Genomic DNA, 72089 nt, shown 5'->3' on the forward strand with positions numbered 1-72089 from the left:
TAAGAAGTCTTCTTTTCGTCTATTATGTTTATAACCATGCAATCATCTTTTAAGTATGCAAGGGAAATTCAAGATGTATGTCAATAAGACAACACGCAACGACTCGTAGATTATGAGAATCATACGTCAACGAGACCTGCAACCATACAACACAAACCAAACAACATTAAGGATTTGAATACAACTTCTAAAAGGACACGTGGCTTGCATAGTTTACGTCAATGAGTCAAAGACACAAAAGACATTTAGAATTAATGTAGAAAGAGACTTGTTTGTTCTATACGTCAAATTTACAGCAACCACATAATACCAGATAAAATTGAGAATGGAAACAGGGCATGTGTCAATGAGACAACATCCCGACCAAAGAGAAGAAGACACCCCAAGGCCACCAATAAGTCTTCAACACAGCGAGAAAATTCCGCACCTGGAGGTGGGCTTCAGCTGGCCCCGAAACAAAAATGTGTACTAGTTCAGCGAAAATGGACGTCAAACTAAACTCCGAAACATATAAATGAACCATAATATATTTAAATGGTCAACATACAGTATTTTGCTATATAGAAATATATACAGTTCTAATAAAAGTTCTTTATCTCCTCGTATCTAGAAATGTGTGAAAACAATATAACAAATCTATGTGTCATCATTACTAATTCCCTTAGCAATACAAAACCAACCTTATGGTATATAAAAAAAAAACAACAATTATGGGGTACCTGGCTTCGGACGGGCATAGAAAAAAAAGTATAATGAAAATAATACCGAACTCCAATTAAGGTAAATTTGAAAAGGGAGAAGTCCATAAAAACTGACAAAATCATATGTTAGACTTTATCAACCAACGGAACGAATGGAAAACAACTGTCATATTCCTGACTTAGTACGGGCATTTTTCGAAGAAAATGGTGGGTTAAACCTGGTTTTATAGCTAGCTAAACCTCACACTTGTATGACAGTTGTGTATAGTTCCGTTTATTGACAAAATTGGGTTAACATCGGCTAAACAGGCATATTATAGGTTAATGTAACAACGGCAAAAATGGGTAAGAATACACCACATACCGTGCATACAACACAACTAACTAAAAAATTCAAACAAACATACAATAAAATTAACAAATACGCAAACACACAATTTTTTTGAAAAGAAACATGACACGAGTCCAAACTACTTTTTCCTGACCTCAATTAATCTCGATCAATGGAATAACAAAGGTACATTTATAAACGAATGTATATCAAGAATGTAAACGTTGACTGGATAAGCAACAGTATCCCGACTCTTAACTCAAAGTTGTATCTGAAAACAGGACTTCAAAGGTTAGAACGCATCACTGTTGAGTTGCAGGGCAAATATAAAGTCATTTTGTTCGGTAGGAACGAAGAAATGTGTGACGACAATTTGTAAGTTTCAAAGTATCGGTAAACAGGAAGTATATGTTCGACTAATTCCAAAAGTGTTCACATGCTACAACTCTTTACTATCAAGCTGTTGATTAAAGATAAAGATATTCTGTTTAGTTGTAGTGGAGAAAAATGTGACGGAAATATTTGTTGGACAAATGAACGGACGGACGGAGGGACGGACTGATAAGGTGGGGGCAATATATAGCCCGACTTCAGGAATGGAGGTATGATAAAAATAATCAGTACAGAGAAGGCAATTAAGTATACCAGGTGTAATAAAAGCACAAGTACAAGTACAAAATAAAATGATAAACCATAATATGACGGTTTGGAATGGTCCTTCATTTCTGTATTCTCAAATTTTTTGATACGTTTTCTCTATTCCTTTTTTTAAGGGCACATTATTCTTTATATTTTAGCACCCCATTCTTTTGCATTCTTTATTTTTTTATCTATGTTTCTGTATTCTTTATTTTCTATTCTGTTAACCCTATCCATGCAGACCCTCGTGCTATATATTTGCAATGTCAAAGGCAAGCTCAAGCTAAAGCTATTTAACATGCAGATACGAAAACATGTCGTCATGATGGCTGTTGTTCGGAAACGAGGAGGAGGAGAAGGAAAAGGAGGAAGAGGAGGAGGACTACGATAACGATGACGATGATAGATTGGTGAAGTTAACAGTAGACGGATCTAGGATTTTTGAAAGGGGGCGTAATTCCCAAAAAGTGAATAAACACTTAGATTGATTTTAGGCTTAAAAATGATATATTTTCCAATCAATCGTACGCCCTCTACACTCCACGACTGCTTTCAAATATCACATGCATATCAAGACGAGAACACGTTAATGAGATATGAACATGAACTCTGGAATTAACGTTATAGTTAACAAAATACATGTAATAGTTACCCTCTCTGGAAACATTATCCTGACTTCAGGACGACCAGTCTCTGTGTTGAGGTGGTGTGACACATTTGTTTTCTAAATCCCAGTGGGAATCATACTTCAACGATGAATCTCATTTTTTAAAATCAAAATTAGGTAATTAATGATATTCTTGTTGTAAAAGATTTTTAATCATAAATTAGTTACGTTCATATGATGCATAGAAATCTGAGACTATCTAATGCAAACACGCGCGCTTATAGAAACAATTACAAATATATACTGGATGCATTAGAAGGAAACAACGGAACCTCGTCATAGAACCTCGTCATCCAGGAAAGGAAAAGTCATCCTGCTTTTCCTATATTTTGGTATAGAGAGCACCATTAAAATTCTTATATCAAAAGCAACGGTCACTGATTATAACCGTTGGATCGTCGACATATAACACATATGTATGCCTACTCAGTCTTTCAAAGTCATGCAATGGAAATGACTGTAAGTTAACAGTTTGTACAGATCATTAATGTATTTTATTATTTTTTTCATCCAATTTAGAACATATCCATTTTATCAATGCTATTACTTTTTACCATAGACATATGTATTATATGTCTCTGTTTTTACTAGCTCAGTTTAATCATGATTTAATTAACGTTTTCGTTTGCTTTTTTTATTTTAATCAGGGACAGTCTATACTTACTAGTATAGACTGTCCCAGTTTTAATACATTTGTACCTCGTTATTCATGCTTATAAATTCTACCATCCTTAATTATAGTGCGTCATTCTAGCTGCGTGTTTTTTTTAACGTAATTGTATGCTTGTTTGTATTATCGTACCTTGTATGTCGACTAAACGCTATATATATATATATATATATATAGATAGATTGCCAATCTATAATTTTATTTGTGTAATTGAATTAATCTCTGTACTGATTAATCCACACTCCCATAGATTTGTATGTCATGTGCTGCTATTTATAGGCACTTATATATATATATATATATATATATATATATATATATAAACGCCTAAAAAGTGTACACAACAACACCAATAACAAAAAAAGGAACTATAAATGTAATTATTTATAAATATTTCGGATAACAGATATCCTTCATCAGTAAATATGATTGTGATGTTGAATGAATCATATATCAGTCTACTTAGATTAAACTATAACAATCTTGAAATTTATACAATAAAAAAGTCAAACCGAACATCAGGTAAGACGCTTGCACAATTCTAAATATGTGTTAAACACGACATAGGTTATATGACTAATTACAAAAGAGAGTTCAAATATATGCTTTAAATAAAAATAATAATGTGCGATATGAACTAGCACAATTCTAAAGCTTTAACGGTGACGACAGTTATGATGTTACAAGAACGATTGCGTCAATAAGAATTCCAAATAAACAGCACTGAACGATCTAAATTTGTAAATATTTCAAATTTGACAACGGTAGAGTAGTTACAACAGAGTCTGCGTATTTAAACATCACAAACAAACGGCCGTTAAAATATGATAATAAAATTTGACTAAGGTTAACTAGTTGAACGTGGCTTGGTACTTTTACATCCCTCAAAAAATTAAGCAATTTAAATTGGTATATTCAACAGATTTTAGAGATGAGTAAGGTAAAGAAATAGAAACAGAGACTGTAATAACAAGCAATATAACCCAAATGTGAAGCACTGCATGGAGTAGAACTACATCTTTTCATTTATCCCATTTGGTGCCAAAGTTGTTAATTTTCTTATCCAAAATCTTTCCCGAGTGAGTCTATCCTCCCTAGACCAAGCAGAGTTGTGATCAATGATTGTAATGGTCAGTCGATTGAGATCTGCCTTAGTGTGGCCAGGGGATCTCAAATGTCGACTGAGAGGGAGGTCTGGCTTGCATTGGTAGTCGCTACGATGACCAAATGTTGTGTATCTCCTACAGTGTAAATGTGGTAAACAGTATGTTGGCGAGTCAGAACAGCCGTTTCACAAACGAATGAACGGTCATCGTAGCGACTACCAATGCAAGCCAGACCTCCCTCTCAGTCGACATTTGAGATCCCCTGGCCACACTAAGGCAGATCTCAATCGACTGACCATTACAATCATTGATCACAACTCTGCTTGGTCTAGGGAGGATAGACTCACTCGGGAAAGATTTTGGATAAGAAAATTAACAACTTTGGCACCAAATGGGATAAATGAAAAGATGTAGTTCTACTCCATGCAGTGCTTCACATTTGGGTTATATTGCTTGTTATTACAGTCTCTGTTTCTATTTCTTTACCTTACTCATCTCTAAAATCTGTTGAATATACCAATTTAAATTGCTTAATTTTTTGAGGGATGTAAAAGTACCAAGCCACGTTCAACTAGTTAACCTTAGTCAAATTTTATTATCATATTTTAACGGCCGTTTGTTTGCGATGTTTAAATACGCAGACTCTGTTGTAACTACTCTACCGTTGTCAAATTTGAAATATTTACAAATTTAGATCATTCAGTGCTGTTTATTTGGAATTCTTATTGACGCAATCGTTCTTGTAACATCATAACTGTCGTCACCGTTAAAGCTTTAGAATTGTGCTAGTTCATATCGCACATTATTATTTTTATTTAAAGCATATATTTGAACTCTCTTTTGTAATTAGTCATATAACCTATGTCGTGTTTAACACATATTTAGAATTGTGCAAGCGTCTTACCTGATGTTCGGTTTGACTTTTTTATTGTATAAATTTCAAGATTGTTATAGTTTAATCTAAGTAGACTGATATATGATTCATTCAACATCACAATCATATTTACTGATGAAGGATATCTGTTATCCGAAATATTTATAAATAATTACATTTATAGTTCCTTTTTTTGTTATTGGTGTTGTTGTGTACACTTTTTAGGCGTTTATATAATTTATTTATTGTGTACATGTATCGTTACTCGTAACGATCCAGCGCCCTCGTGGGAAAAATCGTTGACTATTATTCAGACGTTTTATATATATATATATATATATATATATATATATTTTTTTTAATTCATTGGATAGAAATTTGTAGTTTGATAAATCCATCTGAACATGCAATGTGTGAAATATACAAATATTTATATCAGAAATGGGTATTGACAGGTTATGTTACGGGCCCGGAACATAATTCTAGTTTTTAGAGCCATCCAAGTCCATTGGTTATCTCCCTTGTGGCGGTTTAAACCTCAACCAGCACGTGTGTTTCTTCAAGCAAGCTACGGTTTTCAAATAATGTCAAAGGTTTAATATTTGCATTTACATATTAACAGTTGAATTTGGTAGCAAACCAATCTGCCCAAAACTGGAAAAAATGTCAATCTCAGAGTCTGATTTCTTCCATGGCATAGATCGGCAAGTCAAAGTGTTTGTACTGGTCTTCCCATCGAACAGCTCAACTACGCCCATTTCATATACAAGTTTAACCCTCTCACATATGTGTTTAATAACAAAAAGATGTCGACCTTTTTGAACTAAGGTCGGATTTTTTTTTTTGATTATATGAATAACAAATTAAAAGTCATCATAGTCATTGTGTACAGTCAGGGGTACTACTTAAACAAGTGATTTTAGAATCACTTCTTTGAGTGATTTTGGCTGTGAAATATTAAAATTTTTCGCACAGACTTTTTAAAATCACTGAAACAAGTAATTTGACAAGTTAAAATGTAATCACTTCAATAAGTGTTTATAACATTTTTTTGATATTTTTCCCACAAGCTTGATTTTTTTATTGGTAAAAAGACAAGAATTGCATTGAAAAAACAACTATGTACATGCAGAAATTGTCTTTTGCTTGATAAGCCTGTCAGTTTTAACAGTTTATTTAAATATGCAAAAACTGGAATAATTTGTAGATCAGGACATAACCTTGAAATAAATCATTCTAACTATAAAGAAAACCAGTCAGGTTACCTAATATTGTTGACCTTTGTCTGATAGTAAGAGTAGTTAATGAATATTTGATTACAGAACAATTCCCAAGGGTATTTTTAAAAGCTTTAGCGCACTAACTTACTGGCCAAGCGCACTGGTGAAATTGATATCCAAAGATAAAGGGATAATTGATCTATATAGGAAAATTATAGAATAGTTTGTGAAAATATGGAAAATCAATGAAATTTGCATTTGAAGATCAAAGGAAACACCAAAATCACTTAAATAGGTGATAACTGAATTTAAAAAATCACTGAAATAGGTGATAATGAAATCACTTGTTTAAGTAGTACCCCTGACTGGTGTAGTCCAAATAATTATGACGTCTTGAAAGGCTATTATATTTTTTTTCTTTGACGCCTTACATCGATGTAAGGCGTCTAAGAAAAAAAATATAATAGCCTTTCAAGACGTCATAATTATTTGGACTAAGTCATTGTGGTACAAGTATAAAACACGGTTATAATTATGACGTCTTCTAAGGATATTTTATATTTTTGCTGTGACGTTAACCCATATTCTAATATGACAACCAGTATAATCACAGTATATCTACTATAGGGAAAATGCATTGATACACAAAATTGGCTGTTCTGCTTTATGCCCACCTTATGTACATGTATACGACTAGGTAAACTCAATATGCTACAGTATAACCCACGTTTTACGTAGGCCAAGCTTCAAAGACAATACGATTATCTCTATTCTAATGCACAGGGGTGAAACTTATTTTTGTGAGGCCAGTAGCCAGCTGGGCTCCTAGACTTGAAAATCTGTTAGCCCAGACAAAAAGTTAGTAGCCCACTTTATTTCACTATGAGTATCACCAGTGAAGCCCGCGAAGCCGGCTGAACTTGCTATGAGGGGTTTGGGGGCATGCCCCCCAAGAAAATTTTGAAATTTTAGACTCAAAACCCTGCATTCTGAGCATACCTGGAGGTGATTTAGATGCTTGGGAAAATGTAAATTTTGTCTTATTTTTGTTGTTGACTTCAATCAAATTTAATAAAAAAAAATCATTTACAAAATGGGAATCTTCATGCTCTATGTACCAGTTTTTTTTTAATATCTTTTTAAAACAACTAAAGAATTCTCTGTCCTTAAATACATGTAGATGATCAATGAATATTTAATTTTATTTCTTTAATAATCTAATTTATTAAATATCTTGATCGATTTATTTTGCGTAACTACGTACATTTGTAAACAAATTACCCCCCTTTTTTCTCTAAAGACTTGTACACGTATTTCAAAAGCATTGTCATAAAATTGATATCTCCTCTGATTTTCTCTTTTTTGTAAATTGTTCAGTAAGTAGGAAACTAAAATCATTTTGAACTAATGTTATTTATTTGTGATCGACAATATTCTACTTTCGTTTTTGATCTTCATTCTCTGGCTGGACACCACATGGGCTTTGAAAAGGGAACTACAAAAGGTACTGTTTTCCAGATTCTTAACAACATTATATATTATACGTTCTTTTATTTGACTGAAATTATTTCATAACATGCTATTGTCATCTTCTCTGAATTTCTTCGCTTTCTTGAAGCCAAAACCGAACAGGGTATTTGATCGCTTCATATTGTAAATGACCATCGGAACGTCTGTCTTGTTATCCTTGCAAACATACAATACTTTCCGGACTTTAAATAGACAACCAATCAGTGACCTGAAGTAACGTGAACTATATTTAGTCAAAGGTAAACACGGACTTTACATCCTTGTTTATCGCGACTTTGCGACAATACGACTCTCGACACTTGCCTGTATACATTTTAAAAAGATTTTTTTTTCTTTTTGAATTTATATTTTTGTCAGTGGAGTAGTCGGCACTTGGAGCCACGGTAAACAGCGGATTTCCGTCTGTCAAAGTACTTTGTTTTCAATTCGCCACCTGGGCTACCACAACTGAATAAAAAGATCGCCCAGGTCAATTTTTGGTCGCCATGGGCGACTGGGTGACCTTTCAGTTTTTTCCCTGATGCAAAAAGAAACAAATCAGTCCATTAAAGTTATTATTTTGGTGAAAAATTTAATAAAACGAAAATTTCTCGAAATGATGTTATCGTCTTTGGCAACTAAACCAGGTGACGTCATATTATGCTTCAGCTGTACTATGCTTCCAGTGCATACTAGCCAACCTCTGACAATGAAAAATCATGTCATGATGACATGTCAAAAAGCGTGTGAAAACGCGTGATGTAGTTGCGGACTTTTAATATGAACATTATACAAATTTGTTAATATAAAACAACAATATTCTACTGTAAACTTTTATTGCATTCAACAGTGGCCTGTTTTTGCTGCTTTCAAAACAACACTACTAGGCAAATATTCAAAATAACTGCCAGTTTGGTTACATTTACATGATAACAAGGCGCACAATATATCATTGAGTTCTGATCTGAATTCAGTGTAAATTTCTTAATAATTGAAAATGCTCTCTCACAGTCAGAATTGTTATTTGGCAAAACTAAAATAGCTTTAACGTTTCAGAGCTCCAGATAAGAATTTACAAATTGGGGTTTTTACCCACCATTTTTTTATGTAATTGGGTGATAAAGTTTTTTAATTGCATTATCAATTCCAATTCACCCCTCAAGCAAATATCAAATTGGGTTTTTCACCACCAAGCTCCTTAATGTATTGGGTTTTTTCATCAACACAATATTGAATATTTAGGCATGTTATAATCACATTATATCAACCCCAGATGTGTTTCCATCTTAAATGTGTTTCTTTCTTTGTAGAATATGTGCTAGCTGTTTTATTTGGTTTATTCACTGACGAGCAATTGTACATTTAATTTGTGTCCCGTTTTAAACGTTCTGTCAGTTTTGTATTTTCTCAAAACTTATGTTAACTGCAGCTGGTGTCATTAGTTGGACAGGAACTAATTGCCTTTCTAGATCCCATATGACCACCCTATAGTTTAATTATAGTTGGGGTAGGTGTGGCTAAGTGTTTAGATTTTTATACGACCGCAAAAAAATTTTGTGGTCGTATAATGGTATGACGTTGGCGTTGTCGTCGTCTGAAGACACATTGGTTTTCGCACTCTAACTTTAGTTTAAGTGAATGGATCTTTTTGAAATTTGACCATAAGGTTAAATACCACAAAAGGAAGGTTGGGATTGATTTTGGGGGTTATGGTACCAACAGTTAAGGAATTAGGGGCCAAAAATAAGCATTTTCTAGTTTCCAGACAATAACTGTGGAACGGTGTATGGATCTCTCTGAAATTATACTACAAGTTTCCATACTACAAAGGGATGGTTAGGATTTGCTTTGGGGGGTTATGGCTCAAACCATTTAGGAATTAGGGGCAAAAAAGGGGGAAAAACAAGGTTGTCCTGGTTAATGGACAAATACTTTAGTACAAAACATAATTTAAAGCAGTGTAAGGGAGATAAATCAAATACATCATTGAAATTATCTCCCTTACACTGCTTTTAAATTATGTATAAAGTAATGGTTAATGAACAATAAAGATAATTTAAAACAGTGTAAGGGAGGTATTCCAAATATAACGTTTTGGTTACTTTCCTTACACTGCTTTTAAATTATGTTTAAAGAAATGCATATTTATAAAGGAAGACCAGTAAAAATATCTGCAAATGTTGCATCTTTTTTTTTTACAAAAAAATCCATATGAAAGATTTGACACTATATTTTTAATTCTATTATAAAATAGATTAAGTTAGCACTATGGTAAATTTAAATGGGTAATTATGGTTGCCAACTCCATTGGAAATTTGAATTGAGATTATGACCATATCATGAGGGAAAGAATTTTTTGGGGGAAAAAAGGGGGGGGGGGATAAAAAGAAATTGTGGGGGGTCAATTTTTTCTCATTTCAGATTTCAGAAATAAAAAAGAATTATTCTTCAAATATTATTTTTTTTTCAAATTTCAAATATTGAAAAATTTCAAGAAGTAATCTTTAATTGCACAGTATGGCGCATTAGATTTGTAAAATCTTTGATCACATTTATTTATTTTGTTATGCCGAATCTAACAGTGTATTTAGATTTTTAATTTTGGGTCCAGTTTTCAAATTGGTCTACATTAAGGTCCAAAGGGTCCAAAATTAAACTTTGTTTGATTTTAGCAAAAATTGAATATATGAGGTTCTTTGATATGCTGAATCTAAACATGTATTTAGATTTTTGATTTTTGGCCCAGTTTTCAAGTTGGTCCAAATTGGGGTCCAAAATTAAACTTTGTTTGATTTCAACAAAAATTGAATATATGGGGTTCTTTGATATGCTGAATCTAACCATGTATTTAGATTTTTTATTTGTGGACCCCGTTATCAAATTGGTTCATATTGAGGTCAAAAGGGTCCAAAATTAAACTTTGTTTGATTTCATCTAAAATTGAATTATTGGGGTTCTTTGATATTCCAAATCTAACTGTGTAATTAGATTTTTAATTTTGGGTCCTGTTTTTTAAATTGGTCTACATTAAGGTCCAAATGGTCCAAAATTACACTTAGTTTGATTTTAACAAAAATTGAATTCTTGGGGTTCTTTGATATGCTGAATCTAAACATGTGTTTAGATTTTTGATTATGGGCCCAGTTTTCAAGTTGGTTCAAGATAGGGTCCAGTATTTAAACTTTGTTTGATTTCAACAAAAATTGAATATATGGGGTTCTTTGATATGCTGAATCTAAACATGTATTTAGATTTTTGATTATGGGCCCAGTTTTCAAGTTGGTCCAAATTGGGGTCCAAAATTAAACTTTGTTTGATTTCAACAAAAATTGAATATATGAGGTTCTTTGATATGCTGAATCTAACCATGTATTTAGATTTTTTATTTGTGGGCCCCTCTATCAAATTGGTTCATATTGAGGTCACAAGGGTCCAAAATTAAACTTTGTTTGATTTCATCAAAATTGAATTATTGGGGTTCTTTGATATGCCAAATCTAACCGTGTTTTTAGATTGTTAATTTGGGTCCTGTTTTTTAAATTGGTCTTCATTGAGGTCCAAAGGGTCCAAAATTAAACTTAGTTTGATTTTAACAAAAATTGAATTCTTGGGGTTCTTTGATATGCTGAATCTAAACATGTGTTTAGATTTTTGATTATGGGCCCAGTTTTCAAGTTGGTCCAAGTTGGGGTCCAAAATTAAACTTTTTTTGATTTCAACAAAAATTGAATATATGGGGTTCTTTGATATGCTGAATCTAACCATGAATTTAGATTTTTTATTTGTGGGCCCCGCTATCAAATTGGTTCATATTGAGGTCAAAAGGGTCCAAAATTAAACTTTGTTTGATTTCATCAAAAATTGAATTATTGGGGTTCTTTGATATTCCAAATCTAACCGTGTATTTAGATTTTTAATTTTAAGTCCCATTTTTGTCGAGCCTGCGACTTTTGTCGCAGAAAGCTCGACATAGGGATAGCGATCCGGCGGCGGTGGCGGCGGCGGCGGCTACGGCGGCGGCGGCGGCGGCGGCGTTAGCTAACTTCTTAAAAGCTTTATATTTTAGAAGATGGAAGACCTGGATGCTTGATACTTTGTATATGGATGCCTCATGTTACGAAGTTTCCGTCAGTCACATGTCCAATGCCCTTGACCTCATTTTCATGGTTCAGTGAATACTTGAAAAAAAAGTTCAGATTTTTTGTAATGTTAAATTCTCTCTTATTATAAGTAATAGGATAACTATATTTGGTATGTGCGTACCTTGCAAGGTCCTCATGCCCGTCAGACAGTTTTCACTTGACCTCGACCTCATTTCATGGATCAGTGAACAAGGTTAAGTTTTCGTGGTCAAGTCCATATCTCAGATACTATAAGCAATAGGTCTAGTATATTCGGTGTATGGAAGGACTGTAAGGTGTACATGTCCAACTGGCAGGTGTCATCTTACCTTGACCTCATTTTCATGGTTCAGTGGTTATAGTTAAGTTTTTGTGTTTTGGTCTGTTTTTCTTATACTGTATGCAATAGGTCTACTATATTTGGTGTATGGAATGATTGTAAGGTGTACATGTCCAACTGGCAGGTGTCATCTGACCTTGACCTCATTTTCATGGTTCAGTGGTCAAAGTTAAGTTTTTGAGTTTTGGTCTTTTTTTCTAATACTGCATGCAATAGGTCAGCTATATTTGGTGTATGGAATGATTGTAAGGTGTACATGTCTAGCTGGCAGGTGTCATCTTACCTTGACCTCATTTTCATGGTTCAGTGGTCAAAGTTAAGTTTTTGAGTTTTGGTCTTTTTTTCTAATACTATATGCAATAGTTCAACTATATTTGGTGTATGGAAATATTTTATGATCTATATGTCAGTCACGCAGGTTTTATTTGACCTTGACCTCATTTTCAAGGTTCATTGCTCAGTGTTAAGTTTTTGTGTTTTCGTCTGTTTTTCTTAAACTATAAGCAATAGGTCAACTATATTTGTTGTATGGAAGAATTGTTAGCTGTACATGCTTGCCTAGCATGGTTCATCTGACCTTGACCTCATTTTCATGGTTCATTGGTCAATGTTTAGTTTACTTGGTTAATGTTAAGTTTATGTGACAGTTGTAATAAAGCTTTATATTTAGGACTATCAACATAATATCAATGATTAGTAAAGAAGGCGAGACATTTCAGCGTGTGCACTCTTGTTTAAATTGGTCTACATTAAGGTCCAAAGGGTCCAAAATTAAACTTAGTTTGATTTTAGCAAAAATTGAATTCTTGGGGTTCTTTGATATGCTGAATCTAAACATGTGTTTAGATTTTTGATTATGGGCCCAGTTTTCAAGTTTGTCCAAGTTGGGGTCCAAAATTACACTTTGTTTGATTTTAACAAAAAATGAATATATGGGGTTCTTTGATATGCTGAATCTAACCATGTATTTTGATTTTGGACATTGGACCATAATAGGTAAATTAAAAAAATTCAAGTTCTTAGACCACATTCTTTCTGTGTCAGAAACCTATGCTGTGTCAAATATTTAATAACAATCCAAATTCAGAGCTGTATCAAGCTTGAATATTGTGTCCATACTTGCCCCAACTGTTCAGGGTTCGACCTCTGCGGTCGTATCAAGCTGCTCCCCAGCGAAGCATTTTATTGTGTAATATATGTGAAACTGATTTAGGTGCTGTAAGAAAGTTTTGCCAGTCCTTTCACCTATTTGCCAAATTAGCTCTCGCCGCGATATAGCCTTTCTGTGCTAATGCGGCGTAAAGCAAACAACAATCAATCAATCAATCAATCAATATTTGCCAAATCTACTTTTTAATAAAAATAAAAAGTAGTTTCCAGATTTAAGATATACCCCAAAACCTTGAGGTTTATAATGACGGAGACCACATTCAACTTAAATTTACAAATAATTCTGCAACATCAAGTAAATAAATGACAATGTTATACTGCACTTGCCAATAAGACAACTATCTTTAAAAGCATCTAGAACAATTAGACCAAAACAAAGAAAGTGTCAAGCTGCATTGACGTAAAAAACGGATATGTGTATATATATATATATAATTCACTCATCAACTAAAATGAAAAAAATAATATATAAACTGTTTTCGTTTAATTCAAATCACATAAATCTGGGTTAAATTGTCCCTTATCAGAACTTTTGGTTTCCGATGCTTTCAAACTACATTTCATGTCATAATTGATTTGGCCTTTCACTTTTTCCAACTGATTTCGTTTTTGACGGAACCCCGTGTTTATCGCTCTAGCAATGTTCTCGTTGTGGTACCGGCGCAAACACGCCCGTGCGTTCAATGGCCGCTTCCTAAAATCACTAGCTGAGTCTTGTTATCATCATAACTTTCCCTCAGCTATCAAAAAGAAGCCGAAAACATGCTTCTATTCAATATTTTTACCGGACATTTACTTTCGTTTTAATTCATTGTATGTTATGATAAGTCCCGAGCAATTCGAAAAAATATGACAGCATGTCACACGCTAATTGGATAAACGCCGAGAAGATCGAAATGTTTTCATAAACACGTGTACCTTTTGAGCAACGGAAAATTCCAACAGGGACCCATTACAGCTACTTGATGCATGGCTCTATTTTTAGAACGAAAGGACATTTCCAATTATAAATATTATATTATAAAAATAGATTTACGCGACGACTGTAATCAAGTAAGGGTAAATAACGCAAAAGATAGCAAATAAAAGCGTTAAGAACCCATGTTTTTGGCATATAATTGGGTTTTCCTTTGAATTAATTGGGTTATTGAACCCTGCAATGGGCAATTGCATTGGGTTTTTAATTATTTTTATTGCGTGATCACGCAAATACGCAGCTTATCTGGAGCTCTGACGTTTAAATAGCAAGCTTTGAAAGAATGTCATATATATAATTTTTTTTTGCCATTAAAAATGTCATCTATATCTGCCATTGCTCCCCACAAATTATATAAATGTATGTTGCTATTGTCTGGTCAAAAGTGGGTAGTTCACCAGAAGACATGCTGGTACTCAGAGAACTGATCCAACAGTTTTGTGATATTCCCTCCCATATGGCCTGTGGAAATCTGTTGGCTAGATTTGAAACTGAAAAAGAAAAAAAAATTATAATTTGAATACCATCATGACCATTGAATGCTTTATCAAATATTACATCCTCTCACACATGTTGTTATGATTGCAAATGATTGATAATGTTTGCAGATGATCCAATATAAATATGAGAGTAACATAGGGTGCACAATGCATTGTTTGGCCCTCGATCATGTCGATCACCTTCTTTTGATTGATTTTAACACGGACTCCCAACTTTTTTGGTATGTACACTGTTATCGTTTTCGCTTAGCACTCTGCTCTTTAGACGACAGTACATGTCCAGAAAGTGACCACTTTCTGCTGGACTTTTCCCCAAAGTGAATAGAGAAAGAAGTAACAAAACCTTAAAACCTACTTACAAACTTACCTGAAGTAAAGGGCTTTTATTGTTAGTCCATATTGTAAATAAACAATGGCGACGTCACAATTTCTTCGAAATTCTTGGTATTTATCTTCTATCAATGAAAACAGCCGTGAATTGCGATCTCACTAACGACCAAAAAATCAAAACAACGAAAAAGCATGTAATAGCGTGTAAAGTGGCGAAAAGCGTGTACATGCCATGTGACAAAATCCTCGTGTGTAAACTGTTGAAAAAGCGTGTATTACACACGAATATCATGTGAGTTGGCAACTATGTTCCAGTGTCAAATGTTAACACTGGACATTTTCAGGCATCTTGTATGCCTCAGTATATGTAATAAAATTAAGACAAAAAGAAGAACATTTTAGGTGAAAAGGTGATTTTTTTTTATTTACTATTGATTAAGATAATATTATTAATATTATTATAAAAGGGGTAAAACGGAACAGCCAAAACAGTATCGTGTGTATAAGGCTTTAACAGTTGACAAACTTACCGTATTTGTCCTATTAGAATCCAAATATTTCATGGCAGCTGTAGATTTGTTTTCATTTAACTATGGGTTGGCATTTACATTCGTATTTAACCTCTCGCTATCATAAATGCCCAACCCATGGTTAAATGAAAACAAATCTATGGTTGCCATGAATTATTTCATAATAATTCAGTCCCTCCTTGTGAACGACTCCCAATCTGATTGGCACCCTCTTGATGGCTATATAATATGGGGGGTGTTGCCTGTCAAAGAGGACAAAGTCCGTATTACAAATTTCATTTTCATTGTATTGTTGTCATTATTCTTTTTTTGTTAGGCAGCATCTGCCAACAGAACAAGAACAGGGTAATGGACAAACGCAACTGTTAAAAAAAAAAAGTTAATGATTTGAGTTCATTAGTGTATTTATTTCAGTCTTCTCCCTGGAAATTTTTGAAGGCGCAAAAGTTCGTACCGCGTAACTCCTTTTTATGGAGTGAACTATTGTGACGCGAAACAATCCTTCAGAAATTATACAATATGATTTTAAAAGCTTTATGACCGACTAGGTGTATAATTATGTACACTATTTATAAATTATCATTAGATAAGATATAATCAATGTACACATATACAAAACACATTGATCATGTTGATTTTTTGGTATACAACTTTTTAAAACAAAAGAATTATTGAACAGCTGACCAATTTCCGCAGTTTGACATTTTGAGATCTCTTCCGTGTGTATTTGTCACAATCTTTTCTTTGGCCGGTAGTAACCTAACAAGTTCTTCAGAGTGAAATCCAACAAAATTATTTACATATGCTTCTGCGTTTTCATACCCTATTATTGACATCGAGTTGTGTATTGTCAGTTTTCTGGTGCAAGGACCAAAAACAGATAACTGATTTATTTTTTTAAACGTAACAATTAAGGACGAATTTTATTTGCTCAGAACAAAATTTCATATTCAGACACAAACTCGATTCACATTCAGTCAGGGGTACTACTTGTACAAGTAATTTTTATTTACTTGAAGAAGTAATTATAATATACTTATATAAGTAAATTTGTAGGATACTTATACAAGTGTATTTTATTTACTTGTATAAGTAAATTATTTTTTGGCCTAGTTATGTCCCTTAGGCGTTCAGATTTTTTTACTTATACAAGTAAAAAAGTCATCCTATCTTCTTTTCTTGAATTCTTAGAACTTCTTTGCTCTAACAGAATTTTGAATTGTCTGTCCTTTGCAGATGTCTTTACTATTCATTTAAGTGTAATTTCATGGACAATGAAAATCTCATTTGTCTTTTATCTTTAGAACACTGCTCATTTACAAGCCCCCAAGGAGCAATTTTTGAAGGCCTTGCGCAAATACTTAAGATCTTTGCTCAATCAGTTTCTTTGTTGAAATAATGAGATGAAACATTGAACTCTTATCAAAAATTATGAGCTAACCTGAGAAAAATTATTAAAGGCATGATTTTACATCTCAAAACTTGAGAATTTTTGTGGGATTGTAAAAAAAAATTTACTTATACAAGTAAATTTTTTAGAAAATTAAGGGGAGATTATTCAAACAATATAATTAACTTGTATAAGTATATTTTATTTACTTCTTCAAGTAAATAAAAATTACTTGTACAAGTAGTACCCCTGACTGACATTATGAATTTTATCATAAATATTAGTTAAAAATTTACTTTACATTTTTTTGCATAAAACGACTTCCATTCATAAATAGTTGTATTGCAAAGTTGCCATGTGTTTTCAATATGTTCATTGGTTGTATTAAAATAGACTTTTATTATTGACCAATGAGAACATTCAATATTTAATTCAGCAATCAATCAGGAAAGCCATGCATAAAAACTTTTCATATTTGTATTTCGATCTTTTCCTTTAATCCTAACCTTGAAACACTGTAAAAAAGTATCCAATAATATTTATCTTTTCGATGATAAACTATGCAATTATGCGCTCTGACAAGGCAAATGATAGACTTGAGTCGATCAATAATTGTGTAATTTGGTGTAATATTGATTTTCTTCTCAGCGGAGATCTTTAACTTTACAAAGTTATCAACAGTTTGTAATTAAATTTGAAAATTAACAGGCTGTGGGATTATCATTTAAGGCACTGTGTGCCAATGTAAGTGCTGTGGGAACAAAAAAAATATTTGGAAGGCGCTGTCCTGCAGCGTCATATCGGACTGGAAAGAACACTAGATTTTACACTTTTATTTATTTTTCTATTGTTATTGAGGACTTTGTCTTCATATCACATGCATTTTGATATACCCATGTACATTTTTGTACGTCAAGTCTGGTACACATGCATGTATTTGCTAAATTGAACACTTTTAAAAGACCTTCGAAATTCTCAACTGTTATCATCCAATCTATGAAGATACTGCTAACTCGTATTTATCAATCAGGACAATGCAGGACAAAATAAATCATTTGTGTTACAAATAAGCTCATCATTTCAGGAGTAGCATCCCGAGTACAGAGGTAAACCAAACTATATATTTGGCAATGTAACCATTTTAAATTTCTCTCATAGTGTATGCAGAGTGGTGGTAAAATCCACTGATAGATATGTCTCAGATTTGATATTTTAATGACTAACATTGAAATGGAATATGTTTGCTACATTTGTAATATTGCATATATATTTTTTAATCAATGATCAATCAGCAATACTTGAAAAAAATAAGAAAGTAACAATAAATTATGATCAGTAAACATAATTTTTTGTGTATATTTTAGATGAGTTGTAAGTGTGTAGACAATACAGATATTCTCCTACAAATCTGTAAGTATGTTTTATATCAATACAAGATTAAGGCTACCATAATATTGCTGACCTGACATTATCACCTGCATATTGATACTGCAGGGGTCGTCATAAAAACGTTAACATTAGGCTGTCCAGTAGGGCCCATTATCAAGGTTATAAATAAAGGCAACAGTAGTATACCGCTGTTCAATAGTCATAACTCGATTGAGAGAAAACAAATCCGGGTTACAAACAAAAACTGAGGGAAACACATCAACTATAAGAGGAAAACAACAGAACAACAGAAACACTGAACTGCAACAAAAACAAACGCCAACAAACATAGAAACGGACTATTTGATAACAACTGCCATATTCCTGACTTGGTACAGGACATTTTAAGAAAAAATGGTGGGTTGCTGGCAATGTTAAAAATACCGCTAAAATGACAACATTACGTCAGTCAGGGGTACTACTTGTACAAGTAATTTTTATTTACTTGAAGAAGTAATTATAATATACTTATATAAGTAAATTTGTAGGATACTTATACAAGTGTATTTTATTTACTTGTATAAGTAAATTATTTTTTGGCCTAGTTATGTCCCTTAGACACTCAGATTTTTTTACTTATACAAGTAAAAAAGTCATTTTATCTTCTTTTCTTGAATTCTTAGAACTTCTTTGCTCTAACAGAATTTTGAATTGTCTGTCCTTTGCAGATGTCTTTACTATTCATTTAAGTGTAATTTCATGGACAATGAAAATCTCATTTGTCTGTTATCTTTAGAACACTGCTCATTTACAAGCCCCCAAGGAGCAATTTTTGAAGGCCTTGCGCAAATACTTAAGATCTTTGCTCAATCAGTTTCTTTGTTGAATTAATGAGATGAAACATTGAACTCTTATCAAAAATTATGAGCTAACCTGAGAAAAATTGTTAAAGGCATGATTTTACATCTCAAAACTTGAGAATTTTTGTGGGATTGTAAAAAAAATTTACTTATACAAGTAAATTTTTTAGAAAATTAAGGGGAGATTATTCAAACAATATAATTAACTTGTATAAGTATATTTTATTTACTTCTTCAAGTAAATAAAGATTACTTGTACAAGTAGTACCCCTGACTGTACGTGACAGATATACAGTACAAATAAATGCAATAACACTCAGGACAGAGAAACACATAAATAAATAATAAAATAGTAAATTACAAAAGTAAATATATATAAGTCATCCTAAAAGTCAGCTGCACCTCTTACTGCAATACTACTGAATTTGATATTGTTTGTTAAGTAATTTTAATATTAAGTAATCATACTTATTTTCCAACAATATACACAAAAATTGGAAACGGAAAGGAGGGGGAATGGTCCAACCATCCTAAACTTTTAGAATGAAATAAAATCCAGTCTACATTTGGTTTAAACATTTTCTCATCAGCCAATATAACATTAAATTTTTCAACACAATTTTTCTTGTTTAAATTACTCAATAACTTTACACAGGATTGGGTCTAGATGGGAAATATTCAGTTGCAAATAACTAGCATATACTGCTGTAATTTGTTTTTATGCCCCCGCCGTAGTGGAGGGGCATTAAGTGTTACCCTTGTCTGTCGCGTACATCCCCAAAATTGGTTTCCGTTCTCTAACTTTAGTTTGCCTCAACCAAATGTTATAAAACTTATACACAATGCTTATTACCACAAAACACAGATCAAGTTCGAAATTGGTTGGCGTCACTTTTACCGTTCATGAGTTATGCCCTTTATAAACATAAAAATTGCTGAATTTTTTCGTTTTCGTTCTCTGACTTTAGTTTGCATCAACCAAATTTTATGAAACTTATACACAATGCTTATTACCACAAAACACAGATCAAGTTTGAAATTGGATGATGTCTCTTTTACCGTTCTTGAGTTATGCCCCTTTATAAATGGAAAAATTACTAAATCTGGCGTTTCCGTTTTCTAACATTAGTTTGCCTCAACCAAATGTTATGAAACTTATGCTTATAATCTCAAAACGGTCTTAACTACATGAATCCTGCATCTGTATGTGGAAGTTGACTCATGCATATTTACCAGTCAAGGGTCTAACTTAAATAAGTTATTAGAGAAAAATAACATACATGTCGTTATTGTGGGCTAAAATATAAAAAAACTGTGATAAAATATGTATGTTACATGTTTCAAAGAGGCAATATACTTCCTTTACTTTGTTAAATTGTATACAAGTTCTATAGGTATTATTATTGTCTTTATGTATACTAAACTTTAGAAAGATATAACAGTTCATAGTTTGCCAATCATGTATAGTACACCTATGTTATTAAAGAAAATATATACCTGTAATAACTAAAGGGTGTTATTACAGCTTCTTTACATCACTTCAAAGCCATTTCTCAGACATATATCACAATATATTTTAATTCATTGTAAGACATAATGATCAGAGCATGCAATGAGGTTCTGCGCAAGATTCCAAGTAATTCCCAAGTGTTTCATTTTATAAGTTACATGCCTGTAATAACTAAGCCTTGTTATTACAGCTTAGTGTATCCCTTAAAAGCCTTGTCTCATTGATTTACCATGGTTGATCAAAAATGTATAAATTGAATTGGAAAATTAATTATTAAGGTTATGTATTAAGTTTCTGCGCAAAGTTTCAAGAAATCCCAAGAGCCCACTAAAAATAAAAATATTTTTGATGTATTAACTAATAACAAACATATGTTACTACAGATTAAGAAAAAAAGAGCAGACAACTCATGAAAGTATCTGTAATAACACATGTATGTTATTTTTCTCTAATAACTTATTTAAGTTAGACCCTTGACTGTTTACAAGCAGGGGCATCTGTGGCCCATAGACACATTATCCATTTATTTTTTGCTTGTTTACATAATTTATTAGCATGATTGGTAATATCTGATAAAAAAAATCATAAATTTCATATAAAATATTATATATTGCAAATGAAAATTGACTTATAGAGTAGTATTCTGGTGGACTTAAATAAACATTGTGAAGTGCGAGTTAAAGGATGTTTGCTTCTCATGTTATTGACATTTTGTCAGATATTCAGAATCCTCTAGTTTTAACCATGTGGTGCCAATAAACATTTTCCCTGCTAACACCTTATTTTCTTTTCATAATTTTATTACATCCATGTATCTTAGAAAGTCATTTTTGAAAATCTTATAACGTTCTTGTTATTTTTATGCCTACGCCTTCACTGGAAGGGATGTTAAGTGTTACCCTTGTCCGTATGTACGTCAGTCTAACATAAAACACAAAAAGCAAAGGAACAGTGTTTTTATTGCTGTTCTTCATCTCAAAGTCACAATGTTTGGTTTATATCAGTTATTAATTTACATACTTTATTTTTCAGTGGAAGAACTAAAGAAACACACAAAATATCATGAAGAAAGAGAGGTACATTTGTTTAACAGCTTATGCACAATTCTGTCAAAACACATCAACTGTGACACATTGAACATACATGCTTAGATGGCAACCGTTACGATTTACCAGTAATTTTTACGAATATTGGACCAAAATTACGGTGTTACAATTAACAGTCTACTTGTTACGGATTTTCGTTCATTACCTGTCTGGAACAGTTCCCTGTTTAATCTCATTTTGATCAATGTGACGCTTTATTTTTGGTTTTAATTTTGTAACAATAAGTGCTTGCGTGATACAGATTTAAATTTTCTTGGGACTATCTATATTAGTAAGCGATCTATCTATTTCTTGTTCGATTCCGAATAATTAATGAACCTGCCGAGTACGATGTCTGATGTCTTTTGCAAATATTTTGTGAACAAGACTTCTATTCAGCGCGATGTTTGTTTTTCCTCATGTGCTCATCAACTTTGAGTCGTAGTTGTCATAAATAAAGGAAGGAAGTCTTTTATTTGTCACTGTGTGCCTAGTTGTTAGTATGATTATTATAAAATGTTATACAAAAATATTAGCACTGAAAAAAATCAGAAATTATGGAAATCGTAATATTTTTTTACTAATTGCAACAAAGGGGGGTTGCCATCTATGTACATGTAATTAAAATTTACCTGAGATGCATCACCTGTTACTATATGTATTTGAATTAATCACCTGGTACAATTACTAGTTCCTGTACGCTTGACTGGTGAAATGTTATCCGATAATTACTTTGTTTATTAATCAAACAGAAGGTGAACATACATGTATGTTAGACATGTAAGGCCATCATGTTCACCATAAATTTTAAGGTCGACATTCAACAGAGAATGTCAAGGGTCGTACTGTAAAATTAGCAGGACGCGTCTATAATGTTAAGAAATTAAATGACTAAGATAGTTTCGGAAATTTTACGCATAATATATTGACAATGATTGATATATTACATAGACCAATTCCTAAGCACAAATATTTTTTATGCCCCTGCTGCAGCGAAGGGGGCATTTAGTGTTACCCTTGTCTGTCCATACATCCCAAATTGGTTCCTGTTTTCTAACTTTAGTTTGCCTCAACCAAATGTTATGAAACTTATACACAATGCTTATTACCACAAAACACAGATCAAGTTCGAATTTGGGTGGTGTCACTTTTACCTTTCTAGAGTTATGTCCCTTTATAACATATATGCAAGCATCTGTGTCCCATTGACATATTCTTCATTTGTTTGCCATAGTAAAAAAAAAAGAAAAGATTGTTGCATGCCATATCAAGAAGTATAATAAAATTGTAAACTGTAATATTTTAGATTTGAAATGGGAGCATTCTTAAAGGTAATTTCTAAAAAAATATTGAAGTTAGCTGTTCAGGAAGGTCCAAATTCTGATAGTCAAAACAGTGCTTCTTTAAATTCTATGATTGCATTTTTTTTTACTTTATAGTCCATACAGGAAGAAAAAAGTCCAGCTAAAAAGAACCCTTCAAGACAGAAGAGATCACCGACCTTGACTTTAAGGTACGTATCAATTAAGGGGGTAGATGTGGGTTACGGTAAGAATAAACTTAATATCCCCCTCCCCCTTTCTTAAGTTTGGGTAGTCAATCAGTCTGTCCTTTTGTACTTCCGTCCTAAATTTCAATCTGTACCTCCTATTTTGTCTATTGGTCTGGATTGATTTTGGGGTTTCCTTCAGCAGATCATTGACTTTAAAAGAGAGGGGCATCCAAAATCACTGTCCAGAGATTTTTTTTTTTTGTAACTTGGAACAAAAATGGAAAATATGCGTTTTTTTATATCAGTTAAAAAATTCAAGGAATTCAATCAACACGAGTTTTATGTACCATAATTCAACTGTATGTAGAACACAATAGGGAAATATAAACGAAAAAACTTGTGAACATTTTTATTACAGTAACTTACCTAACCCTAACCCTATTGTTAACAAATTGGAAAAATATAAACAAGACATTGTTATTATTCTATCACATTTTGTATTTTCATTAATTTCTTTTAATCTAATTCTATTTCATTGCAGTCAAAGAGCTCAGGAACTGTACATCAAGTACAGAGTTAGTAAAGAAGAGATTGAAGAGGTAAACCTTTCAGAGAATGTATGGTTACTTCACTACAAAAATGTCATTTATGATGGCACTGTTACATTGTTGTCATGTATGATGTCACTAACTACATAAACATGCCATTTATGTTCGTATTTGACATTAAGTTACCATTGTAGACATAGCTGATGATAAAACTTTCATGGACATTTAACTTCTTTTTGAAGAGGGGCATAAAGGGGGTATCTGCATGGAAGAACACGAAATAAAATAACAATTTCATGATGAACGAACAATTAAAAATTTCTTGCACGTTGATCTTTTTACCGATTTCATGAAACACGATGAATAACGAACTTTTTTCAAGGCTGCACGTGCAATAAAAATGGCAAAACAAGTTGAACGAAAATAACCCTTTACCACCCTCTTTGAAATACATCTTGAAGCAAAGTTTCTTTTTGGGTAAGGCCGTTATTTATGTGATTTTAATGATTTGTTCTCAAAATAAGACTGTATTTCCCTTAATGCCAAAATTTCATGAATGTAAGACAGAAATTAAAATACTGTTATCTGACATACTAATTTTAACATCTGCAACACTGAGGTTGTGAGTTTGAATCCTGCTCGTAGTTAGGTGTGTTTGACTCTTACCTTAATTGTCGAGGATTGCCAATTTTCCTGCCAAATGTCATGGTATTCTGGCTTCCTCCACCAATAAAGACTGGATAGGCGACAAATGTGCTGAAATTGATGTTAAAACACCAACAATCGATCTATCAAGCACTTGTGCATAATTTTGCCTTCTTCTGAATTTGGTTTCCTGTCTTCCTCTTAAATATATGTATGCTCAAATGTAATGTATTTGTTTTGATTTATCTTTAATTGAAGGTCTTACAGTGATCTGTGATTGTTTACGTCTTTGTCATTTAGTCTTTAAGGATAGTTTTCTCATTGACAATCATACCATATCTCCTTGTTTTCATATTGATACTAGTTTACCTAATAAGTTATCGAATATTTTGGATTCATTATTATTCGTTGGATACCGATTTTTGTCTAATTCTTTGGTACAAATGAACCACAAATTTAAATGTCCCAAAAGTCACAAATTTCTATAGGCTTGTATGAAGACTTTGGCAAAACCTATTAATCAAATATCCACGAAAAAGCAACTTTTTCTCAATCCACAAAATCTAATACCCACGAAAATAAATGAATCCACAGTTCATTTTTGTCTCACCTTGAAGGAGTCAAAAAGCAAGACTTGGGTATGCTGTTTCCGGCGGCGGCGGCGTCGTCAACAACGTATTAGTTTGTGATAAGGTCTAGTTTATGGTGAACCACTAGTGGTAGGTCAATTATATTTGGTATGCAGTTGTATTAGCATTAGCACATCTTATTACTATGGAGATTATTTAGCCCCACCCCCTCAGTCATGGTCTATTGACTTTGAAACTTTTGCTTAGTTTTTGTCGAGCCTGCGACTTTTGGTCGCAGAAAGCTCGATATAGGGATAGTGATCCGGCGGCGGCGGCGGCGGCGGCGTTAGCTAACTTCTTAAAAGCTTTATATTTCAGAAGGTGGAAGACCTGGATGCTTCATACTTTGTATATGGATGCCTCATGTTACGAAGTTTCCGTCAGTCACATGTCCAATGTCCTTGACCTCATTTTCATGGTTCAGTGACTACTTGAAAAAAAAGTTAACATTTTTTGTAATGTTAAATTCTCTCTTATTATAAGTAGTAGGATAACTATATTTGGTATGTGCGTACCTTGCAAGGTCCTCATGCCCGTCAGACAGTTTTCACTTGACCTCGACCTCATTTCATGGATCAGTGAACAAGGTTAAGTTTTGGTGGTCAAGTCCATATCTCAGATACTATAAGCAATAGGTCTAGTATATTCGGTGTATGGAAGGACTGTAAGGTGTACATGTCCAACTGGCAGGTGTCATCTGACCTTGACCTCATTTTCATGGTTCAGTGGTTATAGTTAAGTTTTTGTGTTTTGGTCTGTTTTTCTTATACTGTATGCAATAGGTCTACTATATTTGGTGTATGGAATGATTGTAAGGTGTACATGTCTAGCTGGCAGGTGTCATCTGACCTTGACCTCGTTTTCATGGTTCAGTGGTCAAAGTTAAGTTTTTGAGTTTTGGTCTTTTTTTCTAATACTATATGCCATAGGTCAACTATATTTGGTGTATGGAAATATTTTATGATCTATATGTCAGTCACGCAGGTTTTATATGACCTTGACCTCATTGTCACGGTTCATTGATCAGTGTTAAGTTTTAGTGTTTTGGTCTGTTTTTCTTAAACTATAAGCAATAGGTCAACTATATTTGTTATATGGAAGAATTGTTAACTGTACATGTCTGCCTGGCACGGTTCATCTGACCTTGACCTCATTTTCATGGTTCATTGGTCAATGTTTAGTTTTCTTGGTTAATGTTAAGTTTATGTGACAGTTGTAATAAAGCTTTATATTTAGGACTATCAACATAATATCAATGATTAGTAAAGAAGGCGAGACATTTCAGTGTGTGCACTCTTGTCATGTATTAGTTTGTGATTAGGTCAGTTTAAGGGGAACTGTAAGTGGAAGGTCAATGATAATTGGCATGCAGTTGTATAAGCATTAGCACATCTTAATACCATGGAGAATATTTGGTCCTTACCCCTCAGTCGTGGGCTATTGACTTTGAAACTTTTACTTAGTTTACATGTATTAGTTTGTGATTAGGTCAGTTTAAGATGAACCACTAATGTTAAGTCAATGATATTTGGTATGAAGATTCATTTCCATGGAGATTATATAACCTCACCCCCTCATTATGGTTCATTGACTTTGAAACTTTTACATAGTTTACAAGTTAATGTTTGTGTTTAGGTTTGTTTAAAGGGAACGACTTATAAAAAGTCAATGGTATTTGGTATGCAGTTGTATTAGCATTGGCCCATCTCATTGCCATGGAGATTGTTTAGCCCTATACCTTCAGTCATGGTTCATTGACTTTGAATATTTGCATAACTTACATGTTAAAGTATTGCTATTTTAATTCAGCATTTGCATTATTCAAAATAACAAATAGTGGAGACATATCTCTGAACATTATGTACATGAATGTATTTTGAATTGGTATGAATGCTAGCTTTACACAAAACTTTTAATGTACTATAAATTGTTCAGGGAGGTGGCGACGCTGTCCATGAGCACTATCTAAAGAAATGGAAGAGCTTAAGTGAAGAAAAGAAGAACAAATGGAAAAAGAAAGCTGAGAAAGTAGCAATAGATGTAGGCAAGACATCAGTTAAGGTATGAATAAAAGATTGTATAGTCAAGGAATCAGTTGAGGTATGAATAAAAGATTGTATAGTCAAGGAATCAGTTAAGGTATGAATAAAAGATTGTATAGTCAAGGAATCAGTTGAGGTAAGAATAAAAGATTGTATAGTCAAGGAATCAGTTGAGGTATGAATAAAAAATTGTATAGTCAAGGAATCAGTTAAGATATGAATAACAGATCGTATAGTCAAGGAATCAGTTGAGGTATGAATAAAAGATTGTATAGTCAAGGAATCAGTTGAGGTATGAATAACAGATCGTATAGTCAAGGAATCAGTTGAGGTAAGAATAAAAGATTGTATAGTCAAGGAATCAGTTGAGGTATGAATAAAAGATTGTTTAGTCAAGGAATCAGTCCAGGTATGAATAAAAGATTGTATAGTCAAGGAATCAATTAACTAAAGGTATGATTAAAAGATTGTATAGTCAAGGAATCAGTTAAGGTATCAATAAAAGATTGTATAGTCAAGGAATCAGTTAAGATATGAATAAAAGATTGTATAGTCAAGGAATCAGTTTAAATATGAATAAAAGATTGCATAGTCAAGGAATCAGTTGAGATATGAATAAAAGATTGTATAGTCAAGGAATCTGTTAAGGTATGAATAAAAGATTGTATAGTCAAGGAATCAGTTAAGATATGAATAACAGATTGTATAGTCAAGGAATCAGTTGAGGTATGAATAAAAGATTGTATGGTCAATGAATCAGTTAAGGTATGAATAAAAGATTGTTTAGTCAGGAATCAGTTAAGATATGAATACAAGATTGTATAGTCAAGGAATCAGTTAAGATATGAATAACAGATTGTATAGTCAAGGAATCAGTTGAGATATGAATAAAAGATTGTATAGTCAAGGAATCTGTTAAGGTATGAATAAAAGATTGTATAGTCAAGGAATCAGTTAAGGTATGAATAAAAGGTTTCAAAGTCAAGGAATCAGTTGAGGTATGAATAAAAGATTGTATAGTCAGGAATCAGTTAAGATATGAATAAAAGATTGTATAGTCAAGGAATCAGTTAAGATATGAATAACAGATTGTATAGTCATGGAATCAGTTGAGGTATGAATAAAAGATTGTATAGTCAAGGAATCAGTTAAGGTATGAATAAAAGATTGTATAGTCAGGAATCAGTTAAGATATGATTAAAAGATTGTATAGTCAAGGAATCAGTTGAGATATGAATAACAGATTGTATAGTCAAGGAATCAGTTGAGGTATGAATAAAAGATTGTATAGTCAATGAATCAGTCAAGGTATGAATAAAAGATTTTATAGTCAAGGAATCAGTTGAGGTGTGAATTAAAGATTGTATAGTCAAGGAATCAGTCCAGGTATGAATAAAAGATTGTATAGTCAAGGAATCAGTCCAGGTATGAATAAAAGTTTGTATATTCAAGGAATCAGTTAAGGTATGAATAAAATATTGTATAGTCAAGGAATCAGTTAAGGTATGAATAAAAGATTGTATAGTCAGGGAATCAGTTAAGGTATGAATAAAAGATTGTATAGTCAAGGAATCAGTTAACCAAGGAATCAGTTAAGATATGAATAAAAGATTGTATAGTCAAGGAATCAGTTAAAATATGAATAAAAGATTGTATAGTCAAGGAATCAGTTGAGATATGAATAAAAGATTGTATAGTCAAGGAATCTGTTAAGGTATGAATAAAAGATTGTATAGTCAAGGAATCAGTTAAGGTATGAATAAAAGGTTTCAAAGTCAAGGAATCAGTTGAGGTATGAATAAAAGATTGTATAGTCAGGAATCAGTTAAGATATGAATAAAAGATTGTATAGTCAAGGAATCAGTTAAGATATGAATAACAGATTGTATAGTCATGGAATCAGTTGAGGTATGAATAAAAGATTGTATAGTCAAGGAATCAGTTAAGGTATGAATAAAAGATTGTATAGTCAGGAATCAGTTAAGATATGATTAAAAGATTGTATAGTCAAGGAATCAGTTAAGATATGAATAACAGATTGTATAGTCAAGGAATCAGTTGAGGTATGAATAAAAGATTGTATAGTCAATGAATCAGTCAAGGTATGAATAAAAGATTGTATAGTCAAGGAATCAGTTGAGGTGTGAATTAAAGATTGTATAGTCAAGGAATCAGTCCAGGTATGAATAAAAGATTGTATAGTCAAGGAATCAGTCCAGGTATGAATAAAAGTTTGTATATTCAAGGAATCAGTTAAGGTATGAATAAAATATTGTATAGTCAAGGAATCAGTTAAGGTATGAATAAAAGATTGTATAGTCAGGGAATCAGTTAAGGTATGAATAAAAGATTGTATAGTCAAGGAATCAGTTAACTAAAGGTATGAATAAAAGATTGTATAGTCAAGGAATCAGTTGAGGTATGAATAAAAGATTGTATAGTCAAGGAATCAGTTGAGGTATGAATAAAAGATTGTATAGTCAAGGAATCAGTCCAGGAATGAATAAAAGATTGTATAGTCAAGGAATCAGTTAAGTTATGAATAACAGATTGTATAGTCAAGGAATCAGCTGAGGTATGAATAAAAGATTGTATAGTCAAGGAATCAGTTGAGGTATGAATAAAAGATTGTTTAGTCAAGGAATCAGTCCAGGTATGAATAAAAGATTGTATAGTCAAGGAATTAATTAACTCAAGGTATGATAAAAAGATTGTATAGTCAAGGAATCAGTTAAGGTATGAATAAAAGATTGTATAGTCAAGGAATCAGTTAAGATATGAATAAAAGATTGTATAGTCAAGGAATCAGTTAAAATATGAATAAAAGATTGTATAGTCAAGGAATCAGTTGAGATATGAATAAAAGATTGTATAGTCAAGGAATCTGTTAAGGTATGAATAAAAGATTGTATAGTCAAGAAATCAGTTAAGATATGAATAACAGATTTTATAGTCAAGGAATCAGTTGAGGTATGAATAAAAGATTGTATGGTCAATGAATCAGTTAAGGTATGAATAAAAAATTGTTTAGTCAGGAATCAGTTAAGATATGAATAAAAGATTGTATAGTCAGGAATCAGTTAAGATATGAATAAACGATTGTATAGTCAAGGAATCAGTTAAGATATGAATAACAGATTGTATAGTCAAGGAATCAGTTGAGATATGAATAAAAGTGTGTATAGTCAAGGAATCTGTTAAGGTATGAATAAAAGATTGTATAGTCAAGGAATCAGTTAAGGTATGAATAAAAGGTTTTATAGTCAAGGAATCAGTTGAGGTATGAATAAAAGATTGTATAGTCAGGAATCAGTTAAGATATGAATAAAAGATTGTATAGTCAAGGAATCAGATAAGGTATGAATAAAAGGTTTTATAGTCAAGGAATCGGTTGAGGTATGAATAAAAGATTGTATAGTCAGGAATCAGTTAAGATATGAATAAAAGATTGTATAGTCAAGGAATCAGTTAAGATATGAATAACAGATTGTATAGTCAAGGAATCAGTTAAGGTATGAATAAAAGTTTGTATAGTCAGGAATCAGTTAAGATATGAATAAAAGATTGTATAGTCAAGGAATCAGTTAAGATATGAATAACAGATTGTATAGTCAAGGAATCAGTTGAGATATGAATAAAAGATTGTATAGTCAAGGAATCAGTTAAGATACAATCAGGTCAAAATCTAAGGTATGAATAGAATTCGCACATTATGTTTGCTTTTTTTTATAGAATATTTTTACTTTGTTTAATAGACATTTTCTGTTCAATTTTATGAAACTTGCGCTTAAAAAGAAAATGTGCTTTTAATTTGTCGTATACTTTAAGATAATAATTTCATTTTAACTATCATTCACTTGGAAGAAATTTTCTAACCTTGTGATTTGCACCAACAAATTTCAGAGAGTGAACTACTACCCTTGGCTTTGTTGAATTATTTTATGATTTTTATCTTACCGTACATAACCTTTGAAAAAAAGGAAGTTAAATAGCAAAAATACCGAACTCAAAGGAAAATTCAAAACAGAAAGTCCTTAATCAACACACACTGATTATTTCAATTATTTATTGTCTACATTTGTCATTTTGTGCTGATTCATAAGTATAATGCATTTTGTAGTAATGATTTTCATACATCAATTTGATGAGATTTATATCTCTTTCTATTTCTGACATTTTTCATGAATTGAATTCAGTTTTGATCTATGTAAAGTATTTATTACCTAATGGTTTTTGTTTTTTGTTTTTTTTATATCAAAGACAACATTAAGGAAGAAGCCAACAAAAGTGTAAGTCTTAGTGTCAATTTAAATAAACAATATATTAGTGACTCTCAAAATTACGCACGAACTCAGACCTTGGGCTGTACAAATATAACAGTTAATGCAGAACTTGGTCTGTACAAAATTACTAACAGTTAATGCAGATTCTGGGCTGTACAAAATTACTAGCAGGTAATGCAGACCTTGGGCTGTATAAAATTTCTAACAGTTAATACACAACTTGGTCTGTACAAAATTGCAAACCTTGGGCTGTACAAAATAACTAACAGTTAATGCAGAACTTGGGCTGTACACAATTACTAACAGTTAATGCAGATCCTGGGCTGTATAAAATTACTAACAGGTAATGCAGATCCTGGGCTGTACAAAACTACTAACAGTTATTGCAGAACTTGGGCTGTACAAAATTACTAACAGTTAATGCAGAACTTGGGCTGTACAAAATTACTAACAGTTAATGCAGAACTTGGGCTGTACATGATTACTAACAGTTAATGCAGATTCTGGGCTGTACAAAATTACTAACAGTTAATACATAGTTTGAGCTGTACAAAATTACTAACAGTTAATGCAGATCCTGGGCTGTACAAAATTACTAGCAGGTAATGCAGACCTTGGGCTGTACAAAATTACTAACAGTTAATGCACAACTTGGTCTGTACAAAATTGCAAACCTTGGGCTGTACAAAATAACTAACAGTTAATGCACAACTTGGGCTGTACACGATTACTAACAGTTAATGCAGATTCTGGGCTGTACAAAATTACTAACAGTTAATACATAACTTGAGCTGTACAAAATTACTAACAGTTAATGCAGATCCTGGGCTGTACAAAATTACTAACAGGTAGTGCAGACCTTGGGCTGTACAAAATTACTAACAGTTAATGCAGAACTTGGGCTGTACAAAATTACTAACAGTTAATACATAACTTGGGCTGTACAAAATTTCTAACAGTTAATGCAGAACTTGGGCTGTATAGCATTAATAACAGTTAATGCAGAACTTCGGCTGTACACGATTACTAACAGTTAATGCAGATTCTGGGCTGTACAAAATTACCAACAGTTAATACACAACTTAAGCTGTACAAAATTACTAACAGTTAATGCAGAACTTGGGCTGTACAACAATAATTACACACAGTAGTCCACAATTATATTTTGTATGTAATTCATTGGTGAACTTATTATGATAAGTTATTGTTTTTCCCTTGGTCAACATTTGTATGCCCTTCTATAATAGTAAAGGGAGGCATTATGTTTTCTGGCATATGCATATGTTTTTCCTTAAGTCTGTTTGTCCCGTATCCATGGTATCAGGTTCAAGTTTTTGATTAAGGTAGTCTGGTAGATAACCATCAAGTTATTATCTACTCATTTTCATTATGATGGAAACTGTTTAAACTATATGCCAAATTTGGGTTTTGACACCATTTTAAATGTTCACTGAATATAGAAATTTAATGCAAGGAAAGGGGGGGGGGGGGGGGGGCATGGTGTCCTATATAGCTATATATATATACAAACACCAGTGCATTCATTAATACCCGGTACCCGGTACTTTTACCCGCCTACGGAAGCGTCTGGTACCGGCAGAAAAAATAAAAATACAAAAAAAAATGTGTAAAATTCTTTTGAAGATCGTTCAAATCTAATTTCTTTCATTCCTTGACAATCTCCGTTCTACGCGGTTCATGTGTATGTTTATAGGTGTCTTCGTCGAGGTCCGCGTTAAAGTATAGATCTATCTTCTGCCAATTTAGGCACACCTCCAAAGTAGGAGAAGTGATAATTACAAACCATGTGTCTGTATCTGTATCGTAAGAGCGCTTTAAAATGCGACGATTTAGCAGTATATTTTCAAGCGGCAAATTGTTGATGAATTTAAACAACAACAGCAATATTATGTCTAATAAAAGGAAAGCAGCTTGTATCACAGATTATTTTATGAATAAAAGGTTTAATAAAGGTGAACATTCTATGAAATTCAGAAAAATCGTTAATCGTATCAAATCAGTTCGTTTCCCGTTGGACGTTGTCACTGATCTCCGTTTTCACGATATGTGTTCTACATGTATGTTGTGATTGAATTTTTTAGTGTAAGACATCGTGAAACATTTTACAATCTGAACTAACATAACTGTTACGTTTACAAAATATAACATCTGACGAGATTTAAGACTTCTAAAATTAAAAAAAAAGACAGCTAAGAAGAAGTGAAATTTTTTTTTTTTTTACTTACTATAGTCAAGAATCCTATGATTAATTTGCCCCCCCCCCCCCCCCCCCCCATTTCACAATCACCCCTTTTTATGAATATTAAAGTTAAGTGAAAGTTGAATACATGTTGTTTTTTTCGGACAAGAACAACCATCACAACACTTAGCATATATCAAAAACGTTTGTTTGTTGTTTTGCATGAGAGCATGTTTATTGTTTATTTTGTTTAATTGTTTGCATGACACTGTTAAATTACTTACACAAACAATTGACACAGTTATGATTATAACAAAGCAATAAAAAAAAAGTTACAACAAGTTTTATTATCAATTTTTTTTAATAATATACTATGTAACTTATGAAATTTCATTCACAAAATTGAACAAATGCAAAACATTTAATAAAAGTATAAAAACAAACAAAACATTTAAACAACATTTCACATGAAACCCCTGCGTTATAGGTCATACCATGGAAGTATTATATTGACAATATAATACTTCCATGGTCATACATATTTTATAACTGATTACAAAATAATTATAAGCAATGTATTTTCAGATCATTACTCTAGCATGTCTAGAAAAAAAACAATTCAATGTTAACTTACCCAAAATTGAAGCAAATATTACAGACTTTACCCTATTTTTTTAAGCAAAAAATTAAGGCTGAAATCCCTAAAATCCATGAGCTTCGGGGGGCTTTGCCCCCCTGGTCCCCCTACCAGGGCTAGCCCTGGACCCACTGGGGGCCTTAAGCGGCCCCCAGACCCCTTGCCGTTTAAGTTTGGTTCCCCCTATAATCTCAAAGGTACCTCCAGTCTAAAAAAATAATGAAACCCCTGAAACACAGATTCTTGTTTAGTTTTCAAATGATAATGAGTATTTTTCCAAATTTCATACTGATAAAATTAATATTTTTTTATAATAAAATAGTATTTTCATTTCAAAGTTGCAGCACTGTATAAAATGTATTATGGTGGTATGAGTGTCTTCTGCCATCTTGGATTGTAAAATAGCAGAACACAATAGGTCTAGATTTTTGTCTTGCCTTGACAGAGTCAAAAAGTGAGACATAGGTATGCTGTTTCCGGCAGCGTCAACAATGTATTAGTTTGTGATTAGGTCTAGTTCATGGTGAACCACTAGTGTTAGGTTAATGATATTTGGTATGCAGTTGTATTAACATTGGCACATCTCATTACCATGGGGATTATTTGGCCCCGCCCCCTCAGTCAAGATCTATTGACTTTGAAACTTTGCTTAGTTTACATGTATTAGTTTGTGATTAGGTCAGTTTATGGGGTACCACTAGTGGTAGGTCAATGATATTTGGTATGCAGTTGTATAAGCATTGGCATATCTCATTTCCATGGAGATTATTTGGCCCCGCCCCCTCATTCATGGTCTATTGACTTTGAAACGTTTGCTTAGTTTTCATGTATTAGTTTGTGATTAGGTCAGTTTAAGGGGAACTGTTAGTGGTAGGTCAATGATAATTGGTATGCAGTTGTATAAGCATTAGGACATCTCATTTCCATATGTAGAGGTTATATATTCACTTACATTTTCTCTGTGCTTGACACCCACCCATAGTTGTGATTTTAAAGTGCCTTCCCTTAGTACTATGCATGTTTTTATAGGACAGCCCAATGTAGGAGATTTTAGCTATATGCAGCCTTTAATATGTAATTATTATGCCCCCGACGTGGTGGAGGGGGCATTAAGTGTTGCCCTTGTCCTTCCATCTGTCTGTCCCTACATACGTCCCAAAATTAGTTTCTGTTCTCTAACTTTAGTTTGCCTCAACCAAATTTTACATGAAACTTATACACAATGCTTATTACCATAAAACACAGATCAAGTTCGAATTTGGTTTGCATCACTTTTACTGTTCTTGAGTTATGCTCCTTTATAACATTATATGCAAGCAGGGGTATCATCTGTGTCACATGGACACATTCTCCATTTATTTATACATTGTTTGTTTTCAGGTCTGCTTTTCAAGTATTCACATCTCAGAACTTGCACAAACTAAAAGGCAAATTACCTAACACTGATGCCATGAGACAAAATGGAGAAGATTGGAAAAATCTGAGTGAGCAAGAGAAACAAAAATACATTGATGATGCTCAAAAGGTACGTTTCCATTTTCTTACATTTCTGGGCTGTTGTTGTCATACCGGTGCATTGAAATACATTAATTTTGCTATTTCAAATTTTCATTGGTTCCTTAATCATGTTAATAATGTTAGAAAATAGTAGAGACTAATCTTTGTTTTTTTAAAATGATTTTTTAGATCACAAAACAGAAATTTGAGGAATATGAGAGTTATTTACAGAGTTTGCCAGAAGATGAAAGGGAGATATATAAATTGAACGTAATTAGACAAGAGAATGAGAGAAAAGAGGTATGTTGATTTCTGAACCACACTGAATCTTGGACAAATTGAGAATAAATTTAACAGAGACAAAATAAAAAAAAATCTGAATATAAATTGTTATGAATATGTAAACTATTAACTACATTGAGGAATTAAGAAAATTGAAATAAAAATCACTACAAAGTTGGCAAGATAGGGTTAAACTTGAAATTTAGGTATCAACAAAAACAAGTGGGTTTAAAGAATCATGAAAACTAATAGTTAGATAGAAACTATAAACAGCAGTAAAAGGTAAATAGGGTCAGTAATGTAGGATTTGAAAAAATGCTATTAACATGACTTAAACAATCACAAAACTCCTTATTGAAGTTATTATCCTCTAAAGATGACTTTTTACCAAGTTTTGTCTTTTAACCCTTTCAACGCTACACAAAAAAAATAGAAAAATGGCTGCTGCTGCTGCATTTTTTTTGGTGTTCATTCATTAGAACAGTATATTCCTTTTCAGGCTGCTGTATCTTTTTTATTATTAGAGATACAGACAAAGTTAGTGCATGAAAAATGCTCAGGAGAGCATGAACTGTAATGTTATGCAATTATTTTAGTAAAATTTTCATCAAGCTACCTGCATTTTCAGGTAATTAACAGGTAAAAGGTGTAAATTATTGTATTTGTGTTGAATTTTGAATAAAAACAACTTTTAATCTTCATTTATTTTGTTGTTTTATCTGCCATATAATAAAGAAGACACCAGTTGCTTGATTCAGTAGCGTATTTGCACCATACACAACATATAATGTAAATGTGGCACAAATAAGTGGCTCCGTCCTCAAAATTTTCAGCAAACCTCCGTTTCCCCCCCCCCCCCCCCCCTTTTTCTACGTCTATAAAGATCAACCAAATCATATTTCGTTACACTATTTGAATGTAATTAACACATTGAGATAAAGGGAAACCTTTTACAATGTTTTAACTATTCCTCATTGTCAGTTTCACCATAGAAATGCTGAAATATTTCCATATTTACAGCGTCTATTTTGATTTCCGCCATTTGCATTTGTCAAAATTTTTTTTTTTAATTCTCTTCTACTGCATGCTTTTACCATTAAAATTCCCGCAATTTCAAGCACAAATGGGACCTTGTATATCCTCAATTCATACGAGGAAAAATTAGAGAGGACCGGAATGAAATCTGAATGGTTACGAGTCTGTATGAAAAATCCATTGTCATCGCGACATATGCCACAAACAGCAGTTGTGGGCGGTGTTTGTCATCGCAGCATATGCCGTGTATAGCGTTGAAAGGGTTTACCAATTATGTTTAAGGCTATGAAATATTGACAAAACAATAAGTAACACAACTGAAACTGTAAATTGACTATTGGATTAATTGCACAATCATGACTATCATTAATGATAATTTTAAAGATTTTCTTCTTTTTTTTTTCATATTTCTTTTCTTGAAATGATAAAGAAGCAAATTTGCATAAATAAATACTTTATGTTTAAAGTTAAGTTAATATTTAAGTTAATAAAAAAAATTCCAGGTACTGAAAAAAACCAAAATAATTTAATGGCCTTGATTCCACTTGATTACACTTTAACAGTTGTCTATTTGAAAGTTAATATACTGTTTCTAGGTTAATCACAGTTACAATGTTGTAAGTCTGAATGTGCATGTAATTTTTGCAACTGAGATTATTAAAGATAAGTAAGCCGTTGTAAAAAAAAATTGTTAGTGACCTGCAAAACTTAGGCTTGTTATTTCAGTGGTTTCAACAATTGTTAAAATTTGTGGTTTGGTTTCACAGGCAAAACAATTCTCAGTATTCACAATTTACAAGTCCCTCTGATGATATGGTTTTAGATAGGATAAATGTGTTTTTGGTAGATTTAAGCTTTGTCTATAAAACACAGGTACTTGTCTCTTGATTTTTTTTTCATGAATACCTAAAAATAGCACAAGGTTCCCAACTCCCATTAATGAGAACTGACACTCAGTCGGGCGAACTTCTCAATATTTCGATTCCACTGTAGTCCTTTCCCCTGAAACTTAATTTATCTTCAAAATGACATATGATACGCTTATTTCTGTTGTTCTGTTCCAAGTAGGTCAACCATAAATTAGTTTGTCTTCTCACAGTGAGAGTAATGTGTCTGTGAAGATTTAACATGTCTTCCTATTACCGTGTGAGCTATATATAGCTTTAACACTTTAAAAATCCTGCTCAGAGTGTCAGTCTCTTGCAAAGCGGGGTTCATATTCATGTATAAACATGTTCTCAATCTGAATATTCATTTAATTTGTCACTGTATCTTAAACTGCCACAGATCATCATCTTTCTGTGAAAACGGCCTTATGTATGGTGATTCTTAGTAGGTTTGCTAATCTTTACATTTATGTTCTGATTTCACTTTTAATTTGTTCACAGAAAATAGCGCAGAGGAAAAAAGAGGCAGGAAAAAAGCAGTCTGAGATCAAACAGTATCTGTAAGTAATTGTCACGACCTTGTGATAAGGTCCTTAAAAGAAATATGTGACAGTTTTTCTGGTGTATACATTTGGTATTTCTGTTAAACGCTAACGCCTGTATGCTTATTATAAAGGCAAAAACTTGGGTATTTCTAATCAATATAAAATGCACTTGAGAAGTCACATGGAATAGTTTAATTCAACACATATAAAAATGTATAAACAGAGTGGGGGTTAAACTTAAATGTTATTGTATGTTCTTCCATTTGTCTCTCTCTCCAACATATATATTTTGTTCACACTTTTCTCAAACTGCTAAACAGAATGACTTATTATACTCTCATTCTGAAAGTTGGGACTAAATTGTGTTAATCTTGTCTGTTCATCCTTCTGTACTTCCAATTCAAAATTTGTCGTCACACTTTTCCGAGGAATTTGCTTATCAGAACCCCTTCATATTTGGTCAGCAGCTTGGCAAGGATGAATGTAAAGTGTGAGCACTTATCGGACTGTCAGACACCAACTTCCTGTTTGCAGATACTTTGAAAATGGAGAATGAACTTATAATTTTTTGTTACACATTTCTTCTATACTACTGAACAGAATGACTTCATTTTTGTTTTTTATCATAAAACCCGCTATAGATAGAAAAATCCCGATAATGTTGGAAATGATGAGATCTACCAACTGTCTAACTGTCATTCCACTTTTTATTATTTTTTTTTGCTTTTAAATGACAATTTTTTCCAATTTTATTTTGCATTTTTGCATATTTGTCTTTTATCTTGAAAATTGTAATAGACAATAAAAACTTTAAAAATTAAAAAAAGTCAGCAAGACAAGATCTACAAATAGGTCATACATAGCCAAAATTGTTGGTTGACCACTTACAAGAGTTATTGCCCTTAAATGATTTTTTTATGCTTTTTTAGGGGGTGGGGAACTATATAGAAGATAGAAACTGTAAAAAAAATCGTCAGTCCAGTTATCTTAGCCTTACTGCCCCTGAATGATGATTTTTATGTTTTGGGGCAAAAATGTAGTTGATAGAGAGAAATTTAAAAGAAAAAAATATTCAGCAAATCAAGATTGACAAGATGATTTAAGTCCTGAGTTATATTCTAGTTTTCAATGATGGAGAGTAGCCATTGTTGAAGATGCACATTGATCCAGGTGAGTGACACAAGCTCTTTAGAGCCTCTAGTTTTTTCTTGTCCAGACTATATATATATTAATGAAATATGAAAAAGGACACAATTATGGCATCACCATCCATGATATCATATAACTTGAATAAATGTACCAAAACTAACATATTTTGTTACTTCACATGTAGTTTTACTTTCTTTTTTATACGCCTGTTTACGGGATGTTTTATGGTATACTGTTGTCCGTCTGTCGTCAACATGTTAGACAATAACTCAAAAACGTTTTAACCAATTTGCATGAAACTTTAGTGAATTGTTTTTATCTATTGACGTGAGCTCCCTTTCGATTTTTATAAATTTTAGATTTTACATTTCCGAGTTATCTGGTTATGGGATTTTATTGATAAAAAAGGGATGATTTTCCAGTTTTGGGACAATAATTCAAAAGTGCTTTGAGCAGTTTCATGAAATTTTGGTGACTGGTTTATAGCTATTAAAATAACATCTCTTTAGTTTTTTTTATAAATTTCTGATATGACATTGAGAAGTTATTGAACTTTATTCTTTGAAAAAGCGACGGGTGTATCATACGCTCATAGTGCAGCTATTTATTGTCATACCTATCAAATGTTTATTATAATTGCTTAACTTGAAATTTCAATGTTTGACCATTAATAAACCATTTCCTTTGTTGTTATTTATGATATGTTTTTTTATATGTTTAGGAATGTGACTGGAGCAAGTAGCAGGCCAGGAAAGTCAAAGGTATAGTTAAATAAAAGACCCAAGAAATAGTTTTCATGGGTTTGATAATATACAGTTCATGGACCAAAGACAATACTGTGTATAATCAAAAATTGACTTGTGCAATTTATTTTTGACAGAAATCTGAAGAATGCCAAACTCAATAACTGTGGATTCATTATTAATGAAGGAATACTAATTTTTGTGGAATTCATGGGTATAGGGGAACCACGAATTTGAATGTTCAACAATGTACTAATTTTCTATACAACCCACAAAAATACTATGTATGTGCCTGTCCCAAGTCAGGAGCCTGTAATTCAGTGGTTGTCGTTTGTTTATGTGTTACATATTTGTTCTTCGTTCATTTTTTGTACATAAATTAGGCCATTAGTTTTCTCGTTTGAATTGTTTTACATTGTCATTTCGGGGCCTTCTGACTGCAGTATGGGCTTTGCTCATTGTTGAAGGCCATACAGTGACCTATAGTTGTTAATTTCTGTGTCATTTGGTCTCTTGTGGAGAGTTGTCTCATTGGTAATCATACCACATCTTCTTTTTTATATGTTATCAATTCTTGAAAAATAGTTTCCCCCCAAAAAAATTAATCCACAGAATTTAAAACCATGCAACAACAAGAAATTCCTAAAATTAATAATTGCTTGTTTTGGGAAAGACGGCTTTAAGCCGTTAATTCCCTATTTGTTTGGCCAGACTTCCAAGCCTCTCACGTCAATCGTTTTGTGTTTATAATTGGAAAACACCTCAAAATTTCATACTGAATTGATGAATTTAGGAGATAAACAAATGAACAGATAGACTTGAAACACTTTTTTTACACATTTCCCATTTATTTCTCGTGAAATTATCGTATCTTGAGCTCTCCCTTACACTATTTAAGTTACTTTTACAATCCGGAAAAATCAGTATTACGAAATATTCTAAATATATCCAACTTAGTGACGTCATGGTTGGAATTCCACACTACGCAGAAGCAGGGATATCCTTTACTCACGATTAAAATCATTCACAGAAATGGTGTACGATTTTAAAATTGGTATTTGTTTATTTCAACCTAATTATGTTTGCTGTACATGATTCAAACATCAATGCTTTAATTTGTAGGTCAATTTTCGCGGTAAGCAATGGGGATACATAAGGTTGGGGAGAGAAACAGCAGTTTTCATTCTTTCTGTAACTGTATTGAGAATCATCCTCCAATACAGGAGCACCTCAATTGATGAGTAATTATCCACCTAAATAAAAGTTAATGTATCTTAACACTTACAATGTGACATTTATTATATGATATGTAGTCTTCCATTAAAACATTTTTTTTTGTACCAACATAATCATTGTTATGGTAAAAAAAATTAATAAAGTTTTCAAATGTTGCTTTTTGTAGTTTAAACATATTTATTCATGGAATTTACAAATATATAAAAATGTAGGATCTGAAAACAAGCTGCACACAGCTTATATCCAGTGTTTTCCCTAGGCTATTCAAGCATTGCGGTACCGCTACGCATAAATTTCGACCGCCATGCTTTCATCATTGCCGCAATGCATCCCGCTATGTGTGAAAATTATAACTGTGTAAAATATTTATTATCGATATTTTGAAAGTGAAGTAACAAGTGACAAGACTCCACAGGTGTTTTAAACTCATCCGACTAATAATTGGATGCATCACGTCGCGCATGCCGGGATTTTACAACCTTCTTGATTAGATGGTTATACATCGAGACTTGGGTTACATAATAGAAGTTACCAGTCAGCTAATAAATAAATAGTCAGATTTATCTCCAATGCATATCTTTCTGTGCTAAATAAAAAGTATAACCTTTTCCTGTATACATTTCACCTCAAAAACGGCCGGGTGTTTGACATCGTTATTTTACTGTGATCTTTAAAAAGTAGAAATTTAAAATTTGGTGTAGTCTCTGGTATTTTAAAATAAAACTAAGTAAACGTAATTTCACCGGGAATGGACAAAACATTTTTTTTTAATAAAGTTTCACAGTTACTTCATCAGCTATATTTACATCGATGAATTATTTTTTGATTGGTCACAACAATCAGTTATTTTTAGATTAGTCGCGGTTGATTGATTTTATCAAAGAATACACATCACCGCCACCGGGCCGAGAAAAAGACGTGTCTTATGAAATATTTAAAAGATTTGATAGAAAACTTTCAAAATATACGTATTTATTTACGGAAATATTGTTTTGAATAAACTTGTGTTGTTCTATTTTTATTTCAATGGGCGTGTAGCGGATTCATTTGCCGTTTTTTTTCACAAGTGGGGCTAAATTTCTTTCACTTCGGCAAGATAGGATTTTTACAATTATGAAGCGTTATAAATAAATCGGACAGGGATGTAGTTAAATAAAAATAGTTAATTGTCATGAAATAAATGTCAGCTTAGCTTCCAAACAGGTAATTGCCAAATATGTCATCCGTGTGTCAGTATGTCAGGTATTCTTCACTGACGACTTCTGTAATTAACGCAAATAATTTTTTTTTATTGTTTCCTGTAAAATCTCTGTGAAGCAATGATGACATTCAAAGTTTTATTTAACAACTTGCTGTTGATGCTGAAACCATTCTATCAGCAAAATTCGATAAACAATCATCAGTTTAACAACCATGTCCAAGCAACCATCAAAGAAACGTGGCCTTACTGGCCCAACTTTTTTGACAAGTTGGTTAGAGAAGTCTACTCCTTCATCAAATTGTAGTCGGACAGATGAAAATCACCTTTGAGAAACAGACTATGCCAAAAAGTGCTCAATTGCTTAATGCATATATCAATTGAAGGACCAAAGGAAGAAGCTTTTGATTTTGAAAAATATGTGGTGACCTTTGGAAAGTTGAAACAGAGGAAGATATCAACAAAATAATGTGTATATGACATTAATTTGTAAATAACTATTGCAGACTGGATTATTGTTATTATTGTTTATATGGTCTTTCATTAATTACTCTCATCTGTGATAAATACTTTAAAATTCCATGACTTATATGAATTGCTGTACCTATAATAAAACAATTAGATGGCTTAAAACATATAAATTATGTAATGTAACTAATTCTGAAAAAGCGTCGCGCGCCGCGTTGCAAATTCACCATGGACCCACCATGCATGAAAAATTTTCTAGGGAAGACACTGATATCAATCTGATTGGTTTTTGTAAGTACATGTATCCCTGTGATGAGAGTTGTAACTGGGTATCAATGGAAATTTAAAACTGAATTGACTTCTCAGTCCTCACTTTCTTGAGAAAAATTAAAAATCTTAGAGCACTGTCACAAAAATGGAAAATGGCCCTAGCCTGCAGTTCAGTGGTACACAATAAAAAAAATTAAAATATATTGTAGTAGTTATTAAATGATAGAACTCAATTGAATTTTAAATAATTAACTTTCAACTTTAATCAAATGTTTTTTATTTAGAAGGTGCCATTCTCTTCCATTGGTCCAAATTGACTCCATGATGAATTCTTGACTAAGGAAATGAAATTACATTAAACAACAATTAATTTCAATATTGTCAACCTTTCTACATGTTCTAGCTGTTCTTTTGCTCATTATTTGTATGCAGTCTATCAAAAGATACCCCAAAAAATTTAGAAACAATGGCCGTCTTTTCCCTCAGAGCTCCTAAAAACTCAATTATGCTTTGATTAATTTACTTTAAGCTTAATATGTTGTAAGAACGTTTGATTTTGGAAATTTTGTGATTTGTCATTCAATAGTTATTACTTGAACCTTCAGATTTAAGGCAATTAAGCATATGTTGGCAGCATCTCAAATATGTTTAGATTATTATCTTAACTTACACTGTTTGGATATATTTCAAATATAAACATATTTGGATATGCTTATCAACAGTTAAGGGGATTTTATGTCAAGTTCATGGCAATCTTTTATGTGCCCTCCTGCAAGTTTTTACTCAACACTCAAGCCATGATTAATATTCTGCTATTTGCTAAGATATGGCAAAAATAAAATAAACTTACTATAAATTCAGAAGTTATTGCGTGCATTTATTTTTGTGATTTTTGTCGAGCCTGCGACTTTTGTAGCAGAAAGCTCGACATAAGGATGATCCGGCTGCTACGGGGACGGCGGCGGCATTACCTAACTTCTTAAAAGCTTTATATTTTAGAAGCTAGAAGACCTGGATGCTTCATACTTTGCATATAGATGCCTTATGTTACGAAGTTTCTGTCTGTCATATGTCCATTGTCCTTGACCTCATTTTCATGGTTCAGTGACTACTTGAAAAAAAGTCAACATTTTTTGTAAAGTTAATTTCTTTCTTATTATGAGTAATAGGATAACTATATTTAGTATGTGCGTACCTTGCAAGGTCCTCGTGCCCGTCAGACAATTTTCATTTGACCTCGACCTCATTTCATGGATCGGTGAACAAGGTTAAGTTTTCGTGGTCAAGTCCCTATATCAGATACTATAAGCAGTAGGTCTACTATATTTGGTTTATTGAATGATTGTAAGGTGTACATGTATTTCTCGTTTTGTTTATCTGACCTTGACCTCATTTTCTTTGATCATGTTAAGTGTATGTGTTACTTGTAGTAAAGCTTTGTATCTAGGACTATCAACATAAAATCAATGGTTAGTAAAGAAGGCGAGACATTTCAGCGTGTGCACTCTTGTTAAAAAATGGACAAGAATGCGATTTCAGTTATTGCGATATCAGAAAAATCTCCATACAAATCTATGTTTCAGTTATCAAAATGCGAGTTTTTATTATTGCAATACTCACCTTGTTGCATTATTCGCATTAATAAAAACCTCGCAATAATTTCTGAATTTACAGTAGTTGGTTTACTGTATACCCCATACTGCCTTCTATTCATATGAAATATTGTTGTTGAAGTTGTTCTGGATGAAAATAACATCTATGTTTTTTTTTTCAGTAGGCACTGTTTTATTTGTTTCTATTTATTTGGTTTCAGAATAAACTTCGAGCTGTAAAGTCAGACCCTGGCGAAGAAGATGATGATGATGAAGAGCTCTCAGACAAGTATGAATTTCTCAGTACCAGTACACCAATTCATATCTCAAAATTATCAGATAAACTGCAGCCAGCAAGCAAGTTAAAAGAAAAGGTATAAGCTACAATATTCTGAAAAGTTTCTGGAATGAAACATTTAATATAAACATTTGGTAATGTCTTGAAATGACAAACATAATGCTTAGGCCATTATTAAGGCTCCCATGATATTTTGAATTTAATACAAAATATCATATTTTTTGTCCCTCGCACAACACATTGGTGTGTCTGTTCTGTCATTTTAGAATCTTGCCAGAACTTTATAAAATTTTTATCAAAGGTTTGTATCAGCAATGTCTCATACAAGTTTGAAAATGAGTGCTAATCAATTAATTTCAAACAGTTGTGCCCTTGGAAAAATTATTATATAGAAAATTGCATTTTAAGCACTCTCAAAGAAATTTATGAAAAGTTTTAAAGAACTTTGAAAAGAATTAGATATGTGCTATGCGGGCTGACATTTGGGTGGGGTGGAGGTGTAGGAAAGCACCTTTTATTTAACCCAGCCATGCATAAAAATTTTAATTGGTTAATCTATATTATTGTAATGGCTGTCTGTCTAAAACCACCACCGCCCATCAAATTTTAATAGAAGTACCTACTGAAACCCCTCCCCCTCCACCCCCAGACAGGAGTTAGCTAAAATATTTGATATAAAAGAACACATCAACACCAGACTCCTCCAAGAAAAAGTACAAACACAAAGACGAACTAGAACACAATGTCATCCAGATAGCTGACCTGGTACTGTCCCTAAAGGTGGATGGGTTGAACCAGTTATACATGTGTACAAACACAAAGACAACTAGAACACAATGTCATCCAGATAGCTGACTTGGTACTGTCCCTAAATGTGGATGGGTTGAACCAGTTTTACATGTGTACAAACTTCTCCCTTTTACCCACTACTGTGGATTCATGTACTTTCGTGGGTACCAATTTTCATGAATTCAGGAAAACTTACATGTTCGTGGATATTAAATTTCGTGGTTTTGCTGAAGTCTGCATACAAGCCTGTAGAACTTTTGTTATTCGTTGAACATTGGATTTCGTGGTTCAGCTGTACCCACGAAATCCACGAAAATTGGTATCCAACAAATAATAATGAATCCACAGTTTATAGAATAAGAAGATGTGGTATGATTGCAAATGGGACAAATATCATGTAGCATCCAAATGAGGTGAGTTGAGATAAACTCATCATAGATACCAGGATTAAAATTTTGTACTCCAGACACTTATTTTGTTTAAAAAAAATTCAGTGACACTTGAATCAAAAATGTTTAAAAGACCAAATAAAGTACAAAGTTCAAGAGTAGAGGACCAGGAATTAAAGGCCTTCTATAATGAGCAAAACCTGTACTTTATAGGGAGCTACAAAAGGCCCTGGCATGGCAATATCTTCGAACTAAAAAAGCAACGGCCTGATTTATGACAAAGTAATTAACAGATAAACAGATATAACAGACAGCAACCAACGACAACTACTGTATGCCTTTGTGAATTCATATATTTTTCAGTCACTTGTTGAATGTTGTTTGATTTTAAAACTTTGGGTTAGTGAGTTTATTAAATTGTCATTACATTTCTATTGTAGGTCAAATCCACTATTGAAAATTCAAAGATTATCACACCGAAGAAAAAATTGAAAAGGCCATTAGAAAGTAATGAAGAATGTGGAAAAAATACACCACATCCTAAAAAGAAAAAGGTTGCTCCATCACCTGTGAAAAAAGTTGAAAAAGATTCTTCTTCATCAGAGTCTGACTCTGAAGAGGCAACTACCAAAACAAAGAAGTCTTCATTGGCAACCATTAAACAGTTTGACAAAAAATCTAAAAAACCTGAGAAAAAAATGGAAGACTCTAGCAGTTCATCAGAGTCTGACTCAGAAGAGGCAACTATCAAAACAAAGAAGACACCATTGGCAACAGTCAATCAGTCGGACAAAAAATCTAAAAAACCTGAGATAAAGACAGAAGACTCCAGCAGTTCATCAGAGTCAGACTCAGAAGATACCGGTACAACAATTAAATCGAACAAATCTAATGTAGCAGAAGTGAAAAAGCTGAGTAAAAATATGAAAAAACAGGACAGGAAAGCCAAGGAATTGAGTAGTATATCGGAGTCAGATTCTGAAAAAACAATAAGTAAACAAAAGAAATCAAATGTTAAAAAAGTCACAGCAGCTGAGAAGAGGAAAGATTCAGATTCACCCAGTTCATCTGAATCAGAAAGTACAGCTAAAACCCAGGTGAAAAAGTCAAGTCCCAAAAAGGCAAGTCCTGAAAAGACAAGTCCTAAAAAGACAAGTCCTAAAAAGGCAGCACCTTCTAAAAAAACTGGAAAAGGTAAACAAAACAAATCTTCATCTTCATCATCGTCCTCAGAATCCGACTCTGATGAAGAAAAAGGTACTAAAAGCAGTGTAAAAAAGAATCCTTTGGCTACCTCAGTGACACCATCATCTCCAATGCAACAAAAAAATAAGAAGGTGAGATGAATAGAAATTTTTCATGATTTTAAGATATTCAAGCTAGAACTACAACGTAAGAAAATGAAAATTTATAGTTGCCTTTTTTTACAATTGCCTGGTATACATTAAAATCCTAAGTAATAACATATTATTTTGTTATTTTCACAATTTCAAAAAAAACAAAAGGAACAAATTAACTGTCGAAAAGCATCAAAGAGATGTGGTATGATGACCAATGAAACACCTATCCACCAGAGATCAAAGAACTAGGATGCAAATATCGATAGGGTGCAGTACAGCCTAACAATCAGCTAAACCCATACCATACAGTAATTATTAAGATCTAGAGGACCAGGATGAAGTTAAGCTGTATTTTAAATCAGTCTTCATCAATCTTAATTCTCACTCGTTATGAAACGTATAAAAATACTGTCAATTCAGAAATTATTGTGTGCACTTATTATTGCAATTGAACAATGGACAAATTGTGAGATTATTTCTTACGATTTCAGGAAATACTGCATAAAAATTATGCTACCAAAATTTTAAATGCAAGTTTTTATTTTTGCTAAACCAATCCTGTTGCAATTTTTGCAATATTAAGACGTGGCAATATATTTCTGAATTAAAAACAATATCCAATACAGGATAATTTCCTCTATTGTAGATGATCTTTAGAGCTAACCCTTATACCAAGGAGATGTTAAATAGTGATTCTGATTCAGAAAGTCAAACAGAGAAAACTGGAAAGGTAATTGACACTTTGATTACAACATGATGTGTGTGAAGGAGAGGTCGCTGCTATTTATGCTTTTTCCATTTATCAGATTTTTCTTCCATCAAATTTCCAAATTATTAGATCTGACCTCATCTTGTTTTTTATTTAGATTTTGTCTTTAATTTCTGTCTTACATCTGCACTAACTTTATTAACCATCTGAAACCAAGAAAACAAGTGAGACCTATGTGTGTTGTTTTCAGGAGAGGTAAGTTAAAGGGAAACCACTAGTGGTAGGTCAAGGAAAGTTGATTATCAGTTGTATTAGCTTTGGCATACCTCATTTCTATTCAGATTTAGGCCCCACCCCCTCAGTCTGAAACTTTGCACAGTTTACATGTTTTAAGTTTGTGATAAGGTCAGTTTAAGATGAACCACTAATGGTGATTAAATGATATTTGGTATGCAGTTGTATACACATTTTCATGTTTCATTTCTGTGGAGATTATTTGCCCCTTTCCCCTAATCATGGTTCATTGACTTTTGCATCGTTTACATTTAAGTTTTTTTTTAAAGGTAAATTTAAAGGAATCACTAATGATAACAAAATGGTATTTGTTATGCAGTTGTATTAGCATTGGAATTATTAATTTCCACAGAGATTATATGACTCTGACTCATTGACTTTGAATGTTTTGTATTGTTTACATGTTGTATTGTTTATTCCAAAAGCAATACAGCTTATAAGTATCTAGAACAATTAACAATACACATGTGACATTAAATATAGTAGGCATCACATAGTACAATATAGTAATTCAGGAATACAATTCATACAATTTAAGGTGGTACCAAACACCTGGACTAAAATTAATTTGGCTCGTTTAATTTTGACAAAATATTTACTTTGACCCTTTGACAAAAATATAAAAATTTAAATAAACTTGAACCACACACTATATCTGAAATTTTTTTTGGATATATAGCAGTTCGACAAACATGAGTTTTGATCATTGAGAAGCTTAATATTTCCTTAACAATAGAATGTGATTTAAACATTCAGCTGATTTTTACAGAGTTATCTCCCTGTAGTGTTATGTCCCACCTTAAAACTAATCTAAGAGCATGATATCAATTAATATAATTCAACACTCTTGAAGTATGATATACACATTGAACAATAACAAATTTTTTCAGCAATACATAAATACTCCCGAAAATTATTAAATTCTTTTATATTACAAAAATAGATAGCAATTGTATAAGTTTAAATACTGATGGTTTTCGCCAATAATAAGGTTGTATATACTTCATATGAATATCTTTATATCTAATACATTCCAAAATAAAATGATATTCATCCTCATCAAAATTACGGTTGCATATATTACATGATAAACTAAGGAAGGTAGGTGACTGCTGATATGGTAGAATTGTCGAAACGGCTGGTACAAAATAGGTGTACTAGATTGTTATGGTGTACATGTGTATTGGCACCCTGGGTTTATCGATTGATTCATGATGCCCTGATTATCAATGTTAAGTTATGAATTGTTATTATCGTTTAAACATGACAAGGCTTCACTAATTGTATTAGATAACAATACCTTTGACTTGTTGTTGTGTCGACATTTTTCTTTGTTTGAAAAGGCTGGTGAAATGTACTGATCTGAAGAAGAACTTACAGAGGACTGATTTTGTCTCTTTCTTTTACTTGATTTACTTGATCAACTTCTCTGCATTACTGTACTGATAAATCCAAGTTGAAATCAGTTTATAATTCATATTTTATGCAAAATTCATTCTCTTGAAAATTTTTACTGCCATTTATACTTGCACATGCCCATAAGTAGTAGTTTTAACTTCAACATTTGCATTAATTTATCAAAATTTCATAAAGTTGAAATATACCTCTGTTTTGTTTTTCCTAATTTTTTAGCCCATTATCTCTATTCTTTATATGTTAGCATCCCATTTTTTTACATTCCTAATTTTTATGCCCATTTTCTGTATTTTATAACCCAAACCCTTGAAATGCCAAAATATTGTTTATATCATTATAAAATACATTAACACAAATGGAAAATATAATTGATGTCATTTTAGAATACTTTAAATCCAGAAATTTTCGCATTCATTTATTATTGAGATTTTTGAAGAGTGGACAGAAATGCGAAATTGATTATTGCGATTTCAGGAAAACCTGAATACAGATAAATGTATCAAATATCAGAATGTGAGTTCTTATTATTGGGATACTCACCTAGTTACATTATTCACATTAATAAAAACCTCGCAATAATTTCTGAATTTACACTACATAAACACACCTTTACCATAATTGATTATTACTGACAGATTTATAATACATTTGTTCATTTTACAAAGATGCATAATACTTTGTTTGAAAAACCACTGTTATATTTTTTTCTTTCAGACTACTTCACCGAAGAAAAGCAAGTTTCAAGCTCTGAACTCGAAGTCCAAGTCCAGCACTTCATCATCTTCTGATGATTCTGACTAATGAAGTTTCATTGCTACAATATGTAATTTATATAAAATGTAAACTATTAAAGTGATTTATACCGAAAACTAACTAATTTTCATTAGCAAATTTTTTTCTCAACTTTAATGAGTAGAAAAATATTTTTATAGTCACAGTACAAAAATTCACAATTCTGTTTTTATATAAATACTGAAATTAAAGAAGAATTGTTTGCTAAACATTTTTGTAATGTTCTTTATCAATTATTTGTTAAACAACTTTGTTAACAAATGATCTATTTAATATTTAAAAAACAAGCAAGTCAAAGTATTTTTTGGAAGATATTTATTTTTATTTACTGCTTTAAATATATCATTTTTATGATTTAAATTTGACAAATCTTCATGTAACAACGCAAATTAGCAATTTCCTAACCTGCTAAATGAATTTATTGTGATGAAAGATTTTTTTTTAGACATTTCTAATATATATTCGAACAAGTGTTAATTAATCAACTGTGACTTTTAGTCCTATCAATTTTGTGACTTTTTGTCATGTGACATCATGTCCCTTTACCTAAATATTATGGGTAGTGGGGTATAAAAAGCATTGTCTAGCACCTCTCCCGACACCGAGTGTGCGAGGGCTTTATAGCCAGTCAAGGTCGTTAAAAACCCCAAAAAGTAACTCCCGACATTTTTTTCTGGAATAGCCATTGTTCAAAATTTCAGAATGTGACAACTTGTAATTTATATAAAATGTAAACTAAGTGATTTATACTGAAAACCAACTCATTTTCACTAGCAAGCAATTTTTTTCTCATCTTTAATGAGTAGAAAAATATTTTTAAAATCACATTTGCATTCGACAGATTGGAGAGAAACACTTATGAAAAAAAAAAAACTAGATGCTGACTATAAAGCAATGATGCAGCAACACATTACAGCTTTTTGCTTAAACCTTCAGTTTGTTGACTTATATACAAGATTTAAGTTTTCATTACTTTATATTTATAATCATTGACATTGTATAATAGGTCATAACGACATATTTATGATCTGACATTGTATATTATTTTTTTGACCCCCCACCTTTTATTGGCATATATACTCAATTACTTTGTATATTATGTTTTTTATACCCTTTTGACATGTAAATGTTATCAGTGACAATTTAAATTAGATTTTTGATTGCCCAACCCTTTTTTAATCATATACATTGAGGTTTTTGACCCCAACCCTCCCTTACTGACATTTGATTTTGATGTGACATCTTATATCAAATATCTGTAGTATATTGTAAATATTTACACTGTATGTGCAGTTTATTTTACTTCTATGTTTAGCTGTATATGTTTTGAGTATATAGAAGCTCCATATATATCATGCTATAAAATTGTTGAGAATCGACCTGAAAGGCTAAAGATTAATTTTTCAAACAAATTACATAATTTGACATGTTTATATTTTCTGTACATTGTCTCTTAAGACTTTTCTGCTTGATTTTGTTTATTTAATTTGTTTACTTGCTTGTTGATTTTGTTTATTTGAAACTTGTGTTGCCTTTAAAGTTACAAGTAGGAATCTTTGAAAATTAGTCTTGAATATGATTGAGTTTATTATAGCTTTGCTTATTTAAAGTGTGGTAGGGGTAAATATATGTAATCAGTGTGTTTTCTGTATACAGTCTAAAACATAAAACACAGACTTGGGACTCTTTTTGACACTTTCAATAAATTTTAAAATTCATATTTTTTTTTCATTTTTTGGAGACAAGAAAAAAGGTCTTGGTTTTGCATAATATCTATTAGAATAAAAAAGAAAAAAAAGAAAAAAAAAGAACATTTAAATTAATAAATATCAATCAAATCATGAACAAATTTAAAAAAATTAATTGATTCTTTGAATTTAACTTTTAGTTTTAAAAATTGAAAATATTCTCGTAGTAATTTTGATATTTGTGTACCCTGCATGATGTGTTGCGGAGGACATAGAAGTATTGAGCGTCTGTCCGGTCTTGTTAGCCCTCTCACATGTACAATTCTTATCAAATTTTAATAAAACTTGTATCATAGATTTATATCAGCAATGTCTCAGACGAGATCGAAAATTAGTGCAGATTAAATATTTTTAATGAGTGATAATTGACCCTTGGAAATATTAAAATTAAATATATCGGAAATTGCTCTCAAGTCTTCAACTTTATTATATAAGGATAATTTTTAAAAGTTTTAAAGAACAACAAAAAATTGTTTTTTTTAGTTATTTCCCTTTGACAGATAAAAAATGTGCAATGCTGCGGACATTAGAAGTCTGTTCTTTTATAAGATGTTGATTTTCTTGCTGTGAAAAACATTGTTTCAAAATTTCAGATAATTAATTTCTTGGAAAAAAAATAGAACAAATGTGTTTTAATTTAGACTTTCCTTAATTGTAAATAGTGACTTAGTAATGTATTATAAAGGATTAAATATAGATGTACAATTTGAATGAACATTTATAACCAGTATTAAGGATATGCAATAATTGTTTTGTTTATTTTGGTGAAGATTATGTTTTATCTCAAAGAATGACTTGAATTGAATGTTAGCCTGAATGGTTTCAGGATCTTTGATTTTAGTTTCGTTATATTTTGTCTATTTCATTCATTAATTTGTTTCTTTTAAGGGAAAGCTCACATAAGTAAAAGTTGTGAATCTGTTTATGTTCTGTTGAAAAGTTTTTTCTACAAGAAAATAATGAAACCATTGCAATTTATTATTTTAGCAAAAATAATATATTTCAATTATTATAAAGAAATGAGTGAGAATTGTTATTAACAAAATCGTAAAAGAATCAGAAGTTTCATCACATCAAATGTTTTATCATCAGTTAGATATATTATATTATATTTGTTTGTCTGTATTATATTTTAAGAAATATAAAAAAATAATTTTACATGCCTATTTACAATAGACATTATCATTTTATGCTATGCTGTTGTCTGACCATCTATGTAGCATGAAAAAGGTTGGACAATTTATGGTCAGTATACTTTTTGATAATCTTCACAATGTTGATACAAAGTTATCGCCCCAAAAAATGTATAATGTTTGCTAGGGATCTTGTTCGGACTGATACTGTAAACCAACTAATTTTCGTGAGCTATTTATTTTCAAGGCTTTTGCGAATAGAAAAATAACGTGAATATAAATTGTCGCAAATATGTAAAACTTGGATCTTTCCTTATTCAACTATATCAAGTAAATTAGAAAATTGCGAAATTAAATCGCTGAGAAATGGAATAGAAAGGGCTAAACGTGAAATAAAGTATACGCAAAAATAAGTTGGTTTACAGTAATTAATTTCGATACATTTGACAAAAAGGTAAAAATATAGAAACCATGCAACTTCCAGCAAAATATTACATTACAAAAAGCTTTTGTCATAACAAAAGAATTGATTATTGCATGACCTCAGAAGGTTATACACCTTATGGCTATATATTCCAATATGATTTCAGAAGGTTACTATGGCTATTTATTCCAATCCAGATAAGTTCTGAAATTACATAATAAACTCCATCCAGTTAAAGCTATGTTTAAAGATTGTGTTGTTCATAAAACTTTTCAAAGAGATATCTTTATACCATCGTAAACATTTCAAACAAAGCATTTTTATGACTTGTGTTTCACAGAAATGGATTAAGATCTATTAAAATTTCAAAATGTTCACTTTCTAAACTTTTTCCTCCCTCAGCTCATTTTTACTGATGACTTCTGTTTTTGTGACACTTGACCCAAACAGGAAGTTGTCTAAGTGACCATTTTTTTCCAGATTAGACTAAAAAGTGATAAGGTGTATTAGGAAACAATTTAGCAATTTAACAAAAGGTTGGATGCATCTTTTGAAGCCTATTGTTATGAACTGCTCCAATATAATGATAAAAAATTATGAATGTTTTTATGATATACTTCAATTTTACGCTATGAATTTTGTTAATCTTTACATGGAACTATTTTTTGAAACAAGAAATATATGTATCATATATGTGTATTATTAAACATAAAAATTGAGTTACATTAACTCAATCATTGTTATCATGATTATATATATAAAGCTGTTTAATCAATGAAAACATGCAATGCATTGAAAATCTGTCTGCTGATGTTTGAAATTAACCTATCAAAGTAATGTGATAGGTTTAGGAAAGATTCTTGAGAAGTTCTGTAATTATTTGAATTGCTATTATTTTAAGATCTAAGAATATATTTTTGGCAAGTAAATGTGATATAAAGTTTAAAGAAAAAAATGAAATGTTGAAACCTATGGCAATTTGGAATTAATTTTATTGTAGTTGAAAAGATATTTTTGTTCTTTTATAAGTTATTCCACACAAAAAGAGTTGAACTCAAATTGGTGATAATATTCCTTGTTATACAAAATATTTATCATGTTTGGAAGCATGTGCAATGAAATAGTATAATTATGCACTGTCATCTATAGTGGTGCATTACCCATAAGGTGTAAAACACAAGAACATTCTCTATAGATGAACATGTCTAAACTTTCATTAAAACTTGAGTAAATATATAGTGAAATAATCTGGAAGATCATTTCCATGGCAATTTTCAGAAAAAAGATATTGAACCATATGAATTTCATGTCATTACTGAGTATGTATTGTATTTAGGATAGTCAACATTTGAGAATTTTAATTTGATGGCAATTACCCATCATGTTTAAAAGGTTACAATCATTTGTGTATTATATCTTAACAAGAAAACCAAGATACATTTTCATGATTGTACATAACTGATGTAATTTTTATATTTTTATCTTCATTTCATTTCATATATTCACTAAATAAGTTAATTAGTAATTTAAATAATATGGCTAGGTTTTCAAGCTGTCTTCTTTTATTTTTATACAAGGATTTATTTTCCAGAAATAATGAGGCTAAATCTGTGTTATACATTGAACAAATATACATCTAACCAACTGTTACCATGTCATCTTTAACAAGCACGTATATTTATCAATTCATTGTTTTTCTGGTAATAATAACTAATAAGAAACTCTCATTACTGATTATAAAAAAATTTGGCAAGAAAACCTAGCGATATTTAGACAGCATTTGGTATGATATTTGTTTATTTAATTAAAATGACAAAAAATAAAAGAATAGTAGGGAATTTGTGTTAGTTTTTCATTCCATCTACTTTATATGACTTGCATTCTTTTCAAGTTTCCACATTCCTTTCTTGATTTGGAACTTACACACACAATCAAGAACTCATCATTAATATGTGGGTGTGAAAGTTAATTATACCCCCGCTTTAAAAAAGGGGGGTATACTGTTTTACCTCTGTCTGTCCATCTGTCCGTCTGTCCGTCCCATGAATATTTTTCGTCGCATCATTTTCAGGAACTACATTTTAAGGATTTCTGAAATTTGGTTTCAGGGTTTATTTGAGTCAGCTATACAGTGTGATGCGTTTTCAGGTTCATCACTCAACAACTTCCTGTTTACATTATACTTTAAGCGGGGCGGGGGTATCATTAGTGAGCAGTAGCTCACAGATTCACTTGTGATCTCAATTACACAGGAAGACTTGTTTCCTGTTTTAATTTTAAAGTAAGACTTTTGGTTCCTGTCTCAATCACAAAGGGAGACTAGGTTCCCCATCTTAATCATAAAGTGAGTGGTGATTCTTGTCTTGATCACAAAGTGAAACTGTTGATTCCTGTCTCAATCACAAAGGGAGACTAGGTTCCCTGTCTTAATTATAAAGTGAGTGGTGATTCCTGTCTTGATCACAAAGTGAAACTGTTGATTCCTGTCTCAATCACAAAGGGAGACTAGGTTCCCTGTCTTAATTATAAAGTGAGTGGTGATTCCTGTCTTGATCACAAAGTGAAACTGTTGATTCCTGTCTCAATCACAAAGGGAGACTATGTTCCCTGTCTTAATGATAATGTGAGTGGTGATTCCTGTCTTGATCACAAAGTGAAACTTGATTCCTGTCTCTATCACTAAGGGAGACTATGTTCCCTGTCTTAATTATAAAGTGAGTGGTTATTCCTATCTTGATCACAAAGGGAGACTGTTGATTCCTGTCTCAATCATAAAATGAGACCAGGTTCCTATTTTAATCACAAAAGGTAGACCAGGTTCCTGTTTTCACCAAAAGAAACTTTTTCTTTTTTTTCAAATCGCAAAGTGAGTGATTGTTTTGGACTTAATCACAAAGTTAAATTGTTGGTTCTCGTCTTAATCACAAAGCGAGACTGTTGGTTCCTGTCTAAATCACAAAGCGAGACTTTTGGTTCCTGTCTTAATCACAAAGTGAGACTGTTGGTGCCTGTCTTAATCTCAAAGCGAGACTGTTGGATCCTGTCTTAAACACAAAGCGAGACTGTTGGTGCCTGTCTTAATCACAAAGCTAGACTGTTGGATCCTGTCTTAAACACAAAGCAAGACTGTTGGTGCCTGTCTTAATCACAAAGCAAGACTGTTGGTGCCTGTCTTAATCACAAAGTGAGACTGTTGGTGCCTGTCTTAATCACAAAGCGAGACTGTTGGTGCCTGTCTTAATCACGAAGTGAGACTGTTGGTGCCTGTCTTAATCACAAAGATAGACTGTTGGATCCTGTTTTAAACACAAAGCTAGACTGTTGGATCCTGTCTTAAACACAAACCGAGACTGTTGGTGCCTGTCTTTATCAAAAAGTGAGACTGTTGGTGCCTGTCTTAATCACAAAGCGTGACTGTTGGTGCCTGTCTTAATCACAAAGTGAGACTGTTGGTTCCTGTCTTAATCACAAAATGAGATTGTTGGTGCCTGTCTTAATCACAAAGCGAGACTGTTGGTGCCTGTCTTAATCACAAAGCGAGACTGTTGGTTCCTGTCTTAATCACAAAGCGAGACTGTTGATGCCTGTCTTAATCGCAAGTGAGACTGTTGGTTCCTTTCTTAATCGCAAAGTGAGACTGTTGGTGCCTGTCTTAATCACAAAGCGAGAGTGTTGGTTCCTGTCTTAATCACAAAGTGAGACTGTTGTTGCCTGTCTAAATCACAAAGCGAGACTGTTGCATGGTTCCTGTCATAATCACAAAGCGAGACTGTTGGATCCTGTCTTAATCACAAAGTGAGATGGTGCCTGTCGTAATCACAAAGCGAGACTGTTGGTTACTGTCTTAATCACACAGTGACACTGCTGGATCTTAGATTATTCAGAAAGTGAGACTTGGTTCCTGTCTCCATCACAAAATGACACTGTTGGTTCCTGTCTTAATCACAAAGTGAGATTGTTGGTTCCTGTTTTAACCAGAAAGTGTAATTTGATTTCTGTCTTAATCATGAAGTGAGACTAGGTTTCTGTCTTGCTCATAAAATGAGACTGTTAGTTCCAGTCTAAATCACAAAGTGATACTGTTGGTTCTTGATTCTTGTCTCAATCACGAGGTGAGACTGTTGGTTCCTGTCTCAATCACAAAGCGAGACTATTGATTCCTGTCTCAATCGCAGTGAGACTTGGTTTCTGTTTTAATCACAAAGCGAGACTTGATTCCGGTCTTAACTTCAAAGTGAAACGGTTGGTTCCTGTCTTAATCACAAAGCGAGACTGTTGGTGCCTATCGTAATCACAAAGCGAGACTGTTGGCTCCTGTCTAAATCACAAAGCGAGACTTTTGGTTCCTGTCTTAATCACAAAGTGAGACTGTTGGTGTCTGTCTTAATCACAAAGCGAGACTGTTGGATCCTGTCTTAATCACAAAGTGAGATGGTGCCTGTCTTAATAACAAAGCGAGACTGTTTGTTCCTGTCTTAATCACAAAGTGACACTGTTGGATCTTAGATAAATCAGAAAGTGAGACTTAGTTCCTGTCTCCATCACAAAATGACACTGTTGGTTCCTGTCTTAATCACAAAGTGAGATTGTTGGTTCCTGTATTAACCAGAAAGTGTAAATTGATTTCTGTCTTAATCATGAAGTGAGACTAGGTTTCTGTCTTGCTCATAAAGTGAGACTGTTGGTTCCAGTCTAAATCAAAAAGTGAGACTGTTGGTTCTTGATTCCTGTCTCAATCACGAGGTGAGACTGTTGGTTCCTGTCTCAATCACAAAGCGAGACTATTGATTTCTGTCTCAATCGCAGTGAGAATTGATTTCTGTTTTAATCACAAAGCGAGACTTGATTCCGGTCTTAATTTTGAAGTGAAACGGTTGGTTCCTATATTAATCACAAAGTAAGACTTGATTCCTGTCTCAATTACGATGTGAGACTGTAAGTTCCTGTATTAATCACAGAGTGAGACTTGATTCCTGTTTCAATCACGTAGTGAGATTGTTGGTGCCTGTCTTAATCACGAAGTGAAACTTGGTGCCTGTTTCAATCGCAATATGAGACCTATGGTTCCTGTCTTAATATCAAAGTGAAACTTGGTCCTGTGTCAATTACAAAGTGTGACTGTTGGTTGTTGTCTTTTTCACGAAGTGAGACTTGATTCCTGTCTTAATCACAAATTGAGACTAATGGTTCTTGTTTTCATCACAAAGTGAGACTTGGTTCCTGTCTCAATCACAAAGTGTGACTGTTGGTTCCTGTCTCAATCACAAAGTGTGACTGTTGGTTCCTGCTTAAATCACAAATTGAAACGATTGGTTCCTGTCTTAATCACGAAGTGAGGCTTGCTTTCGGTCTTAATTACAAAGTGATACTGTTGATTCTCGTCTTAATCAGAAAGTCAGACTCGATTCCTGTCTTAATCACAAAGTGAGACTGTTGGTGCCTGTCTTAATCACAAAGCGAGACTGTTGCATGGTTCCTGTCTTTATCACAAAGCGAGACTGTTGGATCCTGTCTTAATCACAAAGTGAGATGGTGCCTGTCGTAATCACAAAGTGAGACTGTCAGTTACTGTCTTAATCACACAGTGACACTGCTGGATCTTAGATTATTCAGAAAGTGAGACTTGGTTCCTGTCTCCATCACAAAATGACACTATTGGTTCCTGTCTTAATCACAAAGTGAGATTGTTGGTTCCTGTTTTAACCAGAAAGTGTAATTTGATTTCTGTCTTAATCATGGAGTGAGACTAGGTTTCTGTCTTGCTCATAAAATGAGACTGTTAGTTCCAGTCTAAATCACAAAGTGATACTGTTGGTTCTTGATTCTTGTCTCAATCACGAGGTGAGACTGTTGGTTCCTGTCTCAATCACAAAGCGAGACTATTGATTCCTGTCTCAATCGCAGTGAGACTTGGTTTCTGTTTTAATCACAAAGCGAGACTTGATTCCGGTCTTAACTTCAAAGTGAAACGGTTGGTTCCTGTCTTAATCACAAAGCGAGACTGTTGGTGCCTATCTTAATCACAAAGCGAGACTGTTGGCTCCTGTCTAAATCACAAAGCGAGACTTTTGGTTCCTGTCTTAATCACAAAGTGAGACTGTTGGTGTCTGTCTTAATCACAAAGCGAGACTGTTGGATCCTGTCTTAATCACAAAGTGAGATGGTGCCTGTCTTAATAACAAAGCGAGACTGTTTGTTCCTGTCTTAATCACAAAGTGACACTGTTGGATCTTAGATAAATCAGAAAGTGAGACTTAGTTCCTGTCTCCATCACAAAATGACACTGTTGGTTCCTGTCTTAATCACAAAGTGAGATTGTTGGTTCCTGTATTAACCAGAAAGTGTAAATTGATTTCTGTCTTAATCATGAAGTGAGACTAGGTTTCTGTCTTGCTCATAAAGTGAGATTGTTGGTTCCAGTCTAAATCAAAAAGTGAGACTGTTGGTTCTTGATTCCTGTCTCAATCACGAGGTGAGACTGTTGGTTCCTGTCTCAATCACAAAGCGAGACTATTGATTCCTGTCTCAATCGCAGTGAGAATTGATTTCTGTTTTAATCACAAAGCGAGACTTGATTCCGGTCTTAATTTTGAAGTGAAATGGTTGGTTCCTATATTAATCACAAAGTAAGACTTGATTCCTGTCTCAATTACGATGTGAGACTGTAAGTTCCTGTATTAATCACAGAGTGAGACTTGATTCCTGTTTCAATCACGTAGTGAGATTGTTGGTGCCTGTCCTAATCACGAAGTGAAACTTGGTGCCTGTTTCAATCGCAATATGAGACCTATGGTTCCTGTCTTAATATCAAAGTGAAACTTGGTCCTGTGTCAATTACAAAGTGTGACTGTTGGTTGTTGTCTTTTTCACGAAGTGAGACTTGATTCCTGTCTTAATCACAAATTGAGACTAATGGTTCTTGTTTTCATCACAAAGTGAGACTTGGTTCCTGTCTCAATCACAAAGTGTGACTGTTGGTTCCTGTCTCAATCACAAAGTGTGACTGTTGGTTCCTGCTTAAATCACAAATTGAAACGATTGGTTCCTGTCTTAATCACGAAGTGAGGCTTGCTTTCGGTCTTAATTACGAAGTGATGCTGTTGATTCTCGTCTTAATCAGAAAGTCAGACTCGATTCCTGTCTTAATCACGAAGTGAGACTGTTGGTCCCTGTCTTAATCACGAAGTGAGACTTGGTTCCTGTCTCAATCACAATATGAGACTTATGGTTCCTGTCTAAGTATCAAAGTGAAACTTGGTCCTGTGTCAATCACAAAGTGTGACTGTTGGTTTTTGTCTTTTTCACGAAGTGAGACTTGATTCCTGTCTTAATCACAAATTTAGACTAATGGTTCTTGTCTTTATCACAAAGTGAGACTTGGTTCCTGTCTCAATCACAAAGTGTGACTGTTGGTTCCTGTCTCAATCACAAAGTGTGACTGTTGGTTCCTGCTTAAATCACAAATTGAAACGATTGGTTCCTGTCTCAATCACGAAGTGAGGCTTGCTTTCGGTCTTAATTACGAAGTGATACTGTTGATTTTCGTCTTAATCAGAAAGTCAGACTCGATTCCTGTCTTAATCACGAAATGAGACTGTTGGTCCGTGTCTTAATCACGAAGTGAGACTTGGTTCCTGTCTCAATCACAATATGAGACTTATGGTTCCTGTCTTAATATCAAAGTGAAACTTGGTTCTGTCTCAATCACAAAGTTTGACTGTTGGTTCTTGTCTTTTTCACGATGTGAGACTTGATTCCTGTCTTAATCACAAAGTGAGACTAATGATTCTTGTCTCAATCACAAAATGAGACTGTTGGTTCCTGTCCCAATCACAAAGTGTGTCTGTTCTATTCCTGCTTCAATCACAAATTGAAACGATTGGTTCCTGTCTTAATCACGAAGTGAGGCTTGCTTTCGGTCTTAATTACGAAGTGAGACTGTTGATTCTTGTATTAATCACAAAGTGAGACGGTTGATTCTTGTATCAATCACAAAGTGAGACTGTTACTTCCTGTATTATTCACAAAGTGAGACTAATGATTCTTGTCTCAATCACAAAATGAGACTGTTGGTTCCTGTCCCAATCACAAAGTGTGTCTGTTCTATTCCTGCTTCAATCACAAATTGAAACGATTGGTTCCTGTCTTAATCACGAAGTGAGGCTTGCTTTCGGTTTTAATTACGAAGTGAGACTGTTGATTCTTGTATTAATCACAAAGTGAGACGGTTGATTCTTGTATCAATCACAAAGTGAGACTGTTACTTCCTGTATTATTCACAAAGTGAGACTTGGTTCCTGTCTCAATTACAAAATGAGACCGTTGGTTCCTGTCCCAATTACAAAGTGTGGCTGTTCTATTCCTGATTCAATCACAAATTGAAACGATTGGTTCCTGTCTCAATCACGAAGTGAGGCTTGCTTTCGGTCTTAATTACGAAGTGATACTGTTGATTTTCGTCTTAATCAGAAAGTCAGACTCGATTCCTGTCTTAATCACGAAATGAGACTGTTGGTCCGTGTCTTAATCACGAAGTGAGACTTGGTTCCTGTCTCAATCACAATATGAGACTTATGGTTCCTGTCTTAATATCAAAGTGAAACTTGGTTCTGTCTCAATCACAAAGTTTGACTGTTGGTTCTTGTCTTTTTCACGATGTGAGACTTGATTCCTGTCTTAATCACAAAGTGAGACTAATGATTCTTGTCTCAATCACAAAATGAGACTGTTGGTTCCTGTCCCAATCACAAAGTGTGTCTGTTCTATTCCTGCTTCAATCACAAATTGAAACGATTGGTTCCTGTCTTAATCACGAAGTGAGGCTTGCTTTCGGTCTTAATTACGAAGTGAGACTGTTGATTCTTGTATTAATCACAAAGTGAGACGGTTGATTCTTGTATCAATCACAAAGTGAGACTGTTACTTCCTGTATTATTCACAAAGTGAGACTAATGATTCTTGTCTCAATCACAAAATGAGACTGTTGGTTCCTGTCCCAATCACAAAGTGTGTCTGTTCTATTCCTGCTTCAATCACAAATTGAAACGATTGGTTCCTGTCTTAATCACGAAGTGAGGCTTGCTTTCGGTCTTAATTACGAAGTGAGACTGTTGATTCTTGTATTAATCACAAAGTGAGACGGTTGATTCTTGTATCAATCACAAAGTGAGACTGTTACTTCCTGTATTATTCACAAAGTGAGACTTGGTTCCTGTCTCAATTACAAAATGAGACCGTTGGTTCCTGTCCCAATTACAAAGTGTGGCTGTTCTATTCCTGATTCAATCACAAATTGAAACGATTGGTTCCTGTCTTAATCACGAAGTGAGGCTTGCTTTCTGTCTTAATCACAAAGTGAGACTGTTGGTTCTTGTATTAATCACAAAGTGAGACTGTGGATTCTTGTATCAATCACAAAGTGAGACTGTTACTTCCTGTATTAATCACAAAGTGAGACTTGGTTCCTGTCTCAATCACAAAATGATACTGTTGGTTCCTGCTTCAATCACAAAGTGAGACGGTTGGTTCCTTCTTCAATCACAAAGTGATACTGTTGGTTCCTGCTTCAATCACAAAGTGAGACGGTTGGTTCCTGCTTCAATCACAAAGATAGACTATTGGTTCCTGTCTCAATCACAAAGTGTGACTGTTGGTTCCTGCTTCAATCACAAAGTGAGACGGTTGGTTACTGTATTAATCACAAAGTGAGACTGTTGGTTCCTGTATTAATCACAAAGTGAGATGGTTGATTCCTGTCTTAATCACGAAGTGAGACAGTTGATTCCTGTCTTAGTCAGAAAGTGATACTGTTGGTTCCTGCTTCAATCAGAAAGTGAGACGGTTGGTTCCTGCTTCAATCACAAAGTGAGACTTTTGGTTCCTGTCTCAATCACAAAGTGTGACTGTTGGTTCCTGCTTCAATCACAAAGTGAGACGGTTGGTTCCTGTATTAATCACAAAGTGAGACTGTTGGTTCCTATATTAATCACAAAGTGAGACGGTTGATTTCTGTCTTAATCACAAAGTGAGACGGTTGGCTCCTGTATTAATCACAAAGTGAGACTGTTGGTTCCTGTATTAATCACAAAGTGAGACGGTTGATTCCTGTCTTAATCACGAAGTGAGACAGTTGATTGCCGTCTTAATCAGAAAGTGAGACGGTTGATTACTGGTTCATTCACCAAGTGAGACTTCAAGTTGGTTTCTGTCTTAATAACAAAGTGAGACAGTTGGTTCCTGTATTAATCACAAAATGAGACGGTTGATAATTGTATTAAACACAAAGTGAGACGGTTGGTGCATGTCTTAATCACACATATAGACTGTTGGTTCCTGTTTTAATCACAAAGTGAGACTGTATGTTCCTGTTTTAATCACAAAGTGAGATTGTTGGTTACTGTCTCAATTACAAAGTGAGATTGTTGTTTCTTGTATTAATCACAAAGTGAGACTGTTGGTTCTTGTCTTAATTCATGGTGACCGCTCCTCTTACCGATAAATCTATTTGCAGAGCCGACCTTATTGATTTTTAAAACATTTTTCTTACTCAATATGCACAAAATTATCAATTGAACGTTATACAAACAAAACGGATTAATCAATCAATGTTTTTTTGAAATTTCATTGATCGAGATAACACATTTAGTGGAGGTAAAGGGGGGCCTAGTACAAAGAAGTACCTAAATATCACCGCACGCTTGAATAAAAAAAATATTTTAAATCTTAATGGTTTTTTTTTCTCTGAATTATTACACAATGTACTCCATCAAAGGACAGTGCTAACCATGCAAAAATATTTCCGGTAAAATGTATTTATTAACTTAAAGACAGTATATAGCTCACTTCTGATAGATTTTGGTTTGGATTCAGATTTTCTATCAATCGTTTTCTTAAAATACTGAAAATTTGTCATAATCCGTCAAACTTGCGGTTTTGCGTCAACTATGCATTTATGATTTGGCCACCTGGATTGGGTTGCTCAAAACGTTGGATAGTGTTAACCAGTGGTTAAACTGCTTATCCACTGGTTAACTTTAAACCAATGGATTATTTCTATTTCTCAAAATTTATCCAGTGGGTAAAACGTGCTATCCGCCGGATAAATTTAACTGGTACTTTTTGGCTAAACACGCTATATTATTGTTAAACGTCAATGACAGGTTATTGCCCAACTCTACTGATCTTTCGGGTGATTTTTACATTTTTATTGAACTTTCGAACATGCGTCCTAAAACAAATCAGACATCATGTGTAAGTATACAAAGACAAACAGACCTGTATAAGATCGTGCTTATTAAGTAAATAAACTGCTGTCTTACAAAATACAACTCTCAAGAAAGGATCGTAATGATGTAATGTGAATAAAATTGACAGTTGTCGAAAGCTAACACACAGCGCGTCATCTATACAATGGATAATAAAACACATAAAGGATCATAGGAAGTGCCAAAAATATTGGACATATCGATAGTTCCCACCCTTTTCTTGTTTAAAAAAACAATAGTGCACTAAGTACTATACAAAAAGTATGTGATAACATTGTGTGAGGGAATTCGATGTTTGCTATACCACGCGGTTCATTTCAACGCACTTTATGACAATACCACTATACCAATCAGCATGAAATAGTTTGCAATGTTTTAAGATTTTACTTTGTATCCATGAATTGTTTGTGAAACTGACAATACATGTTTTAAAAGGGCGCATTTTCTGTTTAAAGTCAGTAATTGTGTAGACTTTTGAAGCCCACACTTTATTAGGCTTAAATACGCAAATGAAAGATCCGAAAACTATTCCAATACAGAACGACATGTTTTTGAAATTATAGCAAAACTTTTTTTTTGACAAATTCTTATGCGCTATTACCAAAAAATTTAACTTCAAATATCTGTCATTTTCACCCTACCCAGTTTATCCCTATTGCTTATTACGACGTGGACCGGTCATTGTTATTAAATTTTACGCAATTTGATTGGATTAAGTTATTATTAGTTTACCTTTAAACTGTTAAAATTTTTCAGACATGGATATTGATTAAATCAGAACGTGCATGAATGTAACAATAAAGTCTGAAGATGATTATTTATTTTTTTCTTTTTGCATAAACCCCTGAGGGTTTACGCAGTATATATTGGACGATGTCCGTAGTCTTTCGGAACAACGGATGTTATTCGGAATACATCTGTTTCTTTCTATGGTCACCTTTCATATACATGCGCAATAGCTTATCATTTGACCTGTTGAATCATTAGCATCTTAAAGTTGCTATAGAGATATGTTACATATGATGCGAAATTTATTATGACGCAAGCTACTTTAATAAGCATTTCAATACGTCCTTGCACGCAATTACAAGCTGCTAATATTTACCTTACATATACGCGTAGTTATTCTAATTAGAGTCAAACGTTGAAACCAGCTGTGTTTAGATATGAGATAAGATTAATTTTCACGTAAACAATGCGATTTATATTCGAAACGAGATTTGTTAAAACTAAAATCTATAAAAGAAGTATTACTAGCATTTCACTTAAGATTCCGAGTCTAGGGAAAATGTACATAATGTACGAAGCAGGCTATTTCATAATTTTCATACCTCAACGGCATTGTGGGACTAACTAAAGGACAATACTGAAATTAAAATGAATTCTTTCTTGCACTTTATTGAAATTTTACGTCTAGGATAGACCAAGGACGTATATAATCTAAATTGATATACGTCCTTGGATAGTTTTTATTTTCTTTAAACTTGCAATTTTCTTTGTTTAAATATTGCAACGTTATTTCCTTATCAAATGTCTATGGCGCGGAATCAGGGTCAAAAATACTTATTTACGTATATACATAATTATTTCTGTATATACATAATTCGATTTACGTATATACGTAAATCGAATTCTGTATATACAGAAATAATTATGTATATACGTAAATAATTTCGTATATACAGAAATAATTATGTATATACGAAATTCGATTTACGTATATACGTAAATCAATTTACGTATATACAGAATTCGATTTACGTATATACAGAATTCTTTGTGTATATACGTTAATATTTTTGTATACTAGACATTAATACAACCTGCCAATGAAATTCATTGTTATAACAATGATTTCTCTTTTCTGTGACTAATGAGAACCGAGAAAGTCATTTTCTTCCATTTACGTGGGTTCGGATTCCGGTTTTCAGTTCCGGATCTAACTCTCGTTTTTGGGGGGGGTGGGAGGTTAAAACAGCAACAATAAAACTTATGCATAAAATAGCCAAATTAACTCATATGTTTAACAAAAAACACATCAGAGATGTATATTGTCAAATAAAACCTTGAGAGGAATATTCGATTTCGAAAGTTTTTTAATGAATTAAGCGCGACTACGAACAGACAATCATAACAGCTTTACAATTGTACTCTCGTTTATATATTCCGGATTACAAAAAATAAATAAGCATATTTTACCAGCAAAATATCATATCTGGGAACATTAGTTTTCACGTATTATGTTGTTTTTTTCAATTTTTTTTTTTGGTGCATATTTTTTGTTATCTTGCTTGTTTGTTTATGTTTAAAATCACTTAATTTTGACAACAGACATGCTTTAATTACATTTGTAGTTTGATATAACAATAAGTGGCACTTTAAAGTAAATAAATTGACCTTCTCTAGAACTGCCAGTTTAATATTAAGCAATGTATTGATTCAGTTTAATTGGCATAAATAGCAGGAAGCATACCAAAGTCACAGTAAAATCTCGTACAACATGATCAAAGGACAAGGCACCTCCAGGCAAACAGACGGGGACAAAATAACAAGGTGTGGGATTAAACACGAAACACAAACACCGAAAACACTAAAAACCAAAGCATGGACAATGCGAACACTCAAACTCTCAAACAAACCGAGAGTGAAATCAGGTGCTCGAGAAGGTTAAACTTTTCCTGCTTATTGTCCAAATGTAATGTAAAAGCGGATAGTAAGTCATAAAAAAAGAAGATGTGGTATGATTGCCAATGTGACAATTCTCCACAAGAGACCAAATGACACAGATTTTAACAACTATAGGTCACCGTACGGCCTTCAACAATGAGCAAAGCCCATACCTCATGGTCACTATAAGAAGGACGGACTAGGAGTACGACAACGGGAACACATTCATAACCATTTGTGAAATGGACATTTCATAATGCTCAACCAAATCGTGATGGCGACCATAAGATTTTTAAGTGAGGATATTAAAAGTTTTTTTCTGTAACTCTGTTTAAATATCTTATTTGATAAAGATAGTCCTCTATCTATGAATCCTTTGTACTGCACGCACGCCCTTGTGTAAAGTATCAGTTGTGAAATGTGGACTCCATGACGAGATATATGTTGCTGTGTAGAAACGGAAAGTTCAGAAAACACGCATTTGTTGAAACTTTTCCAACCTCTTCCAGAACTGCTACCTAAACGCCGTTTTTATAGTGTACTCTACAATTATTTTAACTGACAAAACAAAAAACTGAATATGAGATGAGTATGTTTAGGAAGTAAGGTGAACTGTTTGAGTACCCTCGGCGTACATGTCCACGTCCAATTTTAGTTCTCAGATACCAGTTAACCTACAAGCATGTAACTTGGGTGTGCGGCTTGCTTCCAAATGTAGGTTACCTTGACCTGTATTCCATGCTTCAGAGGAGACAGACCACGATGATAATCCTGTTCAATGAAATATTATTAAAAACTATTTCTTGGTTAGTATTCAAAAAGTTTGATGTGCAAACTTATCTTGACTAGAATCAAAGTTGTAAATATATCAGTGTGACGTTTCCCCTATCACTCCGTTTGTCCCGAGAGGAAAGAAATGAAGTCCAAAGAAAGCTATGGACAAAAATAGCCCCAACCCCAGTACCATACTTAGGATGGGTCCCATGGGTGGGGGCTTTGGGTTGATTTTGTAATGTTCGTTCCCCTTTCTTTCGGAATGGTAGGGCTAGGGATCCCATTTCCTTTGTATACTTGTATATGTTTGCTTGATATTTTTGTCTTTGCGCGAACTTGTAGCCATCTTTGTTTCGTTTATTTCTATTTCATGTGATAGTTATGTGAATTCGATATCGTTTGATATTAGCAAAACTTAAGTTTTTTGAGTTTTTTTTTCGTTTCATTTAACGACCTTGACGTAAACATAACTATATACGTTTGTCAGAAGCTCTTCATTTTCCTTCCAATGATATGTTAGGAGAACGGTGGCAATCAATAGTTAATACACTATCAATTTTCAGTTAATATGCATGAAGTTAACAACTGTTTTTCGAGATGTACAAACTTGACGGGTGAGTTATTTCAATTTGATATTACTTCTAGATTCAACAGAACTTTTTTAATATTATATCCGTGCATTTGGAAGATTTTTTGCACCTGCATTTTGCAATCGTTCATTCAGAAATGTGCAGGTCACAGATGCAATTTTAAGGCTCTAGATGGTCACAGTGTGGGAACGGAACTGTACGGTTTTTTAATATTTTGGTCATTCGGGAGACTTTCAAGCGAGGCTCCGACAATCGAAAAAACAACAAGTTACTGAATGTAAGTTTTGATTAATGCACACGTTACAATATTACGTTTCTGCTTGAAGATTTGGTAACGAAAACATTCTACATATACATTTAGACCAATCGAATACCGAAAACGACACATGCAGCCAGACGTTTTCCCTTAAATGGTTGAGCTCCGAGTAAATCGCTTAAAATTCTCCATCAACAGGGAATAAAAAAAATTTTTAAATGCAAAAAGATAATCGTCACTACAACAATTTTTACAATTAACTCTTTTCTGATATATAGTCTAACCACTCTGAAAGTTTGATAACCATCGTCTCAGTAGAAAAGAAAATAAACCATTTTTTTTATGTTGGAAAATTTCATTGACTGTACAATCGCTTGCTCGCTTACTGTACAATCACTTGGAGCTTTTCTGTACAATCATTTGGCCAAAATAATGAAATAGATTGTATATTTATTTCATAGTTTATTATTTCTTCATTCAATATTGATGTATTAAATATCTGAATAAGTTATCAAGTACACCATTCTGAGACACACGTAGTTTTTCTATACCGGAGGGACAGACAAACGAAAATACAAGACAAAAATGTACAGCACACATGATAAGAAATCTCGATTAAAAGAATAAAGCTCGTCACACAAAATTCAGTCAATAAAGTCATCATTTGGAATATTCCATTATTTTCTATATCAAAATTTTAATTGGCTATGAAGTTTTCTGCATTGATTTCAACTTTTAATCACAATACACAAAGGCGAAGATTCCCTCTATTTTCTGTGACAGTTATTCTTTATACTTCGTCTATAGTTTTGAGTTTATTCAAGTCAGTTTAACCATTTTATCCATATCAATCACTGTACTTATTTTTCACTGTCCTAATTGTCCATCAGAAAAATTATGTTTTGGGTTTTCTTTTCAAATTGTTATATCTTTATGTGACTTAAAATTTCTTGAATCACAAAGTTGTGAGATAATAAAACGACATGCTCAATTTTAATGAGACATGTAAAGTCCCTTCATAAACGGATATGTATATAAAAGATTTAAAATCCTTGTTTCTACGTCGATTTTGTGCTCTTGAATTTGTAAACGATATTGGAACGGATAGTGGAAAACGGCTGATTGAATTATTATTATGTTAAACATGATGCTTACGTTTGTAATCTTGTGTTTTGAGCAAATCCTTTTATTATCCAATTGAACGATCAAATGTTTTCTCAAACGTCTTAATAAGACAAGGGTTATAGCATACATAATTTCTAAGAGACAAACGTAGTCTTGAGTACCCATAAGAGAACCAGTATTCGAAAGCAAACAATCGGTATACAAGACAAAATCGTAAAACACAAATGCCAAAAAAAAATGTTCGGACAACACAAATTCCCTCATAAACCCCAGGAAGAGAACAGGTACTCCGGAAGGGTTAGCATCTTCTGCCTCATAAATCGCACCCGTCGTGAAGGCCTTCCTAGGCCATAAATTATAACTTTTTTTACAGTAGGGGCTGAGCAAGTTATTGATGCTTTGTCCTGCTTTGATTCTTGCCTTTTTCCGGATATATTTTAACTTGGTTTCAAAAAAACATGTGCACTCTATACAAAACTGACATTTTTTATTATCAAATTCATATTTTAATATTCGGCTTTTCAAGTTTGGCGAAGATGTAAGGAAATTCTTAGTTAATCATTATGATTTGTTAAAGTCGTAATGTTGGTTTTATTTGCGACAGCACTACTAGCTTTTATAATGCTTCTTCATCATTATCTCGTCACGATGGTCTCGAGAAAAGATGTGTTCTTGTTTGGACATGAGCTTCCACAAGATAACAGTTTTCAGACCGACGTTCTAAGGACAAATATCAAAAAAGGGACTGGGTTACGACTGCGGCAACTATTATTTCAAAATTAAGACGAAGTGTATATGTAATAGTC

At 32.9% G+C, this 72089-nt stretch overlaps 1 protein-coding gene and 1 long non-coding RNA gene across 4 annotated transcripts; both read left to right on the forward strand.

Moving 5' to 3' along the window:
* Window positions 1–5512: 5512 nt before the first annotated feature.
* LOC127723472 (nucleolar protein dao-5-like) lies at window positions 5513–53111 on the forward strand. The gene is made up of 15 exons (XM_052230123.1): window positions 5513–5581; window positions 18439–18484; window positions 21845–21888; window positions 23337–23410; window positions 23931–23988; window positions 27147–27272; window positions 31514–31542; window positions 35754–35898; window positions 36060–36170; window positions 38576–38634; window positions 40490–40529; window positions 45497–45649; window positions 47192–48088; window positions 48738–48821; window positions 51225–53111. Exons 1-15 carry the CDS (start codon window positions 5573–5575, stop codon window positions 51309–51311), a joined length of 1962 nt encoding a protein of 653 aa, XP_052086083.1. The 5' UTR covers window positions 5513–5572; the 3' UTR covers window positions 51312–53111.
* On the forward strand, window positions 28368–30932 carry LOC127723480 (uncharacterized). 3 transcript variants are annotated; one of them, XR_007992091.1, is made up of 4 exons: window positions 28368–28561; window positions 28968–29019; window positions 29964–30145; window positions 30688–30932. It is a non-coding gene; the product is annotated as an uncharacterized LOC127723480 (long non-coding RNA). The 3 variants fall into 3 exon arrangements; XR_007992090.1 differs by lacking the exon at window positions 28368–28561 and having other exon boundaries at window positions 28851–29019; XR_007992092.1 differs by lacking the exon at window positions 28368–28561 and having other exon boundaries at window positions 28851–29019; window positions 30727–30932.
* Window positions 53112–72089: the final 18978 nt, after the last annotated feature.

This window comes from Mytilus californianus, unplaced genomic scaffold (assembly GCF_021869535.1).
Source record: "Mytilus californianus isolate M0D057914Y unplaced genomic scaffold, xbMytCali1.0.p SCAF_13, whole genome shotgun sequence".
NCBI classification, from domain to species: domain Eukaryota; kingdom Metazoa; phylum Mollusca; class Bivalvia; order Mytilida; family Mytilidae; genus Mytilus; species Mytilus californianus.

What these genes read in the sequence shown, in the direction of transcription:
- LOC127723472 (XM_052230123.1), top strand. An exon ending in AGATATTCTCCTACAAATCT is followed by an intron (nt 18,485 to 21,844) that starts GTAAGTATGTTT and finishes TTTATTTTTCAG; the next exon opens with TGGAAGAACTAAAGAAACAC. An exon ending in AATATCATGAAGAAAGAGAG is followed by an intron (nt 21,889 to 23,336) that starts GTACATTTGTTT and finishes TTTACTTTATAG; the next exon opens with TCCATACAGGAAGAAAAAAG.